This window comes from Amblyomma americanum, chromosome 1 (genome assembly GCF_052857255.1).
Source record: "Amblyomma americanum isolate KBUSLIRL-KWMA chromosome 1, ASM5285725v1, whole genome shotgun sequence".
Classification (NCBI taxonomy): domain Eukaryota; kingdom Metazoa; phylum Arthropoda; class Arachnida; order Ixodida; family Ixodidae; genus Amblyomma; species Amblyomma americanum.
Genome location: NC_135497.1, coordinates 454552331 through 454624419, shown reverse-complemented (window position 1 = coordinate 454624419; position 72089 = coordinate 454552331). Strand labels below are relative to the sequence as shown.

The 72089-nt window shown below is 46.2% G+C and overlaps 1 protein-coding gene across 1 annotated transcript; it reads right to left on the bottom strand.

Annotated features, from left to right (window-relative positions):
• Nucleotides 1-43452: 43452 nt before the first annotated feature.
• Nucleotides 43453-65884, bottom strand: LOC144104406 (uncharacterized). Its single transcript, XM_077637393.1, has 4 exons — nucleotides 65601-65884; nucleotides 64415-64536; nucleotides 51870-51982; nucleotides 43453-43642 (listed from the first exon to the last, which is right to left on the bottom strand). The coding sequence occupies exons 1-4, from the start codon at nucleotides 65769-65771 to the stop codon at nucleotides 43608-43610; spliced, it is 441 nt and encodes a 146-aa protein (XP_077493519.1). The 5' UTR covers nucleotides 65772-65884; the 3' UTR covers nucleotides 43453-43607.
• Nucleotides 65885-72089: the final 6205 nt, after the last annotated feature.

Below are 72089 nucleotides of genomic sequence, written 5' to 3'. Positions count from 1 at the left end.
GCTGCGCTCCTTCGCCGGGACAGTCTTATACCCCTGTCACACGGGCATTTCGAGGGCCCTCGAACCGATAGTCTATCGGCTCAAAGGCGATCGAGCGCTGCTACACGGGCAGTTTCAATGGCGATCGAGTCAATAGGCTGTCGAGTCAACGGAGCAGCACGGAACTCCATAGAGATATGCAACGCATTCTTGGCTTAACCAAGCTAAGCCTGGCCATTTTTTCGCAGGTCAATGGAATTTTGTAAACCACACCTGTGGCACAGTTGACGTAGCGGTTTTCATGCTGCGTCAAACAAACCGGCCGATCAGTCCTGCCACTTGCAACACGTGAGCACAGGCGTGAAAGCTTGCAGGGAGCTGAGAACACAACATTGACGTCCTGCTTTCCGGCGACCTTTTTGATAGAGTGGGCGACTTTATGCAAATAAGGCATGACTTCAACATTTCTCTTTTCCACTGTCTTTGGGTCAACCCTTTTAACGTCTCCGACCTTTATCTTTTGCAAGAGCGTTTCGTCCACTGTCCTCAGAAGTTCTTTTGGAAAACCGGCCGCCTCCAAACGTTCATACTGGATATCGAAGGTAGTCTTCATGCTGTTGTGGCAACTCTTTTGCAGTGCATTACAGAAGCAGTTCGTAGCAATCCTTGTCTTGACAATCTTGGAATGAGCTGACAAGTACTGTAATAAGGACTTCTTAGTTCTAGGCATGAAGCACCAGCAAACATGGCCTTCGTCAAGAAATGTTAATTAAAGTTCTAAAAATCTAATCGAGTGCTTAGCGGGTAGTTCTTATGTAAAACTGAGGACACTCGAGCAAGCTTTAAAAGCTGTCAAAATCTCGTTTACAACTACATGCAAGGAGTCACCGGGTGAAGGATTCAAAAGAATCAGGATATCATCAACATATCTAAAAATTGTGCACACATGTTTGTCAAAAAGAACGCCTTACAACGTGTTGTCAAACTTTGTTAAAAAAAATATATGGCACAGTACTGGTGCTACGCTTGCCCCAATACAGATTCCTTTTTTCTTGACGTACAAGCCATCCTTAAAATCAACAACTGTGGAAGAAAGATAAATCGTTAACAGCTCAAGGAACATATCCACAGAAACGCCACAAGCATTTTGAAAGGCGACTTGACCCTGCTGTTCAATCAGCTCACGCACCGCAACAAATAGATCACCATGGGGGATGCTGTAAAACAAGTCTTCAATGTCAATGGAAAACGCACTGTTGGCTCCAGGGATGCCTTTGTCCAGAACTTCAATCACTGCAGCCGCACTCGCAACATAGTAAGGGCCCTGAACAGTGAAGGACTGTAGATATCTCTGCAAATACTGGCCCACTAACTTCTGCCACGTGGCTGCCTCTGTCACAATGGCTCTCAAAGGGCAGTCAGTCTTGTGCGTTTTTGCAGAGAAAAACACCCGGATGCGATTCCCTTTGCAATTCTTCACCCTTTGAGACAGGCTGTTCAGGTTGTTGGCCAACAGAAGTCTCACAGCTGCGGACTTCAATTTCGAGGAGTTGCGCTTCGCAGGCTGGAAGTTCTTGTCAATGGCCGCCAAGGCCTTCTTATCAAATGCGCCCGTGGGAAGCACCACAAAACCGCCTTCTTTATCTGCCTGAAGAAGTGTCAACTCGTTTTCTGTGAAGTAGTCCACAACTCGGTGAAGAATGTGGTTACTGTGCCGTTTCTGCTTTCCATCTGCATTGCAAACGGCGTCTATACCTTCAGAAAGGCACCTCTGCTTCTCATCTTTGTCGGCTTTCTCTGCTACACGGTGTGCAGTAGCAAGAAGTTCGTGGCAGCTGACACTTGGTTCCAAAGTGTACTTAGGCCCTTTCTGTAGAAGGTGATCGCTTTCTTCGGGCACTGATGCTCCATTGAGGTAAGTGACTGAGCCTCTCTGCACCTTAGGCCGTTCCTTTTAGGCAAGAGCCTCCTCACCTGATTCCAGTAAGCCTCAGTTGCTTGGGCTGCCAAGCGTCGGTGTTCCTGAAGGCAGCGAATGCCGGGGAGTTCACCACGTCCAGTGAAGCACAAAACACAAAGCCAATCATGCAATAGTCTCACCTGCCTCCAACACTCGGATTTCCAGATCTTGGCTTTCCGCTTCCAATGCCCCGACGATGGTTCCAAAAGGCCGAAGAACGCGACGAGCTCTTTGGGCGCCGAATTCACCCTGAGGCAATGGGACAGAGTCCGCGCTCGGCAAGTGACGATGGCGATTGCGTTAACACAAACCGTTGCCTGATTCTCGGGACCGTGCGCACTTAGAAAGATAGCCAGCGAAGAAGAAATGCATTGCAGTAGTGTTTTAGTCTGGGTCAGTTGGTGCATGTTCAGGAGTAAAACCAATCAAAAGACGGAACACAGCGAAGAGACTAGGCACACACACGACGACTGGTCTAGCAACTCTGCTTTATTGAAGAAAACAGTGAAAACAGTCTCCCAGGAAAAGAGGCAAAGTTTTCCACTTTTCTTCGCCTGTTAGTCTCTTCAAAGCAAAGTTCGTCTCTTCGCTGAGTTCCGTCTTTTGACTTGTTTTACTCCTGAACATATACCAACTGACCCAGATTTCAGCACTACTGCAATCCTCTGCATATCATGCTGCTTCGGAGTGTATGTATATTCCTACCTATTGCATATCTATTTGAGATGTTTTTAGTTTTTGATTTTTCATTTACAATGTCATAATACCACAGCTGCTGCTTTTAAGCTTCACCTGGCATGAGATGGTGGTGAGCAAATGTAATTTATATGCGCCACTAGCCAGTTATAGCATTGATGTGAGCATAGTCAGCAAAGCAGTAGCAGTGGATCATGTCACATAAGCCGCATTATTTCACCGTATAATTGTAACTTAGCCTCTCACTGTGAGGGTTGTCCTCTACCATTATCATTTATGACGGACTTACAATGCTAGTAAATAATGTGCTGGTTCTTTGCTAGTACCAGGGATTTTTTTCGTCATGCTAGCTAACTATGGCATGGCATGTACCAAGCCCAGTACTGGCACACTCATTACACTGAGAATGTCACTACAGTCATGCCTCATTTGGTCAGCTGTGTTTGCTGAAGGTTTCTGAAGGCAAAACCTTCTCTGTGCTAGGTAAAGCAGTCGTCTTGTAGGCTGGAGAGTGGCCTTGAACGGCCTTAAACCCAACAATGTTAGCCGTGTACGTCCCTATGTGGTAGAGTTATGCTGTCGAACCTTTGACCCATGACATTTAGTTGACCTTTGACCTTAAGAACATCCGATGGGGTGATGTGAAGCCACGTGATGACACCAGATGGAAGTGTCGTAAGACCACGTGATACCATGTCTTAGCCATGTGGTCGTGTGGGTATATATAGAAAGGTTATCGTGAGTGTGCAGCGGAGCTGCCATGGACGATCTTCGGATGCTTAGCAAGCATCCTTGCTTTTTGCTGAATTCCAGGGTTAGCCAAGTTAAGCCACTGCCAGGTTTTGTGTTTTATATTGTGGAGTTCTAGCTTTCGAAAACATGTTAAGCTCGTATAAGCCGTTTGTTCATGACTGTGTAATTTGTGAAGGTTCTTTTTGTATGGCACACTGCTTATAGTCTTGATGGCTTGCTGCCTGAAGAGCTTGGAACTAGCCGAATGAAGTGAGTCCTCCACACTTCACATCATCAGCTACCTGTTCCCCTACATTGTCCACACCACACCAAAGGTGAGGGGTTTTATTTTATCCATTCCTAAAAAGATTCTTTTACTGTGTCTCACCTATATAAGTAGGTGACATTACCATAAGTAATGGAATATACGTCGATGTTTTTAAAACACTCACAGCAAAAAGTCGACCCCCATCCTATATTTCGGTCACTGGTGGTAAAACTATGGGAGTCGTACAAAAGTGGGTTGCCTAAGGCTACAAGTCAACAGCCTCCATCGCCATCGTCAGCAGCGCGACGTAAGGCAAAGACTGCGATGCTGCGAACGATATCATTCTGGGCCAAATATACACAGGGACTAGATATTCAGTGCCTCAGATGTAATGCGACAGAGACAATACAACATGTAGTCATCGATTGCTTCCAACTTATGGCCCGTACTTCGGACTACATGAGTAACGTCGTCTTCAAGCGCCCACAGCTCCGTTATCTGTGCATGACACAAATAGAGATGCTTGGCGATGGCACTAGGTCCGCGGCACATGGCAACTACGATGTGGTCTTTCTTCTTTTTGGAACTTGTCTCGTCGTTTGGGTCAAAATGTTAATTTCCCTTGCTTTTGTCTGCGTGGTCCTGCGCACCAATAATGCGGGCTCATCACGAGATGTGTGTTGTGTGCCCGCCACTTGTGAGGATGCTCCACTGCTACTGCATCACACCTGTGACTGTGGGGATGCAGTACACAATGACGAAATTGTGAAAAATTATCATTTCCATAATAGTTTTCTCTTAAAGCAGATTACCATTGCCTATTTTTTCATCAAATAAATTTCCAGTCGTGCGAAACTGTTTCTGAAAGTTCAGTTGTAGCTGTTCGACTATTCGACCTTTGGATAATTCGGACATTTTTTCTGACCTTTTAGGTCTTAGTAATGGGGTGTGATCTCTATTGGGAAACAAGCGCATTAATATAACATTTTTAAACCGCACTTGAGTAAACATATCACTGCCTTTCACCCATATTTTATGTTGAACTAAAGCTTTTCGCCACATTTGCTTAAAGATATATTTCCAAAATGTTATTTGTACGCATGTATATCCAGAAAGCAATCGCATTTATTTCCGGATTGTGTGAAAGTGCACTTCTGGTAATGCAAACAAAAATCTGTTGTTCCTTGCAGCTTGAATTAATGAGTCTAGTGTACATTGTTGCAGAATTTTATCTAAGAGTTGTGCTGATTTAAAAATTTCTAGTCTGGATATGCTGAATGGTCATGCAAACTCACTCACAATTCCTTTGCTACACAACTTCCAGTTTTGTAGCTTCATGAAGCTTTATTTATGATTTATTAAGGGAGGGGATAAAATATTCTTTCCACCTCAGATAGAAGACTATGGGCTCTGTGACGGTTGGGGCTGTGCCATGTTTAGACGTGCCCTAGCCAGCAACAAATGGATTATGGTAGTCTCAATATCAATTTCAGGGGGTAACGAAAAATCGTCTTCCAAACCCAACTTAATCTAAATTCATTAGCGCAGAATTATTTATGATTGCACGGGCGCTGCTTACTGCTCTAGGTGCACACCGTGCAACTGGGTATTGCAACATTGTTGACGTACGAGCCACGCACCACCGCTCACGTCTACGATGGGCGGTCTGCACGCGATACACTTGCCGCTGCACTTGCTGCTGCATTTCCTGCTGCTCACATTGCGAGGTCGACGATGTGCAGGGAGCGCTGTGGTATTCGTAGATATAGCCGGGGCGTATGTGTTGGGAACATCAGAAATTCTACGCATTGTATACAATGAACTCCAGCCAGAGAATTTTATGTCTAGCCATCAAGCGTCAGTGGAGTCGGAGTCCCACTTTGGCCAACGCAACATCACCCGCCACACACGCTAAGCATAGGCTGTCAAAACACCAGCATACGGTAAAGCACTGTCGCAAAATGACATTGGCGACGTAGCATGCGGGAGCACTGCTACAGTTGCAATGTAACAGCCGAGTTTGTATTGCACGCGTTTATACGGGATTATGCACAGGACTGCCTCACGAAAACATAGCATCCAGGAAAACGCAGCACCCGGGAACATAACAGCATGGTTCTGCAGTAATTTCAGCATGCATATAGGCACCAGCTAAGCTCGAATAAATCAGGTTAATGGCATGGCACAGCTCTAAGCCGCATATGCATAAGGGTTTGCAGTAGGAGCATCTGTCAGCTACAAGGGAGGGACAATAATAGTGCACTGTGTGTATTGGGCTCTGATGAGTTGCAACGGCGTATTTGCATTAAGGAGTATGGCATGGCCCGTGGCATATACTTAATGGAATATATACTGTGTGTCAGCGCCAGGGTGGTCTAAATGCACTACATGGCACCAAACACGGCAGTCCGGCGGTGGTGAACTAGCATGACATAATTTTGCGTCAATCTAAGTAGGAGTGTCGCCGCGGGCTGTGTGACGGTGCGTGAAGCATTGGAAGGTCTGCTGCATTACCAGCCGAAATCTCCTTCTTTTATAGCACCCCCGATCTTCGATTGAACACAGCTGATGGAAGCTAGCAGCCCAAATTGGCCGGTAAAATTACTATTATAAACTACAGGACTGTCGAGTTTGTACGGATGATCTGTGATTTTTATTTAATGGTATTGAAATATTGAGGTTTTACTGTTATGGGCTCTGCCTTGCTCTTTGAATGGGTGTCCCATCTTTTGCCTTGCCATTAAATGAACACCGTTTCAGCTTACGATTTCATCTTCACTACTTGTTAAATTAGGAGCAGGAAATCTTGTTCTCCTCTCAAATAGATTAGCACAGTGCCTTCTACAAAGAGTACATGGGCGTCTTATCATATATGATATGACATGTTTTCTTTGCTGCCCGTTCTTTAAATATGTTGGCATTAGCCAGGTATTCTTTTTAATTTTGTCCAGATTGTTTTGAGAATGTCTATACTGTTTTACGTTCTCAGAGTCCTAGTGCAGTTTAGCCTAATGTAATAGTTCACTTGCAGTGGAAACACTTCAGAAAGTCTGTGAAGTGGTTTTTACATCAGAGTGAAATGTCCTTGTAAGCATAAGGCATGAAGGACTTAGATGGAAATAGTGCTTGGTGAAACACTACGCCTTTAGTTTTCGTTGCTTCAGCCTTTCTGGTTTGGCAGTCATGGACTGGAGGAAACCTCCTCTTTTGGAAATTGCCATATGGGAATATTGCACCCAATTAATACAAGGAATCAAACTTGCAGCTGTAAGCCTCACTGACTATGTTTAGTGGATCCATGCAAGCTTGTGGCTACAGCAACAGGATTTTGATGCAATTTTATCTTTCTGTAATGTAACACTGTACTGTGACCTGCTGCTGTGGCTTGGTGGCTGCTGTGCAACTGCAGCCCTAGCCACGACAACCACAATTCATGGAGAAGAAATCCAAAAACATATATTTCAGTGCATGATGGAACAACCCAAGGTGGTCAATATATGTTCAGAGCATTACTTTGGCATGAAAAAATTTACTTTGGGAGGTATGATATGCGAATTTCTGCACCTCATGAAAAAAATTAGTTAAGAAGGTATCCTGTGTGACTTTCTGCGCCTGCGTTCTTCCTTAATGATGTAGCAGCTGTAATGGATTCCGTGGTTCTGTATTCATTCCTGTGAGCTGGTTGCATGGGGCTCCCCTAAATGCACCTTATTTGATTGCCAGGTACGAAAACTTTGTTGGACTAGTGCCTGAATCATACCGAAAGCTGGCTGTAAGGGTCCGCAAGTTAGAGCAGCGCAAAAAGCGAAAGACGACTAGAGAGCTGCAGGTCATGCAAGAACATGATGTGGCAAGCTCTGCAGTGTCTGGACTAGCCTGTGTTGAAGGGTAAGATTCTGCGTTTATTAATTTTGTGCAGTAAAGTGCTTTGCATTTCAAGCGGCTTGACAGAGCTTTGACAGTCATGACCCCATGCAGCCTATAGATCTTTGCTGTGATAACAGTATGATTACTATCCGAGGCCTGGCCAAGATTAAGAGCATGATTTATCTTTCTGTAATAAAGCACTGTACTGTGATCTGCTTTTGTGGCGGCAGGAGAAATGCTTGTTATGCGATGCTTTCCATTGAATGGGAAATGTACCCATTGCAATAAGGTGTTTTGAACATATTTGCAACTCTCTAAGGTGTGTTTCATTACTAGGTTGCTTGGTACGCTTGGTAGTACGTCATTTCTTGTGATCCTGTTCTTTTACTAGTAAACTTGGTTTTTGATACTATTCCTGAGGCCATGCGGAAATAGAAACACCATCATTTAGCACTCATTAATTGCATCCCAAAGTTTGGAGCAAGTGGGCTAATCATAACACATTGGAGCCACGGTGGCAATGACATGGACATATACCCCGGACTTTTCTCACACGCTCTACTTGTAACGAGATTTCTCCTTGCGCATTGAGTCTCCACATAGCTCTCTGTGCCATTTGGTGGTGTATGTAGAAATGCCAGTTTATTTTGGATCTAAAAAGGCATTTTGAGGAGGGGGAATGCAAGCCTCAACCTTTTGGCCTTTATATTGTAGAAATTATGATATCATGTATAATCGTGTGGTGTCAATTATTCTGCTTTGGCCTCGGTAACGGACGAATATACTATTTTTTAATAGGATAGTTCCTGCGGGATCCCTGTTACTATCGGCACCGCTGTGCACGCATTTTTATTCGGCTGCGCAATGTAAGTTTGTGGTTTTAATTATACTTTTAGTTACAGGCCTTTAACCAAATAATATTTAAATTAAATTTCAACACAGCTGTGTCATCCAATGTGCACTTTATATGAGATGCTGTTTTTACACTTGCCTTAGTAAAACTATATTGCTAAAAAGGAAACTATGAATATAACTTACAAAATTGGCACTAAATTTTAAAGCCAGTGAAAATAGCATCACCGCACAGCTGTACTCCTCCCAAATTGAGTCCTACCAAGCTCATTTCAGTTGAGACAGTATCTGTAAAATCGCTAACAGTGGTAAAAAGGACTTTAATGCCACAGGCTGTTTCAGATATAACCTGTTCAGATGTGCTCTCTATTACAGACGTTGAAGCCGCTTATGATAGCTTTCTTCATAAATTCAAAGTGCTTTACACCGAAAATTTTCCATACGTGCGCCTCGAAACGGGCGCATGGAGTGGATGACGTCACAATTGCTCAAAAAGATACAATCTAAAAAATGTACCAAGATTTTTTTAAAACACGCGATCCCGAACAATTGGCAAGATATAAAGTCCTCAGAAATAAGCTAAACAAAAAGTTAAGGCGTGCTATGGATTGGTATTACTACGGAAAATTCGAATCATGCGACGGTGATTCCCGAAAGTTATGGAACCAGATTAACAAACTTGTTTTACGTACACCGCAGTCTAGCTCTCCTCAAGAAGTACTTATTCAAGGACGAAATGTAAATGGGCAGGAAGTAGCAGAGGCGTTCAATCAATATTTCGTTACCCGAGAATTTCAGAGTTCGTCAAACATGTTATATGATGCTCTCGTCAGGCAAACCAGTGGTTCTTTGTGTCTAAGTCCAGCTACATGTTCTGAAGTTTTCACTGCATTTTAAACATGGAGAACAGCAGATGCCACGATACGGATGATCTGAAGATACGGCCTGTGACGCATATTTTACTCTAGCCCCAATTTTAGCACATATATTTAATTTAAGTTTTGAATGCAGTGTTCCCACGGCACATGCGAAGTGCAAAACTGACTGTTTTGTATACGAAAGGTGATAAACAGTGTTTCAAATTACAGGGCAGTTTTCGTGCTACCAATCTTTTGTAAAGGACTGAAAAAATTATCCACACGCGAATATCATGCTTTTGTGACAAGCACCAAATAATAACAGATTCGCAGTTTGGTTTTACCAAACATAAATCTACCGGGACAGCATTACTAAGCCCATAAGAGTATATCTTACAGTTTTTCGAGGAAATAAAACTTGCCCTTGGTGTTTTTATAGATTTTTCAAAGGCTTTCGACTACATCGGTCATAATATACTTTTGGCAAATCCGTTCGACTACGGCTTTAGGGGTCGTGTTCATGCGCTTCTTTCGTCATATCTTGCGCACCGCTTTCAGTTTGTAAGTATTATTAGCTGTTGATCCTCAGTAAAAAAAGTAACTGCTGGCGTACATCAGGCAAGTATCCTTGGACAACTTCTTTTTAGCCCATATATAAATGATATCGTTAATCAATGCCTGAATGCGAAGTGCGTTATGTATGCAGATGACGCCTCACTCTTCTCGTCAAGCGTATGTGAAGGTGTGATAAACGAGGCAAATAGGACAATAAGTACACTCCATTAATGGTGCCTTAATAATAGGTTGAAAATTAATTTAACTATAACTAAGGGGATTTTATTCAAAGCAAAAAATAAAAACATTATTCTATCATGCGATCTTAAGCTAGGTCTGGAAACGATAGAAAGTGTAGATAATATTAAGATATTAGGGGTATATTTCAACAACCAGCTAAGCTGGGATAATCATGTTAACGCTGTCATCAGTAAGGTTTTCTCGTGTCACATGTATCATTAGCCGGCATCGTTACTTCCATGCAAAGTTAAACTTCTCCTGTATAATTCGCTCTTTAAGTCCCAAGTAAACTATGCGCACTTAGTTTGGGGAACAACAATAGGTGCCAATAAAAATAAGATTTAAGTTTTACAGAAGGAGGCTCTACGTGCAATGCTCAACGTCGGTTCAGATATAAACACATGCGACTTATTGCGCCAGTTCAATGCCCGTAAAGAATCTTAAATGTACAGTATTGTGCGTTTTAATCGTGAAGACTCGAAAATTTTCTCGCCTCAACCGCTGGCTCAATTGCGGTGAAACTGCACGCAGAGCTTGCGTATTATGGTAATTTTTGTTTCATAGCAAGCTTGACAACGATATTTACGTAGTTGAGCCATTCATGATGAGAAAACATAATCGTCTATGTAGAGATTGGCGACCAAAGCCCGCAGACGACGTTCTTTCGCTGAAGGGCGGCAGTGACGCCATCTGTTTTTGGTAGTGGGAAGCGCCATGACAAAAGCCGCCGAGGCGAGCGTTGCAAGAAACGCGGGTTCCTTTGAATATGCCGTTCCGGCCATTTCGTCTGCTTCAACTGAAGCGCTTACAATATTTTCCGCTAATTGATCGAAAAATTATCAGAACAACCGTTTTAACGATGCTTTGCTGTTTCAAAGAATATTGTTTGCGACGCTCACCTCGGTGGCCTTGTCGTGACGCTTTCCACTGCCGAAAACAGAAGGGGCAACTGCTGCACTTGAGCGAAAAAACGTCGTCTGCGGGTTTTAGTTCCCCGATCTCTACGTAGAAGATTACGTTTTCACATCATGCACGGATCAACTAAGAAAGCACTGTTGTCAAACTTGCTACGATACAAAACTTGCCATAATATGCAAGCTCTGTGTGCAGTTTCACCGCAAATAAGCCAGCAGTTGAGGGGGGAAAATGTTTGAAAGTCTTCACGATAAAAACGCACAATATTGTATAATGTTACGCTGCCTGAAAGATATAAGAAGAACCTAAGACAAAATGTGAATTACTTGCGTGACACGGCACACCTTTTGCTAAATGTACAAGTTTACCCCAGCAGACACAACGAAATGTGGCATATTCCAACATGCCGCACAATATATGGTACATATAGCCTAGCAAACACACTGCTCAGTCTTTTAAATAAGTTGCATGCCGCAAAGCCGATGTATCACGAGCATGCCGCTAGAATATACAGGATGTTGTGCTACCTTTTAGATTTCGCCATGGTTTCACTGCTTCCTTATCTCTTTCGTTCCATAAAGTGTTGACCTCATTTGAATAACCAAAGACATGTTTTTCTGTGAAGTATATTTTTGTTTTTTAACATTTTTTGTGTACGCTTCAGTTCCTCGATTGTCTTTTCTAATAATTGTTTTGTATGTATGTTGCCTGCGGCCCTGCAATGTAGGGGCCGAGGGGCATGCCAAGCCACAATTTCTGGATTTTTTCCCTCGACCATCACCATGTATACATGGGAAATAAATTGAATTGAATTGAACTGCGTCTTAGATAATAGTTTCATAGGAAAACAGCTGTAGCGTTGGCTGCACTGCTCTGCTGCCATCTTAGAAAGTCTCAAACGTAAGGTCGCGAAACTAGCTTGTAAATGGAGGAAAAACAGCGGTTGATGAGAGATTTGAAAATTGCAGTGGCTTGGATTGGAACGTCACTTTGAAGCTCGTGCTGCGTTTTTCGGTTGCGCAACTTTCAAAACATTCGTTTCTTTTTCCACTTTAGGATCGTTTTGAGCATCGTTTTCTTTTAATCTTAAAAGAATGTGAAATGGGGTCGCAGGGATATGTAGTGAAGACTAAAGTGGATAAGGCATTAAACCTGTGTCAGTGATAACCTAGCTGAAATCAAGATGAGGAAATTGGCGTGGGTGAAGCATTTGATGTGTAGAACAGATAACCAATGGTCGCCTGGGTAATGGAGCAATTCCGAGGAAAATGTATATGTAGCAGCGAGCAGCAAAAAGAGATGAAATTAGGAGGGTGGCAACAGCTTGTTGTGAAGGTTAAGCGGAGAACAATGGGTGAGGTCTTTGCCCTGCAGTTGGGCTGATTAATAGAAGGGCCCACATTTAAATAGGCTTGTGGTGTTTGAACTTTCTGGGTGGCGTAATAATACCTCACTTGCAAGGAGAAAAATGTACAGCATGCAAGCTAAGCACGAAACCCTTGAAAGCTGCCTTTGATCTGAATTCCTGCTCATCTTCCTTTAGGATCGAGCAGATTTTGCAGAGCAGCAGTTTAGATGAATCGGAAAAAGCTCGCGACAAAAGCCAAGGACGCAGAAAGGCCACAGTGGCTGCAGGTGCATGGATTGAGGAGCAAGGAGAAGATGACATCTTTGACTTCCTTGACACATCTGCTGGAAAACAGATACTGTGCATGTGTTCTGTGTTTGTGAATATCAGGGCTTTTTTCTGGCCGTACGATTTTAAAAAATGCCTATTTTCACGCATAGCAGGTTTTTGGCATCCTAATATTTTTCTATTGCTTATCACACACAGCCACTGACCCCAAAGCAGCACTGAAAAGAGAGAGAAAATGTCCATTTGAAATTACTAAAGGCGGGTGGCTGCTTATTGTGGATCCAGAGTCTGCAAAAGCTCAAAAGAAAGGGGGTGGGTGGTTTATCATTGACTCAGACTGTGTGTGCAATATGGGAATTCACTGGTAGCATCAAAGGTTGCTGTTCTAAGTATAGCCAGCAGGTGACACCGAAAAAGCAGCTAGCAATATTCTGGAGGCACTTTATCACTACAAGGTCAGTGGCTGCTAAAGTTATCTGGTATTGTAGGAGCAAAATTGTTGCATATTGGGAACACTGCTTAAAAAGGGGGTTTAAAGGGACACTAAGGAGGAATTGAAGTTGTCTTGTATCAACACAACACCAGCTTCTAACCATGAGAAGACCACTATTTTTGAAATCAAAGCTTTTGGAAGGTAGAAGAGAACAAGAACTAAAATACAGGTGTCGTCGTCAAAGGCAAGCCTCTCGAGTACAAGCGCGACGACAAATAGCCTAAAACAGAAAAAACCTGAGGCTGACAAATGTACGTGAAATTTGTGCATTTGGATACTGAAGTATGTAAGTTTTGTTTTGAAACCACTATGTTCCAATTCATACATAGCAGGCACGCCTGTGAAGGCAGCGGAAGTAGTGCGTTCGCGAAACCATATTACTCCGCCACATATCACCTGTTCTTCTTGAAACTCTGGTGAGCGTTTGGACGAAAACGAAGAGCGATATAAAGCGATGTGATAGTATTGAAGTTGGTGGTCGGTGCTTTGAGGAAATTGGTGTTCAGACCCTGTGGCTATAATTTACACGGAGTCTGAACTACTTTTTGGGCGTGGATTGAGTAGGAGCAATTCTCCTTACCAACCGCGTATCATACCGCTACGTGTAATTCTTGCTTCTCGAAGTCGAGAAGACGAGTTTTCGCACGAAATTTGGTAAGTGGTAAAGTTTATTAGGTGCCAATCACGGGACATCAAGTTTGTTGCAACGAAATGTGCTGGTGTTCACTTCGGTTGCGTGGTGAATTACCTGCCTAGTACGCGTATTCAATTACCACTTCCAGCTCGTCTCTACCAGTTGTTATCTGGTAGAGAGTTGTTAACTAGTAGGGCCTACAATCTCCTGCATCTTTGTCACATCATCATCTTCTGCTAGAGCAGATGACGGCCCAGCTTCTTGGTTATCCTCCGATGGCACTGATTCTGTGACAGCAGATGGGGCCTTGCCAAGTTGGCCTGGAACAATAAAAAAGTGCTGCCAAGTCTGTCCTCTCTATACAGACTAGCTTAGCAGCTTGCCAGCAGGGCATGGTTGCTGGCTCTGGTGGCATACATTCACATCGGCAACAGTACAAACAGCATGCAGGAATTTCCAAAGAGGAAGGATTTGTATGAATGCACGCGGTATCCTGACCACCAAACCACAACAGAATTTTCTCAAAGGATAACTTAAGGTACAGGGACACTGATGGATTCAACGTGTGGATTGAGCGGTCTGAGGCTACGCACACCTCCAGCCCTCACCACATCGATTTCTGTGGATTAAAATAGAGGGTATGATCTACCCAGCACCCCACAGAAAACAAGACTGAAGAAGGCGCCTACCTGCGTGAGCTACAGAGAGGTACATTTGTGAACTTGCTACATCAGATACATCCCACAGCTTTTAGGGATATATGTCCATGGTGTGGGTCAACGCAAAAATTGTACCAAAGAATGTGGGAGTGTACATCACATAGTATAGAACCTCTCGTAACCAATCCAGACTTGTTCAGCTCTGACCTAGAGGGACAGACTCTGCTGGTCATAAGAGCCAGCAGAGCCATGAAATAGGGACCCCAACCATCGATAAGCCTCATATCAGGCCACTAATTCATTAGTTTGTTCACTCACTTAATCAGAAGCACTTAAGGGGTAGCGATCATTTCGTGCAGAGATTTCTGTCCAGAATGGTAGACTATGCGGTGAGACGTCAACTCCATCGATTTGTAAGCTAGCCAGCACGGACCACACAAAAGTTGACGTGTTTGATACGCTTTTGCTTCATTGTACAGTGCATTTCGTTCGGCATCCTCATGTCTATATGCTTCGAGCTTGTCTGCCTGCATCTCGTAGTTGTCTACTTTGGGTGACTACCTGCTTGATTCGGTCAAAATTAATCAAATCTGCAGTGATGGTGAACCAAGGAGGTGCATTTCGCATTGATGGTACGTTCATAAGCATGGTATGAGATAGCGAATCCTCAACTACGCACTGCTCAGGTTACGTTTGACGTCATGTCCGCCAGTTTGAAGCCAGGAGTGTGCTGAGTGCGGGCTGCTAGCTGCTCGTAAAGCTTTAAATATCAAGCAATCTGCTAAAAAATAACCGGAATGAAAACCGTATGCTTGGGTAATCTTATCTTGCAAATGAAAAGGTGGTGGTCATGGTATTTTCAGATTTCTGTTCTGTATCCCTTTACCACATTCATCGAAGGGAGGGATACATTGCATGATCTACCCAGCACCCCACTGAAGAAATGTGGTTAAGAAGCGTAAAGGACTGGGCAAGTTGGTCAGACATGCTTAACGGAATAATGGCGCAGACCAAGTGACAGGACAGCAGGAGAGTACAAACACACACAGGCGCTTGTGTCTGTTTGTACTCTCCCACTGAAGAAGGCACCTGTCTGCGTGGGCTACAGAGAGACACCTTCGTAGGCTTGCTACACCAGGTACACCCCGCAGCTTTTAGGGATATATATATATATATATATATATATATATATATATATATATATATATATATATATATATATATATATATATATATATATATATATATATATATATATATATATATATATATATACATATAACATATCTGGCCTGTAGTAGGCTACAACCTAAAGAAAATGTTGATAACACTGGACACATTCCACAGCATTCCGTATTACTTCGCTGACGAATTGCATCAGTGAACAAAATCGGCTTGTAATGACTCCATCAAACGAGCCAGAAAAATCATAATTCTTGAGCTTGTAATTTTGTCTCCCGATTTGCTTCTTACTAAAGCAACAAGAAAAGCTTTAACAGTCCGCTATTTTTTACAAAAGAATTTTGTATGACCATCTCGAATGAGGGCGGAACTTCAATCCATGCAGCCAACAGTTCTTCTGACGTATAAATTAAGCCTCTCCAACATCGTGCATAATTCGGAGAAGGGCTGGAATCACTCAATCGGTTACAGTGGCAGCGCTTTAGGACAATGGTGGCGAGTATGCCTCGATTATGCAGGCAACAGATAGGGCAGAGGGTTAGATTTTTATTCCAGAGCAAGAAAAGAAATTGCAAACAAATTTTTGCTTCATTTTTTGACACAAAAAATGAAATTAGCTTACATTATTTCGGAGGGTCAGTCATACAGTAAATAGACCAAAACTTTTTTGCTGTGCCTTTTGAAGACGGGTGATATTTTATTAGTAAATGGCCCCAAACGCACGTATATTCAAGTTCTTGTTTAATTAGTGGATTGTAAGCAAGTATTTTTATATTTAACGGAGTATCGATGCCCAAACTTGGTGGCGTGTTTTCTTCTCTACAATGATGCGGAAGACACTGCTATGCGTGAATCACCATGTGGTATCTGCCTATGACGCTAAATAATTTATATCGTATTTTCTGTCATGTTGCATTGGTTTCGGTTTCAACAGCTTTACAATGGTGACATCAAAACGTGGTTTTATGCATGTTATGTGTGGCATGGGAAAACACCAATCTAATTGCTGCTTCATCGTTATATTTCACTACAGTGCTGATACCAGCCTTCCTCAAAAGCCGGATTGGCAATAAATGTGAGAGCAGTGATTATATTACAGTTTTTTAAGCCTCATGGGACATATAACACTTGGATGTCACAGTCCTTATTTGGCTGTTGAAGCCGAAACTGAAACAGCATGAGAAAGAAATTCGATTATAAATTATTTAGCGGTCGCAAGAGAATGCCAGGTTGTAATCCATATAAAATAATGCCTTACGCATCATCACAAACAAGAAAACACGCACCCAAAGCAGGTGTCTATACTCCTTTAGGGTTACGTAAAAATATAGTTTACGGAATGTGAAAGAGCAGATGTTATATTTATGTAAATTCTATGATTAAGTACTGTTATAAGTGGTACCTAGCTTGTACAAAAAGAGAGTGGAGCTAGACAAACTTATCAGTGTTATTCTTCATTCCTTACATTTCGCATCACTAAAAAGTGTTGGCAAGAGAGGAGTTAACATGGTTCTGATGGTTACTTGAAGCGATTTCTGGAAATGGACACACCCCAACAAACAAAAAAGCTGCTCAAAATCTCCCAAAAATATCCAATCAGGACATTTGGGATCTCCCCAATAGGTGATCATTTTTCCCGAACACAACCGAAAAATATCCCCAAAAATAGCCGAGTACAAAACGTCGTGCGTTCTAGGGAAAGGCCTAAAAGGTTAATGCTTGATTTATCGGCTCTAGCTCAATAAAATTATTTCTTCCTTTTCAGGCCAACTTCAGGCATCAAAGCGCAAATATATGCCAAATTTCAGGCACATGCTTACGTTACAGGTGGTGTAATACATCTGTCCACTCCCGTGAGTGCATGCTGGCTAGGCCATTCGGACTTGCCTGTTTACATGAAATGTGCTTTAACAAGGTGAAAATCTGAGCTGGTTGGTGCATGATCTTGTGACGGGAGAAGCGCAGCACGAGACAAAGAGAGAGGCAGGATACGGCATTGAATAACAACCAGATTTTTAATGCACGTTCGTCGAATATATACACCCCGCTCGTATATGAAGGAAAAGTAAGAAGCATGAAGAACGCATAGAATGTACACGTGGTAAAATATTAAGATATCGCCCGCAGATAATGCCTCTGTCACGAACCGTTATTGAAGGTATGCAGACGCATATACGTCGCTTTTTTGTCGGATTTTGAAGGCTCCTTCAATCTCCTTGGTCCGTTGATCAAAATATGACGGGATGACCATTGTGTTGATAAGCTGCGGAGCACATTCATGCTCTCTGCAATGTTTTGCTAATTCCCTGCTGATCGCGCCCTTTAGGGATCTTTTGTGCTCTCGAAGCCGTTTATGCAAACAGCGCCCTGTTTGATTCATGTAGGTGCGTCCGCATAACAAAGACAATTCCTAAACCCCGCTTTTCACAGATTTCACATCTTTATCCGGTGCTTTTTCTTGCATTGATTTTTGTTCTGCTCGCTATTGACTTTGGCGCACAGGTTTTTGAACTTGTTAGGTGCTTACTTGAGCGCTTTTACACCAGCTCTTGTGGCAAGCTTTTTGATACTATGGGCAATGTCATTAATGTAAGGAATGACCGCGTACGGCTTCCTTTCTTCTGATGTGGTCTTGACATAATTTCTGCCTTTAAGTGCTTGCAGAAACCCTTCTACGACACTGGATAGCAGTCTCGTCGGGTAACCTGCTGCTTTCAGCCGACGGTTCTGGGTGTCAAAACTGCCTTGAACTTCATGATGACAGGATCTCGTCAATGCGGCTCTCAATGCTGTTTTTTTTTCTACCCCTGCTTGATGATCTTGGGGTGCGCAGACGTTTAGGGGAGCAGTCCCTCCTAGCTTCGTGATCCGTACCGCCAGCATATGTGAGCGCCTAGAAAGGTTAGCGTTAAGTCGAGAAATCGCATAACGTTTTTTTCTGGGAGTTCACTCGTTATTTATAGTCCCAGTTCTTTTTGTCCTTAGCAAAAGCAGCAATGAGAGCCACATTGACGAGGCCTTGTCATGATGAAGTTCAAGGCAGTTTTGACACCCAGAACAGTGGGCTGAAAACAGCGAGTTACCCGACGAGACTGCTATCCAGTGTTGCAGAAGGGATTCTGCAAGCACTTAGAGGCAGAAGATATGTCACAACCACACCAGAAGAAAGGAAGCCGTACGCGGTCAATGCTTACATTAATGACATTTCCCACAGCCTCATAAATGTAGGCGCAAGAGAACCCAACAAGTTAAGAAGCCAGTGCACCAAAGTCAACATTGAGCAAAGAAAAAAATCAATGCAAGAAAAAGCACCAGAAAAAAACATGTGAAATGTGTGAAAAGCGGGGTTAAAGAAATACTTCTGTCAAGAAGCTTTACTTCCTCTTTCTTTCATGGTGACATGTTCTATTGCTGTGCGCTGCTGCCTCTCGCCTTAACGTTCTGATTACATTGCATACTGTATAGATTTTCGTAGAACTCTTCGGCTACTTTTAACTATATTATCCATATTGCTAATGACATTGCCCTCTTTTTCTCTTAGCACATAGCCTCCTCAGACCTGAGAACAAACGTCCGAGCGAAAATCTTTATTTGACATATGATGTTTTCTATTTTGAACGTCAGAGTATTTATATCTTCAGTTTCAGCAATGGCAATTTTGACTTCGCTGAAAACGAATGCCCCTACAGGGACACTTGGGTTCCTATCTGTGTGTTCCTAAGGTAGTTCAGGATATTCCCAAACTCTTGCAGACATTCTCAAACGCACTCAGAATGTAACGCCACTCAGAACTTGAAGGAACCAAATGTTTATTATTCATAATTTATAAAAGAGCTGTATATCTAGATTTCTAGATCCGCGTCATCATTCTCTGGAGCTTAACTCGCTGCTCTCCACAAAACACGTCGCTGTAAAGTTTAAGGGGTTGGTTCTTCACTGTCACTGCCAAAATATGCATCAGTGTACTACTCAGTATTACAGTCGTATTCATGATTATCCTCTTCTTCACTTTCAGAGTCAGATATATCGGAGTTATCACGGTCACAGATTGACCTCAAAATCTTATCGGCCTTACTAATAGGCAGGGCCTAAACAGACAACAAAAGCGTTTTAATTTCTAAGCTGCGTACGTTGAGCAAAAACGTTTTATCACCAGGAACCAATCAAGAACTGGCAGGACTGGGAACCAATGTCCCCGTGCAGGCACATTTCTTTTATTATACCGCAGGGTGCAGAAAACTAACCTTTTACCCAATAAATTGCATGAAAACGTTCTTTAAGCCATAGCGATTCAAGACATATTGAATACAATTCACATCAAAACAGTTTTCAATGGTTAAATGCATCTTATCTCTTCGTCGCATTTAAAACGTTCTCGTGCATATTCCTGCCACGATGTCTTCTTTACGGAGGGAGCTATCTCTCTGCGCTCTTCACAGATGGCGCCACAACGTTTGTCCTCCGAGAGGGACACTAGGTCTGTGTTCTACATATACTGAGTTTCTCGTCAGCATCTGAGAACCAATGTCAATGTAGAGGGACAAGGGGTCTGAAGAGGAAAAATCTGGTTTTACATCTGCCTAGTTTCCTCTTCACTTCCTTTAGGTTACCTCCGTTCTAAAGATCACGCTCAATTCTCGATGTTAAGCTTGCTTATATCGACTACCTTGCTTTTATTTATTAAATGGAAGCTGAAACGGTTTCCAAATCGCATGAAACGCTGTGGTTGCGAAGAAGGGGCCTTCAAAATCGCGAGTAAACGTTTTTTTTCGATTCTGTCCTCAAAAAGAGCTGCAAACGCTTCTTAAAACCCAGCTGCCGACACACCCTCGTCGCTTCCGGAAGCTCCTGGTGGGGGGACGGCAAAAAGGAATAAATGGAGGAAGTGACGCCATTCACGGAGAGTTTACCGGCCGTCCAGCTGTGCTTCTCCGCTTCGACCCACGCTTTGGTGAACGACAGATCAACGTCAGCTTCTGCCAGTGCCGTTTGCCTTCTCTATTTCGGGAGTTCTGTGTAATGCTTGAAGCCTGTATATAAACCAGTTTTGGATTGGACTAAAAGCTGCAAGATGCCGCAGGGAACTCATTTTTTTCGAAAAGTGGTTCAGCTTCCCTTTAAACCACACGCGTTCTTGGTCCCCGGCAAAAGACTGGGCACCCGGAAGGCGAACTCTACGCACCTTTATTTTGCCCGAGTCGATGGTGGTCTCTCCGTTTGTTTCCGGCTCGGGGCCTCTCGCCAAAACAACGGCCCCAACTGTCACTCCGAGTGACCCAATGAGGACGCGAGGTTGAAGTGGGAGAAGGGACGGGAGGGTCATTTAAGGCGGTTCTCTAAATACCTTAAGACATTCCCTTGTAATGGAGGACAAGCATAATGATAATAATAATAATTGCTTTTGGGGAAGGAAATGACGCATTATCTGTCTCACATCTCGCCAGACACCTGAACCGCGCTCTAAGGGAAGGGATAAGAGGAGTGAAAGAAGAAAGGAACAGAGAAGTGCCGTAGTGGAGGACTTCGGAATTATTTCGACCACCAGAGGATCTTTAACCTGCACTGACACTGCACAGTACATGGGCGCCTTAGCGTTTCGCCTTCATAAAAACGCTGCCGCCTCGGTCGGATTCGAAACCGGGAACTCCGGATCAGTAGCCAGTTCTCGGGTTCGAACCCGACCGCGGCGGCTGCGTTTTTATGGAGGAAAAACGCTAAGGCGCCCGTGTGCTGTGCGATGTCAGTGCACGTTAAAGATCTCCAGGTGGTCGAAATTATTCCGGAGCCCTCCAATACGGCACCTCTTCTTCCTTTCTTCTTTCACTCCCTCTTTTATCCCTTCCTTGACGGCGCGGTTCAGGTGTCCAACGTTATATGAGACAGATACTGCGCCATTTCCTTTCCCCCCAAAACCAATTATTATTATTATTATTATCAGTAGCCGAGCGCCCTAACCACTGAGCCACCGCGGCGGGTGGACAAGGAACGCTGCTGCTTGAATTCCGCTCTCGGACACCTCACGGGGGGTTTTCACTCTAACGAGCGGAACGGCAACCGGGGGCGCGCACTCGGAAAGCTCAAGAAGCACTAGTCCCCACATACCCCTCTTCTTAAATCCTCCGTCACTGAAAGCAGAGCGATGGCGCTTTAAACAAACACAGTGCTCACACAACGGCTTGCGCTGGCATGCATCAATGAGCTTCCAACATTTTGCTGTAGCTCCAGCCTTTAAACACACTTACACGACATTACCGAGAACGTTAGAGTTAAGAAACACTACGAAAGCGACTCTATCTTTAAACACACTTACAGGACATTACAAAGGACATTACAGTTAGAAAATACTAAACGTGCGACAATATACAGTGTCGCAAAGTAAGTGTTATCAAACTGTAAAATCCTCAGTAATTTCATGTAAGCGTGTTTAAGGGCTTGAGGTACTCGAAAAGGCTCGAAGATGACGTGAGAAGTGAACGAAAGCATTTTCAAAGTAAAAAATTTCAAGAAGGGTCACTAGGAGCTATGCGCTGTACAAATACGCAACGTTTCAATCTTGCACCTGTGCAAAGTTGCATGCATGCTTCAGCGGCCCCACAACGGTTCCGATCGCGCGAAAGGGGGCACCAGAGAAAGTTCGATGGAACTAGACGCCTGGGCCACGTTATCCTCATTGGGACTGGGAGTCGGTCCTGATAGCCAGCTCAGCTCATGTGGTCGAACAGCGGTTGCGAAGCTCTCCAGGCAGCGACGCATACAGCCCCGGCGTAGGTTGCTGCGGGAGTCCCGCTGATGTGGCGAAGTCCTCTTGCGCATGCCACTGAGTCTGCGGCTCGGGCACACGCACTCAACGCACGGAGAAGCGGCGACAGGCGTCCCAAGCGAAAGCATAAGCATGCAAAGGCCGCGGACCTCGTCCACTGCAAGGCTCATGACAGGGAATAAAGCTACTGAACAAAAAAATTATTTTCAAAGAAGCAATTCCCCTCACTTCAGCAAGTGGGCGCCCGATTTCGCTAAGTGATCTGGGGAGAGGAGGATCACGAGAAGCGTGAACACGGACGCACATTCCGAAGCCCTGCTAACAAGCATCGCTTACGGCGACCGCTGTACATGCCTTTTTTTACTACTCCCCCCTCACAAGGCCTGGTTAGAAGGATTCGTACACACAGCTTGGCGAGGGAGAGCAAGTCCACCGGAAAGAAAGAGGACATGGAGGAAAAGACAGCGTTTCAACCCCCGCAGCAACAGCCTCTCCCACGTCTTTCGAGAACTAGAGGGGCCCCATACGCGACCCTTCGCGCCACAACGAAACACAGTAGTGCCTCTTCTGCAGTGAACCGAAATACGTTTCGTTATCTACGATACTACACTCTACATGGGCTGAAAACAAATCACTTAAAAACTCGTCTTATACAGTCAAGAAACATTTAAACGCCCAAAACACACTGAATAATTCATAGCCCTGTACAAAAATCCCGCGGTGGCTCAGTTGTTAGAGCGCCCGGCTACTCAGCCGCAATTCCCGGGTTCGAACTCGGCCGCGGTGGCCGCGTTTCGATAAAAGCGAAACGCTAAAGGCACCCGTGTGCTGGCAATTTTGCGGCGCTTAAGCTCCGGGGGGCGGAAAATTCGCGGCGCTTAAGGATGTCAGTGCACGTTGAAGATCCCCAGGTGGTCGAAATTATTGCGGAGAACTCCACTACGGTACCTTTTTCTCTGTATTCTTTCACTCCCTCCTTTATTCCTTCCCTTAGGGAACGCTTCGGGTGTCCACCGAGAGCTAAAAGAGTTACTGCGTCATTTCCTTTCGTAAGCAAACATTAATAATGTAATTAGTTTTTGGAGAAAGAAGATGGCGCAGTATCTGTCTCGAAGATCCCCAGGTGTTCGAAATTATTGCGGAGAACTGCACTACGGCACCTTTTTCTCTCTATTCTTTCACTCCCTCCTTTATCCCTTCCCTTACGGCACGCTTTGGGTGTCCACTGAGAGCTAAAAGAATTACTGCGTCATTTCCTTTAGTAAACAAACATTAATAATGTAATTAGTTTTTGGGGAAAGGAGATGGCGCAGTATCTGTCGCATATATTGTTGGACACCTGAACCGCGCCGTAAGGGAAGGGATAAATGAGGGAGTGAAAGAAGAAAGGAAGAAACAGGTGCCGTCGTGGAGGACTCCGGAATAATTTCGACCACCTGGAGATTTTTAACGTGCATTGACATCGCACAGCACTCGGGCGCCTTAGCGTTATGCCTCCATAAAAACGCAGCCGCCGCGGTCGGGTTTGGTTTTTGAGGTAAGGAAGTGGCGGAGTAATTGTCACACATCTCGGTGGACACCAGAAAAACCTATTAAGGGAAGGGATAAAGGAGGAATTGAGAGAAGAGAGAAGGTGCAGTAGTAGAAGCCTCCGGAGTAATTTCGACTAACGAGGGCCACCCAACCATTCTATGCAATTAAAGTTTCTCTCTCTCTCTTTGAAACGCTATGGCGTCATACTCTTAAGGCCGAGCTTATGTGTTTCCACCAATTTTGTTGTTGTGAGTATGGGGGATTGTTCTCTCCTTTTCTCTAGTTGCGGTTTTTCTTTGCTGCTCTTCCCCTCCCCCCATGTTATTGTTGCATTTTTTTTACAAATATTTTTTCCACCTCACCCGCTCCCTCCTCTTGGTGGATCGGATTGCAACAAAAATGGTTTAACCACTGTATACGCCTGTCTTTCTCCTTCCTCCGCTGTGCTGCATGGGGAAAAAATTGATAACTAGTTTCGAAAATTAGTTTTTGGGGATAGGAAATGGCGCAGTATCTGTCACACATATCGGCGGAAACCTGAACCGCGCCGTAAGGAAACGGGTAAAGGAGGGACTGGGAGAAGAAAGGAAGAAAGAGGTTCCCGAGTGGAGGCCTCCGAAATTATTTCGACCACCTGGGGATCTTTAACGTGCACTGATATCGCAGAGCACACGGGCGCCTTACCGTTTCGCCTCCATCGAAACGTGGCCGCCACGGCCGGGTTCGAACCCGGGTACCCCGGCTCATTCTACGAGGGCCCTAACCATTGAATCGCTGCGGTTGGGGTGAGTTCGTTCTCGGTCTCGCTCCATTGTGCTCGTTGTCCGCCCTCCTCGCCTTTCGTGTTTAAAAAATGAAAGATTGAAAATTGGTTTTTGAGGAAAGGAAATCGCGCAGTAATTGTATCACATCTCGGTGGGTGCCCTCCATTACGACACCTCTTTCTTTATTTTTTCACTCCCAGCTTCCCCACCTTTCTTGAGGGCTGCATTTTCTCGCGGCAAGCCTTTAAGGAGACACGCTACCTGGTGAAAGATTTCACCCCGCGCTTTTGTTGTTTTTGGTACGAAAATATCAGAGTAATCGTCACGCTAAACTACCGCCGATGTCCGAGACGAAAATCGCTGATTGGTAGAGGTGCTACTTGACCTTGTGATGTCACAACCTGCCCAATGTGGCAGATGCCAAACTGACCACCGGATTTTAAGCAACCTGTTCACTGTGGCAGGTGGCAATTGAATTGATTCATAGTCGAGAGAGGTCGCATGACCTTGTGACGTCCTGAGAAATTGCCCACCGGGTTATAAGTAACCTACTGGCTAGACAGCAGCATAGAGAATCGAAATCAAAAACCTGAAAAGACTGTTACATACGCAAGTGTCGGTGCTGCCACAGTATAGTGGCATCTGCTTCTGCAACTAGCAGTCCGAATATTGCATTTAGTTGCGGTTTGGGCTTGGTCTGGTTGCATCTCTTAATCATGCAAATGTTGCGATTGGTGGATCAAAAATTGCGAAAAAACAACGCAAACACTAACAGGAGTTGCTAAAAAGGCTGCGAGAAATGTGAAAATTGTTGCTGTATGATTCCACTCTAAAGGTAATTTAAGCGTTCCCAGAGTTTTAACGAGATAGCGTTAGGACTCCCGTTCTGTACAAATCCCGCCGTCGGCGATGTGAGCGAAAAAGCAGGGGCCCACCTGCCACCTAGATGACATTGCATAGGTGACGTCACCAAAATCTGGCCATTGTGGCATGTGGCAACGTGCCCAACGGCTTCTGACCAAACTCCGCCCCTGGCAAGCTGGTTGTTAAATCGATGACTGCTCGCGACAGACTCACATTTCTTCTGCGCAACGGCACACAGCCAAAGAAAGGAAGAACGAAGAGAAGTACGAACACAGCGCTGACTGACGACTGTTTATTCTGAGACTCACACACAGCCTAAATACACTCATACCAGCGCAGGCTCACACTATGAAAGCGGAAAGTAAAGAAAAATAGGGAAAAAGAATCACATCACATCTTATCGCAAAAACTTTGAAAGGAACGCCTTTTCCGCATTATACAAAATGACCGAATTCGGTCATTTCATACACAACGCCTGGTGAAACCAAAAACCTGGCTGTAGAAATAGGCACAGTAACTGTTTTGCGGACTGCGCCACAGGCGTTGTGTACGAAATCACCTTGACGTGTGGCAGGTCCTACATCGGGGAAACGGGGCGCTGCGTCAACCACCGGCTCAGGGAGCACACAAGAGACCTAAGGAATAGGGAAGGTGCTAATCGTGTCGAACGCTGCGCAACTTGCAAGGAGTGCACACCGATGTTTTCGGGAGGGAGGGTTGTGAGCAGAAGCAAGTTAAAAACATCCCGTGAAACGTTGGAGGCATACTATATTCAAAGAGCTGGGTCAGAATGTGTCAGCGATACTACGGTCATTTTGTATTATTCAGAAAAGGCGTTCCTTTTGAAGTTTTGCGATAAAGATGTGATGAGATTCTTTTTTCCTATTTTTACTTTCCCCTTTCAAGGTGTGCTCCTGCTCTGGTCTGAGAGTATTTAGGCTGTTTGTGCGTCTCTGAATAAACAGTTGTCAGTCAGCGCTGCGTTCGTCCTTCTCTTCTTTCTTCCTTTGTTTGGCTGTGTGCCGTTGGGCAGAAAAAATATGAGCTTCAATAAAGAATACCAACAAGCCCAAGAAGCAACTACAGTGTGATGACCCCCATAATGCGCAGGTCCACACGGGACGGAGAGGCAAAGAGACACCGTATGGCTCAGTTTAAACAAACAGGTATATTCAATAATTACACATGATTAAGATTATACATCAGAGGCTGGGGCGTCCGAGCTTACGTGCCGACGACTTCATGGGGGCGATGGAGTGGCTCCGGAGTTGGGCTCGAGCGGTTGCTGGCAGAAGCTGCACGCCGTCGGGCTTCGGCGCTGAAGGCCCTCTTGGCGAACGATGTCGTCCTCAGCTCTATGCAGTAGAATTTCAATAGTCGTCCGTTTCTTCGAGGATGGTTCACAAACCCTTCCTCTAGTGTCGTTCGGCTTGGAAGATGAACAGGAGGCGAGCTTGTAGATGATGACAGCAGAGCATAATTTTACAACATACATATGCAGAGAGTTAAACTGGAAAAAAAAGCAGAACTGAATTTACAAAAGAACAAACTTTGCACTACTTTACTCATCGACCGGGCAGGTTGGTGCCTAAGTAGCATCACATTACATGCTAAGCATGGAGCCCCAGCTCAGACTGGACTGCATCCGTTTACATGTGCTTTTAAGCACTTGATTAACAAAGGACTAAGGGCGGTCATTTCCAGTGGCCCGCCCAAAGCATCAATTCTCCAATCCAAAATAACATGCGAGATGGGGACCACCCCTTGGGTTGGGCTTAGCCTCGAACCCAGAGTCTGTTAACAATACAAACTAAATAAACAACAAAAACGCCACCACTCTCTCTCAAGTGAGAGTATACACAGGCTCTCTCTTCGGAGCTAATTCACTAGCGCCTGTCTTTCCACATTCTTGGCGAGTACTGCCTGTCCGCCATGACAGGTGTCCGTCGCGGCCCTTCTGGGAAGCTGTGGGTGCCTTCCCGGCGATAGCCCACGACAAAGGGGGGGGAGGGAAAGAATGTCGTCTTCGCGGTAGCGCATAGCGTCGGCTGTGGTACGGCGCGCTCTGGCCCGCTGACAGCTCCCTTGTCCTGGAATGTGCCCGGAAATTGGGGAGGATAAAGCCTGTTTCCCCGGGGCGGCGGCGGGTCCGGTTGTTCTGGTCGTCACTCAAAGAGCATGGCTGGGTAATTGATGATGCCGCTGTCACGGGTCTCCGTCTACGCCGCGCCGTCGAACGTGGATCCTCGTAGCACACACGGAATGTCACACTCGCTCACCCTCCAGAAGAATGTTCTCCGAACATTTGAGTCCACGCAGCTCCCCTTGTCTTTCTGAATCACCTCGCACAGTGCGTCCGACAAAACACTTTTCGCTGCACTCAACACCACTGCACAACACCATATGCCTCCGCTGTCAATACTGGCGTCTCCAGGGGCAGCACTGATCTTCTTTTACAGATAAACATGAAACTCAGCACCCAAGCCTCTCCTTTCTAGTCCAAACTGGACGAAATAAATTTACCACAGTTACAAAGGAGCTCCCACTTCTAGCACGATCATGGCACAGACAAAAATATAGATGACGAAAGGAAGTAGGGCAGGTTCTGCATGCGCTCCGCATGCTCTCCTGTGAAGGTGTTACTTAATGACAGAAAGGTTTAACTATTAACTCCGATAACTTAACACATACGCATATAGCAATGTTATGAGCTGCGGCATTACACAATTCTGACCAGTTCACAACTCCGCTCTGTTTACACCATTAGTCCGACTTAGCTTTCCGATTTCGCAGCGGATATCGGCCTTCATGAGTCATACTAAGTAAGTCTGTGACCCTTTGTCTGCTTTGGGACTCGCGAGGGCTCGTGGCAGGAGCCTCTCCTGGCGTTATCTGCGCGGCAACCTCGCGCGCTTCTTCTTCTAGCAATGCATGAAGTAAATCCGGTGACATTCTGGCCGTCACCTCTGGCGCCTGCCGAACAAATGCAGGAGAGGGCGTTTCTTGCGAACTATCTGCGCGCTCCGCTTCACTTCTGTCCCCATCAAAATCCGCGCTTTCCCTTTCCTCATTTCGTGAATACTGAACCGGTGCCGACTTGAGGCGATTTGCGTGTATCCTTATCAAGCGCCGGTTTACGTCTCGGACTCTGAAGTTTACCGGAGAAAGCTTCTCGACAACCTCGCACGGTCCTCTCCACTTCGTCTGGAACTTACGAGCTAGCCCAATCTGCCTTTGGCAGTTTTCAATGTACACGCTGTCCCCCACATTAAACGGCGCGTCTCTAGCACTGCGATCGTGCACCTCCTTCCTGCGCTTCGCCGCTTTCTTTAAGGACTCCTTTGCGATGTCCCTCGCCACTTGCAAGCGCGATTCTAGCTCAACCTTATAGTCGTCCAGTGAAGCGTATGGGACACGACGGGGGCCCTCTGGCACTTCACTAGGCTGGTCCGGGTCTCGGCCGTAGAGAAGAAAGAATGGCGATTCGCCCGTGCTCTCGTGTGCTGCGGAATTGTAGGCAAACATTGCATACGGGAGCCACAAGTCCCAGTCCCGCTGGTCGCGCGAAACAAAATGCGACAGGAACCCGGCCACGGTTTGGTTCAGTCGCTCCACCGCGCCGTTGCAAGCCGGATGGTACGGTGTTGTCTGCTTCTTAGCGATCTTAAGCAGCTCGCAAACTCTCCTCATTAGCTGCGACACGAAGTTCGTTCCCCGATCTGTCAAGAGTTGCCTCGGGGGTCCATGTCGGAGCACGATCTGTTCGACAAATGCTCTTGCAACCGTGTCTGCCTTCTGATCTGGGAGTGCTACCGCTTCCGCGTATTTTGAAAGGTGATCGACAAATACTAAAATGTACTTGTTTCCGGAAGTGGTCGTGGGCAATGGGCCCATTATGTCCATACCTGTCCGCTCGAAGGGAGCCGAAACCTCAGGGAACGGCTGAATTGGAGCTGGTCTTCGTCCCTTGGGTGTTTTTCTTTCGAGACAGGAATGACACTTCGCACAGTAGTCTCTAACATCCTGTCGCATGCCACTCCAAAAGTACAAACGCTCCACACGCCTGCGTGTCTTCGCTACGCCAAAATGACCGGCGCATGGCGCATCGTGAAACTCGCGAAGAACCCTTTCTGTCCACGACCGAGGTATGACGACTCTCTCCCAAGCGGTTTTCTCTGGTCTCCCTTTCCTGGTTGGCCTCGTGCGCCGACACAGGGTGCCGTCTTTGTCAATGAAATAACCTAGCTGTTCGGGGTGAGACGGTGCGCCCTCTAAGCTTTCGATTATTCGCTTCAGGTCAGGATCTTTGCACTGCTCTGTGCGTAATTCGGCGGGGTCGACTACGGGGACAAACTCATCTATAGCTGCCACGGCAGCTGTGCGGCTGAGTGCATCAGCATTCAGATGTGTCTTTCCTGACTTGTGCTCAACTTCAAAGCAGTATTCCTGCAGGTGTAGATTCCATCTAGCGAGTCGCGAGCTAGGGTCCCTGACACTCATCACCCATTTCAGAGGATGGCAGTCTGTGACTAGCTTGAATTTGCGGCCGTAAAGGTAGCATCTGAAGTGCTTTACTGCCCAGACAACGGCGAGGCACTCCCTTTCCGTAGCTCCGTACTTTTGCTCTGTGGGGCTCAGCTGTCGGCTAGCAAAAGCAACGGGATGTTCTTTGCCCTCGATAACCTGAGATAGCACGGCACCCACTGCGAACTTTGACGCATCTGTGGCCATAACGAAGGGCAAATTAAAATCCGGGTGGCGCAACAGCGGTGCACTCATTAGCTTCCTTTTCAGGGCCCCAAAAGCATTCTCCGCGTTTTCGTCCCAGCGAAAGGCGACATTTTTGGCTGTTAAGGCGGTGAGCGGCTTAGCGAGCTTGGCGAACTCCTCTATGTGCCTTCGGTAGTAACCGATCAGGCCGAGAAACTGCCGGACCTGGCGGACGCTAGTCGGGGATGGAAAATCCGAGACACACCTTAGTTTCTCAGGGTCCGGTCGCACGCCGTCAGCTGAAACAACGTGCCCGAGGTATTTCACCTCGTTTTTGAGGAATTGGCACTTAGAGGGCTTCAGCTTGAGACCCGCTGCTCTTAGTCGCACCAAAACCTGCTCAATATCGCGCAAATGGTTATCAAAACTGTCACTGTATATGATAATGTTATCCATATACACGAAGCACAGCCTCCCCAGAAGACCTGCCAGGATAACATCAGCGGTTCTCTGCCAGACAGCAGGGCTGTTGGCCAGACCCATCGGCATTCTTTTCCATTCATAGTGCCCTGAGGGCGTGTTGAATGCCGTTTTCTCGGCATCTGCCGGATCCATTGCTATCTGCCAGAATCCCGCCGCCATGTCCACTACCGTGAAGTACCTGGCAGAGCCCAGCTGAGAAAGCGTCTCCTGTATATTGGGGATGGGGTATGGATCGATGCGAGTTACGGCATTTAGTTTGCGGTAGTCCACTACCAATCGATACGAGCCATCTGGCTTTTCCACCAATAGTGCTGGTGCTCCCCAGGGTGACTTTGAGTGTTCGACAATGCCGCGATCAATCAGGTCCTGCACCTGCCGCTCCATCTCCTCACGTTGGCAGTAAGGAATCCTGTACGCACGCTGGTAAACGGGCGATGAAGTGCCGGTTTCTATCCTGTGCTTTATAACGCCACAGCAGCCCAAATCCAGGTTGGACGCGGCGAATACCTCCGAGTAGTCGTTCAGCAAACCAGCCAGAGCCTCCCTCTCCCTGGAATTTACGTGAGAAAGATCGAACGACACCTTTGGAGCAGCCGAAGGACTAGCATGCTCTACAGTTGCGAGTACCGTATCGGTGGGCTCACGTTGCTCTATCGCAGAGGTGAAGAAAGCCAATGTTTTGTTCTTGGGAAGGCTCAGTGGCTGCTGGCTACAGTTAACCACCCGTAGGGGCACTCTGTGGGCGTCATTAACTGTCACGAGGCACGCGGCTGCCTTCAAGCCATTGCTGAGAGAGTCGACCGGCTCAACCACTCCCACGGCGCCGCTCTCTACATCTGAAGGCACAAACGCGTACAAAATGTGCTCCGACCAAGGAAGGACGACCGCCTCCTCGACCAGCCGGACGGCAACCCGCGAATATACCTTCTCCAATGATCCCACTGTTTGACGGGTGTCAATATCGGTAATGCGAATCTCAGCCCCTCTCCTGTTCAAAAACGGAACTTTTGAGCCGCCCGCATTAACCTCTTCCTCAGAGAATGAGACTACTACCTTCCCTTTTCTCAAAAAATCCTGCCCTAATATACCTGACACTCCGTTTGGCAGAGACACCGTGTCCGGGCATACGTAGCAGGGGTGCTCCAATGCAATTCCGCCGAGAGAAAAGTGTAACCGGTAGAGTCCACTTATGCCAAGAGGATCCCCCGTTATGCCTACAAATTTGGTTGCCATACCACCAGACGCTTCCAACACCTCGCGGTCCCCCTTCCTTCGAAGCGTGTTAAAACTGCTCTCCTTAAGCAATGTCACCTTTGACCCCGTATCTATCAACAATTCCATGCAACAACCATTTAACTTGCAACGCACAACAGGGCATGCCTCGTCGGCCACACAAACTACCACCACCTCATCATTCACTGCTCCCTCCCCACGCTCCTCAGGCTGGGGAGGACTAACTAGTTTTTTGTCTCGGTATCTGGAGCCCCGCTGTAGGCTTGCTTAGGGCGTGTCTCGCCTGCTTCTCTTTGTGGCTCCCCACGGCGCACGTTTTGGCAGAACCTGGCGATGTGTCCGCGACCCTGGCAAGCGAAGCATACGATTTCTTCAAAATCTCGCATACCGCGCCTGTAGCTTTGTGGCGGTCTCCGGTTTCCAGCGAATGGGCGCTGTTGAGCGCGCGCTTCAACCTGGCATTCTACCTGCTGAGATAGCAGCTGTTCTAAGCGATCTAACCGCTCTGTCAAGAGAGCAACCTCAGGGTTGAGCACCGCTCTCTCTATGACGCGTACTCTCGCTGCGGCTGTCGTTAACGCCTCATTTTGTTCCTCATCCAATGCGGCCTCCACGGCTTGGTCGAAATTGCTCGGCTTGCGCGAGAGCACGAACCGGCGCACGGGGTCTTGCAGACCAGCCACGAACAAAGCGGTCATTTCCTCTTTAAGTAGATCCTCCGCGTATTTCTTCCTTAGCTGGTCTCCTTCCTCCTCCCTGCTTAACGTATCGCGCGCTAAGCGCTGAAGCCGCGACGCAAACGTTCGCACGTCCTCCCCTACCATCTGTCCGGCGTCACGGAACCTCTGTACTCGCACGTGACGTGGTTCAGTGTCAAAATGCTCAAACGCGAGCTTCTTAAATTCCGCAAATGATTTTGTGGATTTTACTTTTTCGTCTCGCCATGCAAAATCATGAGCAGCTCCTGCCATCTTACACCTCGCCATTCCCAGCATTTGAGCATCGGACCATCCCCCCATTTTCCCAATCTCTTCTAGCATGGAAAAGAAATCGCAGATTGGAACCCCTGTCTTATCTCCCGTAAACGTCGGAATGACGCTTCCTAATGCCAGCATGCTTGCTCCGAGCGACGGCTGTGGAGTGGGAGCTCCCTCAGATAAAGACATTTTTTTTTTCAAGCCCTCCGGTGCCTCAAGCCTCTCAAATGGGGGAAAAAGTCCCACAATCAGTCCCGTGATTCCCTTTTGATTACAATTTTGAAGTCATGAATGTCGCAGCATTCAGAGGACACTTGCTTTTGAGACCCCACTTCTGACACCAGTGTGATGACCCCCATAATGCGCAGGTCCACACGGGACGGAGAGGCAAAGAGACACCGTATGGCTCAGTTTAAACAAACAGGTATATTCAATAATTACACATGATTAAGATTATACATCAGAGGCTGGGGCGTCCGAGCTTACGTGCCGACGACTTCATGGGGGCGATGGAGTGGCTCCGGAGTTGGGCTCGAGCGGTTGCTGGCAGAAGCTGCACGCCGTCGGGCTTCGGCGCTGAAGGCCCTCTTGGCGAACGATGTCGTCCACAGCTCTATGCAGTAGAATTTCAATAGTCGTCCGTTTCTTCGAGGATGGTTCACAAACCCTTCCTCTAGTGTCGTTCGGCTTGGAAGATGAACAGGAGGCGAGCTTGTAGATGATGACAGCAGAGCATAATTTTACAACATACATATGCAGAGAGTTAAACTGGAAAAAAAAGCAGAACTGAATTTACAAAAGAACAAACTTTGCACTACTTTACTCATCGACCGGGCAGGTTGGTGCCTAAGTAGCATCACATTACATGCTAAGCATGGAGCCCCAGCTCAGACTGGACTGCATCCGTTTACATGTGCTTTTAAGCACTTGATTAACAAAGGACTAAGGGCAGTCATTTCCAGTGGCCCGCCCTAAGCATCAATTCTCCAATCCAAAATAACATGCGAGATGGGGACCACTCCTTGGGTTGGGCTTAGCCTCGAACCCAGAGTCTGTTAACAATACAAACTAAATAAACAACAAAAACGCCACCACTCTCTCTCAAGTGAGTGTATACACAGGCTCTCTCTTCGGAGCTAATTCACTAGCGCCTGTCTTTTCACATTCTTGGCGAGTACTGCCTGTCCGCCATGACAGGTGTCCGTCGCGGCCCTTCTGGGAAGCTGTGGGTGCCTTCCCGGCGATAGCCCACGACAAAGGGGGGGGGGGGGGGGGGAGGGAAAGAATGTCGTCTTCGCGGTAGCGCATAGCGTCGGCTGTGGTACGGCGCGCTCTGGCCCGCTGACAGCTCCCTTGTCCTGGAATGTGCCCGGAAATTGGGGAGGATAAAGCCTGTTTCCCCGGGGCGGCGGCGGGTCCGGTTGTTCTGGTCGTCACTCAAAGAGCATGGCTGGGTAATTGATGATGCCGCTGTCACGGGTCTCCGTCTACGCCGCGCCGTCGAACGTGGATCCTCGTAGCACACACGGAATGTCACAACAGTTCGCGACAGGTTGCTCGGGAAGAGCAACGTGAGTCTCGCAAGCCGTACCGGTGGTTGTGTTTAAACTGCCACCTGCCAGGGCAGTGCGCATCGCTTAACCTCTGCGCCAGGATTGGTATGAGCTTTCCCCGCGACCTATGAATGTAAAGTAGAGAATGACCTTGTATGCCACGGTGTCCGAACGCTCTAGCCACTGACCCAGCGCGGCGGCTCAGTGGCCTGGGCCCGGCCGTGGCGACCGCGTTTCGATGGAGGCGAAACGCAAAAGGCGCCCGTGTCCCGTGCGATCTCAGTTAAGTGGTTGCAAATTATTCCTCAGCATGGCACATTTCTCGAATAAAAAAAGAAAAAATTATTCCGGAGCCCTCCACTACGACACCCCTTCTCTCACGGCACTGTTCAGGTGTCCACCAAGAAGTGAGACAGAGCGCCATTTCCTTTCCTCGAAAACCATTTATTATCATTTATCGTTCTCCGGCGCAATTCATTTTAATCGCTGCGAGGATGAGTACCAGACTTGCCCGAATTTGCCAGTGACCGGCTACAGTATATGTGAAGTCCCTCTTATTTCATGCTGCCATAAATCTCGCTGACATGTAACTTTGGAGTGCGAAGCTTAAAAGAACAAAGCGGCTCAATACACCTTGATTTCGGACGCAATGAATAATAGCTTGCGCCGGTGAAACTCAGTAACATCGACAATGACGACAATAGGACAAAATTGAAATGTTGAAACTGCTGATGTGAGGGAGTGCCGACAATGTGCGGGGAGGAAGGACCACCACATTTTAAGAATTGAGGGTGAATGTAAGGGAGGGCTCAAGATTTATTGGCGAGGGTAATAAATAAGAGAGGCAAGGCGAATAAGAGGTCATTTTCCCGTCTCTAAGACCCTTGGTCAGTGCAAGTGCTTCAAGCATACCTGGCCCGTGAGCACCGGTCCTGTCTCCTCTGATTAGAGTTTCGAGCCTGCTTGATATAGGTGTCATCGGGGGCAAAAGTAACAGACCCCTCCCCTCCAGGTTCTTGCCCGTGCCACTCTGCATGGGGGCGCCACTTGACAAAACAATTCTGGCATTGAGACCGGCCCATTGGGTCTGTTTCAACACCAGACGTTCTTTTTCAGGTGGCGCCCCTACGTAGAGTGACACGGGTAGGAACTTGGAGGGGAGATAGTGCTAGCACGGCAGGAGGAGGTATCCGTGCGCCGGATTCGGGCTGGGGAGGCTGACACCATCTGTTGTCGGTGGCGTGCAAAAGATCTTTTGGAAACTGAGAGGTGCCCTCACTGTGGCGCTGCTCCGGACTTTTGTGATGTGCGGCACTTGCTGACGTTCGCAGCGGCGGCTCCTCAGGGAGGCGGGCCTGCGATGTAACCGCGAATGTGACTATGTAAGGTCGACTGTGAACAGTCACTTCATCGGCAACCTCGTCGAATATGTCATGAAACGGGTCTTCCCTTTTTTAACTTTCTCTCTCCTGCTTTCCTTCCCCCTTTATCAACTTATGCCTCATGGCCCACTTCTTGAATAATAATAAAAAAAGCTTGGAGGGTAGGTGTGTTACTTTTGCCTCCTTTGCATACATTTTAATCACAGTGTGCACACTGCAGGTCGTGGCTTCGCCTACTAGAATGCGCTGTTAGTAGGCCAGGCCAAGTGTTGGTGTTTATGCTGTGATGAGAGAGCGCAGCAGACTATGAATATACCGTGAGCAATAGTAAGGCTCAATTTTTAAGTGTGCAGTTTTTTTTTTAATTTTGTTACGCCATGAAGCGCTTAGAAAGAAACGCGCCTTGCAACCTGTCCAGTCTTCTTTCTTGGCCCTGTTGCTGCGCTGTTTCTGTTCTTCAAGTGTGTACGTACAAACTCTCTCAACTCTCCGTTTTGCATTAGCAGCTCAGATTCCATGAAACACGGGTGTAGAGACTGCACCTTGGCGAATCATTGGCAGCGCTTTTTTTTTTCAAAACACCAGACACCTGTGTAACCGTTGGCAATCTTCGAACGCCACCGCCACCATTAGGCGGTAAAGAAAAAAGAAACGAAATGGGCCCGTAACAACTAGCCCCATTTTTCAGCGCTAAAAAAACGTTTACTCACCATCCACAGACCAGGCGAGTCACACTTAAAAGGCAAAACTGAAATAATGGGTGAGTTGCGTTTGTCTGATCATCGACCGATGACTGCTCACGGAGACAGCTTCGCCAATTTTGAGTAGCTGCTCCCACGGCGAGAAAACTTTTACTTGAATCTGACGGAGTTGCCAATTTCGAACGGCGCCTGTACAGTGTAACAGTGCGTGCAGTTAGGTTAATACGACATCGCAGACTTTCTTTAAAACGCAGCTCTTCCCTAGACTAGAAGTTGTCTGTAGGACACTTTGCAGGTGACGGGGAGGAAAGGGGGCAGGCAAAGCGCTTGTAAGCGAATCTCTAAGCCGACGCCTGTACGATTTGCCTTTTGCAATAAGCGCGTTATATGTGGCGTGAGTCACTGGTCGGTCACGTCTTGTATGAGGGGAGTGCATATTGCAACCGCGCAAATCGACGAGGGACGAAGAGAAGAATGCACAAGACACGACGCGCAACTTCAACTGAGGTTTACTGCAAAGAAAACCACATATATACAAGATTCGTAATCGCACCTGATAGGCAGCAGACACCATCACGTGACACTGGCATGAGGGCGCGCTTGGAACAAGTTAACATCTAGATGGTTGAATTCCTTCTTGGATAAGGATACGGAAGTGGTGCTTATGCGACTGTCATTTTTTTTTGTAATGTTGTAGGCTTCAAAAATTTCCATGCTAAAGGGGCATTCACACGAGCGATGCTATCCCTCCCCAAGTGAGGTCGGCTGTGTACACGCCACGCCTTCGAGAGTGCTCGCGGCGACGCAGTTTCCGGTTTTGCTCCTGCGGCCGCCGCCGATGAGGGAGGGGACCGTTCGCTCGGCCGCTGCGTTCAATCCCTGCGTCCCGAGAAGAATGCGGCGGCAGTTCAGTCTCGATGCGACGCGTTGGGGCCGCCGTGAGTGGTGCTCCGGTGTCGATGGAGCTGTATAACGAGTTCTTGCCGCGGATTTCGCGCACGTTGGACGTAGAAGAATGGGTGCGCTAAGAATGTACGAATAAATAACTTTTTTGAAGTCCAATATTTACCAACTGGTTAGAGCAAGTTGCGTTTTGCGGCTTACGTCGTCTTTGTGTCTGTCTGCATCTTGTCTTTGAGTTTCTTCTCTTTTATCTTTCGTGCATCTGTTTTTTTTTTCTCTCATCATTCCCCGCTCGACTGTCGGCACTTTTCCTCCTCAGATCAGCACAACCCCGCTCCTTGAGCATAGTACATCCAGACGGCGGCTTTTGTTGTAAAAAAAAATAAAAACCGCCTCGTCGCTGGGAAGCATCTTAGCTTTTCGGGAAATAGTTGAAGCAGCCATCATTGACAACCTGAAAGCAGGCTGCGTTAGCGTCCCTTCAGTAGCCCTTTTAGAAAAAGAGATCACATACCTGTCTGGGTCACTATGATTGCACTGTTCTCGAGGCCACCTTAAACGTTTCGGTACCCATCTCAGCTCTTTTCACAACTCTTTTTTTTTGGCCTGTTAATTGTTGCCTCACTTACGTCATCATTTTACCTGCTTTTAGCGCCCCATTGAATTTCTTGGCTGTTATCTTTGCCTCAATTAAGCCTTTTAGTATTTTGCCTGTTTTATTTGTAGCCTCATTTATTTTTGGCTGTGTTGATTTTTTTAGCCTGCATCCTTGTTATGCGTTTTTATTTTTTTCATGAACTTTGCGTGTGAATCCCCATCTATGCCATTTTTTGACATGATTTTATGCCGATTCGTAGACACCGGCAAATTGAGACAAGTTATGAGTATTTACTGTCCTGAAACACAGCGGAGGGTCTACACTGCAAATAAGGCTAGACTGGGAACAAGAATTACAAATATTCGTTCGAAACAATGACTAGTCCTATCAAGAAAAAAGCCGCCGGCGTTTGTGTTTGCGTGTGTGTGGGTGTGTACTGGCAGATGATAGAGAAAATCTCTGCGATGGCAGAAAAAAATGGCTGACGTCATCAAGCGGCCGTATGTCGTGTCGCACACAGCAAGCCGAGCAACGCAACTTAAGACCAATCCTATATGGGTCCTTCGTCTATATATAGTCGCCACTGGCCGACTTCCATTTTGCGCCAGTTTTGCTGACATTCGTACCAACACTGCGACGCAGCCATATGTCGTACAGTATTCCGGTTAGTGTCATACGAATTCTCGTTCTTTATAGCTTACACGTGCTAGTCAAGTTGCAGGCCAGCTTGTGACAGGGATTCCAATTGACGACATATGGACCTTCATCTTTATGCATACGTTCTTCGTAAAGCGTTCCGGGTTTTGCCGAAGAACTCATCCCCTGAAACAAACTCAGTTCGCGAACCGCAAACAATCATCTATATCTTGCGTCCACGACATGCAAACTCGGCCAACCTGGTCGCTGTGCAGCGATGGATTCCGAACATTTGAGGCCTGGTGCGCAACTAATGAGCAAACACACAAGCTTGGGAAAAATGATATTAATGCATATAAAAACACTACGCGCCAACAATGCACTCAGAGAGAGTCATTCTTTTCGCATTCCTACACGTGAGCAGCCTTACGTGCCTCTGCCGAATTTGTTTTCTAATCCCTGGGCGTTATTCCTGTGAAAGAAGTGGGGATCAGTGCTTTAAGCTATAAGAGGCCTTACGAAGTCTTTAAAATCATCGCTGCTTTTTGCATGTTAAGGAGGCAGTGGTGCCAATATTTCACTTACATCTCATTGCCATGCTTATGCTTACTGCACTTTGCAGAATGTGTGGAAATGAATCCAGTAGGCGTGCAAGATTTCATAGCGGATACACTTGTTAGCCTTTCTGATAGTCCGTGTAAATGTATCAGCCAAAAATTTGTAATTTATCCTATTTGTAGGTCTCTGTTGTTATATAAAAGCCTCTTCCATACGACTACGCTGCGGTGATATGCATTTTCGCAATTTCAATTCCGCCACAGCGAAGGATTTTTTAAATTTGTAGTTGAGCACGCCGTACACACGGAACGCACAGTGGCAATCAGCAAGAAGTTAGAACTCATTTCGGACATTTTAATTTATCCGAGGATTGAATGAAAAGGAGAGGTTGTCGAACAGGTATCTTGACGATTACTGACTGACGAATTTCTGGGCATAACCACCGAACCTGAGTGAATTGGGCAATATTTATGGTCATAGAAAACGGTCGTTGAAAGTACCCCACTTCACTGTTGACCACAATAATACCCCACCTCATATCCTTCTAAAGTTAATTCAATGACTGAAGGAGAATTGGCTCGCATATAGGTTTCTGCTCGCGGCTGTAGCACCGCACGTACGTCATTTGAAACATCCAAGACAAGAGCAGCTGACCACATACGTCTGTACTAAAGCTAAAATTACGTAGTGCTTGCCAAATGCTTCTTAGAACACTCCCTTCTCTCTCTAGAATCTTAAGAAAAATATCAATGTTTGAAGATTCGAGTTTTTCTTGTAAATATTCAAGAATATTTGCTGGGCTTTGCAAAGCACAAAGGTACTGACCGATTTTTCAAACAGGCGAATATTTCCCACCTTTAGTACCCGAACATCAAAGCAACCAGCCATGCTCCAGAAGACCTGCACGGGATGTTGGTCATAATTAAAACTGGAGCGTCAAAATAACTGGTGTCGACTGCGGGAACAAAATTGAAGCACCATTTTTAACCATTCAGCCGAAAAACTGGGATTATTCTTATCTCTACTTCGTAACAAGAAAATTTTGAAATGACTTTAACTGTCTGAATTCTTGGAGCTTGGAAGAAAAATATTTATTTCATGGCTCTTTGATAGCATTCGCGTACCAGAAAAATGTGGCGCACGAGAGTGTGACGGGCAGGACCTTATATTCTTAGGCACATTTGGGCCTTCTTTATCTTGATCTACGTTTCTTTCATGTTCCCTGATTCGCTCGTTAACGCAGCGCCCAGTTTGTCCTATATAGGAGCGGCCGCACGAGAGGAGAATTTCCTAGACAACACCTTCGGCGCACTTCATCAACGATCGCCCATGTTTGGTGCCACACCCTCTCTCTTCTTTTCGGTTTCTTTCAATACGACAGCAGAGGCTTCCGAGCTTTTCTGGGGCTGAAAAAACAAGCGGCACGCCATGCCTGCTCTCGACCTTCTTCAAGTTGTGGGCTACCTTGTGCACATAGGGCACCACCACAGGTCGCACCACCTGTTCTCGAGGGACCTTTTCCCCAGTTCTCACAGCGTTCCTCTTCATTTTTTGTAAAAGAACAACACACCTTTAGACACGGACAGAGGCAGATATAACGACACAGCGCGGTGTCGTTATATCTGCCTCTGTCCGTGTCTAAAGGTGCGCTGTTTTCTCCAAATATGAGCTACCTACTAGCCCGTTTGACCACCCTTCCTCTTCTTCTTTTGTAACAGGCTTTCATCGACTGCCGTTACGATCGAACCAGGGAACCCAGCTGAAGACAGCCTGGCCAATTGGTTTTGAAAACTTAGTTGAATCTTGTAAGAGCATGATTTTATGAGGGCGGATTCGAGGAAAAGTGAAGCATTCCCCCTTTTAATTAGATTGGAATCAAGAGAGTCATATGGCAGAAGCCCCTTTTTGCACCCTGAGCGTGCGCCCAACAAGCCTGTTTCCTCGGAAATGTCAATGCTAAGATCTAGAAACTGTAAAACTTTGCCTTCAGGTAGTTCACAAGAAAAACGTAAGCCATTACCATGTTGTTTAAATAAGGATTAAACATCGCGCATACTTTCTTCGAAGTTCAAACTTCCGTCCTTAGTGAAAATAATTAAAAAGTCGTCCACATATGTGAGCAGTTTAAAAACGTTGTTAGCTGGCAGAACCTGGTGCAAAACATGATCCACTTGGGAAATAAAAATATTGCACAAAACAGGTACAACATAGGAGCCTTGTGTAGTGTGTTTTTTTGTGCGTGTGGCCGAAGATGTATAGTTAGCAGCTTGCCCAGCAAGTCGTTCTTTTAAGCGAACTATAATTTACAAAAACTCACGAACGACAAAGGCACCAACAGAAACAGCATAAGTGCACAACTCTTTCGCATTCATAGCACGTAAGCAAACTTAAAGGGGCCCCAACATATATTTTCAGTGCGTTGTTTTGTCTGCTGGTTGCATAGAACGAGTGAAGTGATGCCATTAGCATCGGTCGTACAGCGTATACCACCATCAGATGCTCTGGCTACTTTTTTCATCGAAGGACTTTGCGCCTCTCTGTAAAGATCCTACGACCTAGCACTCAACACTGATGGCTACTCTCTATGTATCTGAGAGCGACTTCGCGGATTCGATCCGATCGAGCCATTGAACTGTATAAGCGTTAGTTTCGGTCCCAATTAACGATGCGTTCGTTTCGCATTTAGCAGGGAGTGCGCAAGGCCGTCTTGTGGAGGATCAGCGGGCGGCGGCGCGAGAGGGCGGCTCGTTCCCGTTAATAGCGCGCACTTCTTGCTCGCCATGACCGCCCCGCCGCGGTGGCTTTGTGGTTACGGCGCTCGACTACTGATCCGGAGTTCCCGGGTTCGAATCCGACCCCGGCGGCTGCGTTTTTATGGAGGAAAAACGCTAAGGCGCCCGTGTGCTGTGCGATGTCAGTGCACGTTAAAGATCCACAGGTGGTTGAAATCATTCCGGAGCCCTACACTACGGCACCTCTCTCTTTCTTCGTTCACTCCCTCCTTTATCCTTTCCCTTACGGCGCGGTTCAGGTGTCCAACGAGATATATGAGACAGATAGTGCGCTGTTTCCTTTACCCAAAAACCTATTATTATTATTATTATTATTATTATTATTATTATTATTATTATTATTATTATTATTATTATTATTATTATTATTATTATTATTATTATTATCGCCGTGACCATCCAGCGCGCTAGGAGCGACGGTCGATGGCTGCCGGTAAGCAGTAATGGTACGGGATATGCTAAATGTGTCTGATATCTTGCGCAGGTTATCACACTCTCGCTGTATCTCGCGCTCGAGTTCGGATTCATAAGTAAGGGATCGTCATTGATCAGTGTTTCATTCTCCGCCGTCGACGTGACGACGAAGCATCGCTGAGTCAACTGGGCTTTCACATGATCGTTGTAACCATGCAAACGGCGCAGCCAGCCTTGGCATGAACGAGTTACAGAGAACAAGCTACCAAGATAGGCTCAGATAGGCGGTTTTGATTGGTCGCACGAAGAGTCGTGATTGGGAGAGTGAGATGAGAATAGGAAGCTGCGCGAAAATCAAGTTAAGGGCAGAATTTTGTTTGCTTGTATTTTCAAATTTCATCAATGAATAACTCCCGTTCCTATCCATAGATTCTCGTAATTCTGTTTGAGTTAGCATCTGTGTGACATAAAGAATCCATCTGAAGTGTAACCGGCACCCCTTCAAGCGGTGTTTCGCAGCCCCTTTAAGTGCAAACGGTAGTTTTTGCTTTCTAGATCGCCCCGTTCTTCCTAGGCCGGAGTGTCGGAGGCTGGGGGGCGCTTTTCGGCAGCTGCGCTTGTGGGAAACAGCAGTTTTTCGACTCCGAAGGCAAGTCTTGGTGAGTCCTGGTTCTCTAGAACCGAGTGATGCGACCCCGGTTGTTCGTTGTATATGACACGCAGTGCCCTTCCCCAAATACGCATTTGGACGGTAGCCCCGCCCTCTTTCCTAATAAGCGAGCATTAGCGATAACTGCCGCCGTTGAAAGTGGGCTTGATTGTATTCAAAATGTGTAAAATGCCGACTGTTGGAATCGGATTCAAATAAAACTAAGATCGAAATTTGTCATCGAAATTTCGATTATTAGCTCACACCTAATATATATTAGACTTTCAATATTCTTCATTTGCAAGCGCCCGCTGGTCCTGATAATAAGCGAGATTTGGAACGAAACACGTGAAACATCGTTCTGCCTTTCCTAACGGGACGCTGAGAGCACTGTCTGGTCGAAAGCCTCACCTCAGCTGGAAGATGCAGCAGCAGCCAGCCGTGCACGCCCAAATAGCCCCAGGGACATCATCGCGGCGACGAGGCCAGCTGTGTGAGCTGTTGTTGCTTCAGTGGGGACAGCTGTGTTGGCAGTGGCGGCAACATCTGCACAGCTGCGTGGACGACCCGCCTCAGACAAGGCGAGATAAGGAGTCTGTGCCCGCAGCTGCAATAATTGAAGAAAATAAAAGTTTAATCAAACTGCCCAAAGAAAATAATTAAAACGCAACACGAGACAGTACCCCACAAACAACGTTCTGGCATATGAAACTAATATAAGAATACGACTCTGCCTCAATAGTGACTTAATGTTCAGAGTTAGCAAAGCTGATTTACACAAATATTGTGTTACTGTTCATTTTGCAAGTGCTGCTAATCGCCAGAAAGAAAATAACGAATTTGCGTTGCCTGCTGTGCTTTCCTGCTTGCTCTTCTCTTCATTTCGCGCGCAACAGTGAAAAAAACAGCCCATTGAAACTTGGTGAAATTGATACTGGGAAACGTAACGAGGTATCCATGCCGCCACGAGAGAGAAATCAAATATGTGGTTTTTAAAGCGCTCGTCGACACCTCCAATCTTTTTACTGTATCAATCGTGTTCTTCTATTGAAAAAAAAAACACCATTACTGAACAGCGCAATTATTAATAGAGGTTGCAAGAATATTACGAACAATAGGACCCTCCGAATGACTCTGTGGTTCTCGAGTTCCGACACTCAGGACTAGGTGCGGGTGCGAGCCTTCCTGTGGTCACAACACAGCGAGTCAAACCAAATGCAATAGCGTCCCTGTAGACTAGCTCAGTGGAAGATAAATAGGTAAGGCCATATGAAATAATCGAGATCCCTCCTCTAAGGAACATCGTTGGCGCGCCGAAGTCTGTGGCTTATTTGCCCGTTGTGAGAAGTGAAATGCCATAAATATTAATCGAACTTTCATAAATTACATTCGCCTAGAATGAAGCGGACACACTCCGAATAAAGCTCTGTGAATGCCACTGCTTTTGTCTGTAACACCTGAGTGATGGTGGCATCAAACCTACATTACCAGCCCCGAAGTATGTTGCGCGGCAACCTAACGAATAATTCTACATGTGTACGACCAGCCCTCGACATGCAAGCCTTCGGGACGACCTTACCATACTGATCGCAGCAAGGATGTTGAAGGATCGGCCAAGATGCGTGCTTTGCCACAAGTGCGCTGCTCCTGGCGTTTCCAGCTTGCTTGGGTCTTGGACTGGGTGTACTCGGATGCCATCAGTGACGAGTGCTCTGTGTGTGCTGCTGCAGTGTATAATGAGGATGACGGGCTGCTGTTCTCAAGACTACCGCAAAGACGGCGACGGCGTCCAACGGGGCGCTGTCCATTCGCATATCGGCAGCAGCATTGAAACTGTGGCACCATCGCCTGACGACGCAAGGTGGACTCCATAGTCTCCTTGCCAGTGCACGCGCGCACAACCAGGTGGCGGAAGGGGGACTTTTGAGAGGCAAGGACGGCACTTCCTTGAGTATTCAATGGGAAGAGGGAAGGATAGAAGAAAGGAAGAAAGAAGGGCTGTAGTGGAGCGCTCCGGAATAATTTCGACCACATGGGGATCTTTAATGTGCACTGATCTCGCACAGCACACGGGTGCAATTGCATTTTACTTCAAACGAAACGCAGCCGCCAGGGGTCGGATACGGGACTGAGTACTCCGGCTAAGTAGACGAGCACCTTAACAATTGAGCCACCACGGCGGTTTTTTTATATAATTATAATTGGTTTTGGGGGAAAGGAAATGACGCAGTATCTGTCCTCATATATCGTTGGACACCTGAACCGCGCCGTAAGGGAAGGGATAAAGGAGGGAGTGAAAGAAGAAAGGAAGAATAGGTGCCGTAGTGGAGGGCTCCGGAATAATTTCGACCACCTGGGGATCTTTAACGTGCACTGACATCGCACAGCACACGGGCGCCTTAGCGTTTTTCCTCCATAAAAACGCAGCCGCCGGCTTAGAATGCACCGGGCAGCTTCCAGGACAAACGAGCGCGAGCGCGGGCCGCAAGCGAAGGTTCTTACTTCTGCTTCCTCGTTCTGGTATGCGCGCTCGCCACTAGCTAGAAATTCGGTAAAGAAAAACTGCGCATCTTTGAAAACCGTGCTTTTAGGCAAGAAAAATTTGAAAAGTTGAATACAGAATTGCCAACGAAATTGAACACGAAAATTAAGTAACGGATTTCGAAATAACACTAACCTCAGAAACATGGGAATGTTAATGTGTGCTTAGCATACACGGAAATTACGGCTGACAACACGGAGTAGAGCAGGTCAGTTCATAACATTTCTCTTCAAAGCGCCGCTGCCGCGTCCAGGGTTACCCTATAATCGGATACATCTTGAGAACGCAGTGACTTTTTCATGTCAAAGGAGATCTTCCAGCCAAAAACTTCGACCAATTCTCGTGAACCTGCTAGCGTGACAAATCAGGGAAAGGTGGATGAAAGGGGAGAATCCCTTCTCTCGATGGTCGGGTAATATGGTTCAGACCACTCTCTCCATTGTGGCGCCGCCGCTCGCATTGTCCCACTGGCAGGGTCATGAGGATAGACCGATGGCATTGGCTGGAAGGGGGTTCTTTGATGGGTTAAAGGCGCTGCGTTCTTGAGTTGTATCCGACTATAGCGTTGCATGCAAGATAGAGTGCAAGACGCGACTATACACCGCTGTGCGCAAAGAAAGACGCAAGCCTGACTCATAGCACTGTTGTGCATCATGGACTTCCCCTTTCAATCATTCCATCCAGCCCCACATCAGGCCCGCTTGCACGGAGGAAATTAGACTGTCGAGTTCCCTGTTTAGCCTTCTTCTCAGTTCACACGTCGGTGCTAGAAGTCGTCTAGACCCTCGGTTGCCTTTGAGCAAAGGAATTTCGCATAACGGTATCACAGTCGATGCACACGTTAGCCGCGCTGTGAGAGATAAAACGAACGCTAGCTGGAAACAAGCTTTCCGTCGGCGTTCGTGTTTTGTCTCACAGCATTGTTGAAGTAGACACCGGCAAATTGAGCCAAGTTATGAGTATTTACTGTCCTGAAATACAGCGGAGGGTCTACACTGCGAATAAGGCTAGACTGGGAACAAGAATTACGCATATTCATTCGAAACAATTACTAGTCCTATAAAGAGAAAAACCGCCGGCGCTTGTGTTTGTGTGTGTGTGTGTACTGGCAGATGATAGAGAAAATCTCTGCGATGGCAGAAAAATAGGCTGACGTCATCAAGCGGCCGTATGTCGTGTCACACACAGCAAGCCGAGCAACGCAACTTACGACCAATCCTATATGGGTCCTTCGTCTATATATACCCGGCACTGGCCGACTTCCATTTTGCGCCAGTTTTGCTGATATTCGTAGTAAACACTGCGACGCAGCCGTATGTCGTACAGTATTCCGGTTAGTGTCATGCTATTTCTCGTTGCGTATAGCTTACACGTGTTGCAGGTCAGCTTTTGACAGGGATTCGAATTGACGACACATGGGACCTTCATCTTTATGCTTCCCAAACATTGCTGTAAAAACAGTGATGCATACGTTTCTTCGTAAAGCGTTCCGGGTGGTGTCCGAAGAACTCATCCCCTGAAACAAACTCAGTTCGCGAACCGCAAACAATCATCTATATCTTGCGTCCACGACATGCAAACCTCGGCCAACCTGGTCGCTGTGCAGCGATAGAGTCCGAACATTTTAGGCCTGGTGCGCAACTAATGAGCAAACAGACAAGCTTGGGAAAAATGATTTTAATGCATATAAAAACATTACGCGCAAAAAATGCACCCAGAGAGTGTAATGCTTTTCGCATTCCCACACGTAAGCAGCCTTACGTGCCTCTGCCGATTTGTTTTCTAATCCCTGGGCGTTATTCCTGTGAAAGAAGTGGGGATCAGTGCTTTAAGCTATAAGAGGCCTTACGAAGTCTTTAAAATCGTCGCTGCTTTTTGCATGTTAAGGAGGCAGTAGTTGCCCATATTTCACTTACATCTCACTGCCATGCTTCATGCTGACTGCACTTTGCAGAATGTGTGGGAAATCAATCAGTAGGCGTGCAAGATTTCATAGCGGATACACTTGTTAGCGTTTCTGATAGTCCGTATCAATGAAGCAGCAAAAAATTTGCAATTTATCTTATTTGTAGGTCTCTGTAGTTATAACAATGCCTCTTCCATACGAATACGCTGCGGTGATATGCATTTTTGCAAGTTTAATTCCGCCACAGCGAAGGATTTTTTAAAATTTAGTTGAGCTCACCGTAAACACGGAACGCACAGTGGAATTTGGCAAGAAGTTAGAATTCATTTCTGGACGTTTTTCATTTATCCGAGGATTGAATGAAGAGGAGAGGTGATCGACAGGTTTCTAGACTATTACTGACTGACGAAATTCTGGGCATAACCACCCAACCTGAGTGAACTGGGCAATATTTATGGTCATAGAGAACGGTCGTTGAAAGTACCCCACTTCACTGTTGACCACAATAATACCCCCACCTCATATCCTTTTAAATCAATGACTGAACGAGAATTGGCTCGCATATAGGTTTCTGCTCGTGGCTGTAGCACCGCACGTACGTCATTTGAAACATCCAAGACCAGAGCAGCTGACCACATACGTCTGTACTAAAGCTAAAATAATGTGTTGCTTGCCAAATGCTTCTTAGAACTCTCCCTTCTCTCCCTAGAATCTTGAGATAAATATCAATGTTGAAGATTCGAGTTTTTCTTGTAACAATTCAAGAATATCTGCTGGGCTTTGCAAAGCACAAAGGTACTGACCGATTTTTCAAACAGGGCGAATATTCCCACCTTAGTACCCGAACATCAAAAAGACCTGCTCGGGGATGTTGGTCATAATTAAAACTGGAGCGTCAAAATAACTGGTGTCGACTGCGGGAACAAAATTGAAGCACCATTTTTACCCGTTCAGCCGAAAAAAACTGGGATTATTCTTATCTCTACTTCGTAACAAGAAAAATTTTGAAATGACTTTAACTGTCTGAATTCTGGAGCTTGGAAGAAAAGTATTTATTTCATGGCGTCAGCAAAAATTCACAAAGTGTCAAATATTCGCAATTTTCACTCATTTAAGTATCTCATGCATTGGAATGAGCCTCATTTTGTCTAGACGCATTATGAATGGGGTGGGGTAAGAATCAAAAACGTCAAAAAGTACCATGCAAATTCTGCAAACCGAGCTCGAACTGGAAAAAAAACTTTCTGCTAAGAAAATACAGTGGAGTGTCGTTCTGAACAGTAACATATATTTTAAAGAGAAAAGGCGGTCGTCAAGAGGGGGTATCAATCTTCGCTAGTGTTCAGAATAAAGAGATTCAACAAAACATATCGAATTGCAAAACTTAACAGAAAGGCATGCATTGAGAAAGGGCATGCATTGAATAAGTATTTTATTGTCCAGGTCTGAAAGAACGTTTCCGAAAAATAAAGCTTAGATTTGATATGTCTGCACAAGCGCTTAATTCCTCCCTTAGGAATTTGCACTCATCTCACCAAAAGAATACAGGGTATTTCAGCTATGGTCTTCACCGAATTTTTAAAAATAGGCTTTTTGAGTTATAAAGATCGCTTTTTTTTCCCATAGCATTGTGAGCGGTGTAATACCGCATAATGCAGCTAGGATTTGATAACTAGAGGGATGGTTAACGAATATTGAATGGTTAACTTTTTACCTATTACTGTCAGGCTCCTTAAATACTGAGAAGCGTGTAGCCCACTGCGAGTAATATTATAAATTTCTAAATTTTTTTTTTTCTTTTATAGGTGTTCTTTTTCTAGCAAAATATGAAATCAACATATTACTACTTTTTTACAAAGCTTGAATCGTTAAGGTTTTTGTTTTTGCTTTTTTTTTGCTCGGGTCTTCCGCCCCTTTTTTTTATCTATCATTTTAGCGGAGCCGCAATATTTTCTTAGGACTATCAACAGCCCCTCATCAGTGAACTGAGGCATTCGTTCCCTCGTCTGTCATCGATAGTCACTTCAATCTATGCCCTCGGAAACACCGGACGAGCCAACATTTTTAAAGGGTCCATCGCAACTGCTCTGTTTACTCTTTGTCACGCTCAACCTCACGTGGCAGCTTTCAATGTGTTGTCAGTCGTTATCGTGGGTCTACGGGTAGCACGCGGCAACAGATCTCCTCCATATACGCTGCAGTTAGAGTCTCTGGTCTCGCAGTGTTGACCTAGTATTGAGGTAGCGGCATCGCGTGCTGACACTGTATGGGATGCTGCATATGAGTTTTTGACAGCCTGAGACGCCATGGACAAAAACTTAGTTCCAGCCGCCGAACAATTGCGGATTTATACCGAGAAAATTACATACCGCAGAATGGCTCGAAAGCTCAGATGTTCCGCACTGCGGCGCTGAGGAAGATTATACAGTATACAAGATGTCTGTGATGCTCTGAGAAACACCAGCGTCTTGGCAAAGGTGGGCGGAATAGAGACCTGCAGATGTCTGTCTTGTTGCTCCGCTTCCAGAACAAAGAACCAAAAGTATTGCTGCCAAGTTTTGACATTCTACTCGTGAATAGGAGACCATGCGCTGTCATCAGCTTCCAGAGGTAGGAGCACCGCTGGTATAAGCTGGCGTCTAACACCCTCATTGACGCTGTATACGCTCTGCACTCGCATCGCACAGCCCATGTGTATGTTTTATATTTCGCCTTCATTGAAACCAGAGGCTGCCGTTGATAGGATTCGATTCAGCAGACCTCGTGCCTCCTGCGGTCTTGTTCCTGCTGTCCTGTTTTTTGAATTCAACCCCTACACAAGAAAACAACTCACTGCCTGTATTGGCAAAAATTAGGGAGTTCAGTAGCGTCGTATCGTAAGTACGGTATTACGTTAACTACGGCCATACGGAAAATTCGGCTAGGCAAGCACGGCCACGATAGCAACGGCAACGTGTTACCTCATTGGCCGTGCTATACATGCAGCTGCGCAAAATCTTTCCTTGGGGGGCTGAACTCGCCCTTCGCACTCCTCGAAATTCTAAAGTTACTCAATAAGTACCTAGAGTTGCGCGTTTGTTTTCCCTTAGACACTCGTGCAATTATTCGCCAAACGCAATGACATTATTGAAGAGCGGCCGTGGTGGCTGAGTGGTTATGGCGCTCAGCTGCTGCCCCGAAACACGTGGGTGCGATCCCGGCCGCGGCAGTCGAATTTCGATGGAGGGTAAATTCTAGAGGTCTGTGTACTGTGCGATGTCAGTGCACGTTAAAGAACCCCAGGTGGTCGAAATTTTCGGAGCCCTTCACTATGGTGTACGTCATAGACTGAGTCGTTTTGGGACGATAAACACCCATATACCATAAACATAGTTGAAAAGTATTCATGTATTGCGGAGAAGCTAACTCCTTTGCATCATTAAGCACCCGACAACAATTTTGTCTAAGGCTGCACAAGCGCCTGCGCCCGCCGCAGATGGGGCACACGCACTACCAGCAGCTTCAGGCATGCCACCGTTACACTGTCAACAGCAAAGGAAGCAAAACAGCCACCGTTAAGTTACCAATGAAATTAGCTGTTGCCACCATTCGGTTCATATTAGGTGCTATTATCGTGCTAAAAATGTGACGACAGGAGACATCCGGCTTATGTCAAAGGACCCCACTCTGTCTTTGTGTTGTATTTGGTGGTTAATTTTTTTTGCAGCCTCACATTCCTCTCATCTTTGTGCTCTCACAAAGGATTAATTTTATGTTATTTGACTATCGGAGCCAAGCACAATCAATGTATGCTTTCAGGCTGTGGTCCCACCTCGTGTATGTTTTTCTGTCATAATGGTTGTAGCATACTTGTACTTATTACATTCTTCCATCCCCTTTCATGTCCTTTTCTTTGTTATGTGATAGCTTAGTTTTCTTTTGCTTCCAATTCTTCCTTCGTTATTTGTAGCCAACATACCATGCATGTAGCAAATAAATGGCCTTTTCGTTGGTGCAGTGTGCTGCCACATTTGTTTCCCTTACTTTTGAAGCATTGTTTCTCACGTTTCACCACTCCTTTTGTGGGCTCTCTGTTTACAAGGTATTTACCAATCTGCCCACTTTGGAAGACCTGATTGCTTCATTGCTTTCCCCAGAAAAACCAGGCACTGACGCTAACTGCTAACTTGGGATTTTGATCTCTGATGTAGGTTTTCAGGTGCATACATTCAACGCTGCAAAATATGCTTATACTTAAAATTTGTACACAGTGTACGATGACTACATGACTTCCGACTGTCGCACTAAAATCACATTTTTTTCTTTTTACTCACACCTGCTGCTTATTGCACGTAATCACCACTGTGATCAATTCTTTGCCAAATACAACCTGAAACTTATTCTTACCTCGCTCGCTTACTGCTTCCATAAAGGGTGACGGCCTCGTCGGCGCAACAGATCGGCCAATAATGGCCAGAAGCCGGTCCCGGGGCCCCGCCAAACTGCCACCGCCGGTACCCCTGAGATAAGCATCACCACAAGCATTTGAAAAGACTGGCGGCATCACAGCGCGGTTAAACTTGTAACAGCACTTACCCATTCGAGTCGTAAACGAGGCAACATCAGCCTCGCGCGGCTGACATACTCAGTATATCAATGGCGCCATTCCTTGGCTGACCTAGCAGGCTGGCTTTTTTCATTTAAGAAGTCGGTCACCCTGCACCACAACCGATTCCTTTGGGCTGCCGTAAAATAAGGGCCCAAATCGCCTCCCGTTGCACGATGGGGATTGCTCTCCAGAAAGTTAAGTAGATTTTTTTCTTGCTGCTGATTAATGTGAGAGGTAATTGCCCACGAAGGCATGGAGCCTTTGATTGATGTCAAGTGATCGCCTGCAAGCTTAGCTGAAAATCACCACATAATTTTACTGGGCTTTTGGCAAAACGCATTCTTTATACCCCCCCCCCCCCCCACTTGATAAAGGTATTGCACTCACACAAGGAACAACACTAATACAAAACTTCTGTGCATGCAGAACAGTTCATACGGTGAAAATTGGCATCTTCTGCTCAGTCGGGCTGGAACTTGCCACGCGAAATAGAATTTTCATCGATGTAACGCACGACGGACCCGACATTTCGTGTTGCGATGAGATGACCCTGGCGGAAAATGTCCCACACCAATAACAACTGCTCTCCTTAACCGTCCTTACCTGCAAAAAAGTTGGACACGATGAGTATTTTTATCGTCTGCGGAGCCGGGCTGGCGCTCCCCATGCGAGCATACTTTGCACTAATGTAAACAGACGATGTAGCAAACGCTACCCGGTGCGGCGAGATTGCCTTTGCGTCGTTTGCACTGGCGGCTACATGACTCTTCAAGGCGCTTCATTGCGCGTGAGAGCGTCGAAACAGTGTCCACACGAGCCACAGAGGCATTTGCAAACACAAAACTGAAGTTTACAAACCTCCGTGTTGTCGCTCACATGTTTCAACCACTGACGCGGCCGAAACAGAACTGGATGAGGCCATAAGGCATGCTAACACCATGAGATAGTTCCTCCAAACGCTAAGCAGGCACAAAAGGTACATGAAAACGTTCATGTACGCAGCGCTGAACATTAACGAGCTTTTGAATTGACGATAACACGTTTCAGACACCAACCCGGGCGGCGCCATTATCATCCCGGCTTAAACCGCAATCGCATTTGCAGAACCTACAAAAAATTGACATAAATGGCATCAATCTTGCATTTTAATTACTCGAATACAGTATTGCATACCCTACGCTGCTTGAAATAAAAATGAACACCTCTACAATATTAAAGAGCTACGATATGTGGGTTCAAAACTAACGCTGTGTGTGAACCAGCAAAGATGTCGGTTGGTCTTTGGAGTGAAGAAAACGTGAAACGAAACACCGCCGACGAGAGTGGCTCATCGTTTTATGTTTCTACGAGCAACTGTACGCACTTTTTAAACCACGCCCTAACGCTACATGTCGCAAAAGGCGACGCCAGGAGCCCTATTCCCAATATGTGTCATAATGAATGCGTCAGAATCTGCCGCAGCGACCACACCTTATTTGTCGAAACGCCGAGAGCAGAAGTAGGTTCGGTTGCGACTGCGAGCGGTGGCAGGATGTCACTGCGTTGCGGTTGCCGCAGCGAAACGTCCAGTGGCGCTATTGCTCTTTGCCGAGAAATGGAACGCGATCAATACGACAGAAGAAAAATTTAGCCACATGCTTAGTTTCGCGTCTAATTCCACTGCAGAGAGTAATATCAAACCTGCTTTATTTACCCACTGGACTTCAACAAATAGAAACAATAGCTCAGATATTTTTACTGCATCGTAAAGGCCGGATGCGCATTTAAAGAAGAAAGTATTTTTGCGCAACGCACAGCTTTGCTGTGATAGAAGGTGCAGAAGGCGGCCGCTACAGCCGCAAATCGCCGATAGTAAATAAAAGGCAACAGGCTTGTTCGCACAAAAATGGCATCTTAAGGCGAAAGCCTTTAAAGACTCAAACTCCCGGTCGATATCCTCTCCGTCTATTACATCGCCAACCGGAGCTCACAACAACGCCAGTGACGTCATATCCAGGCTTTGACCTTGTCCAATTTGCTCAAAGATCGATGTCCACCGTAATTCGACTACGATGAACCCCATGTGCCGCGAATTGGTAGCGCGTCCCCGACTATCCGAAGGGGAACGCTATCGCGTGCAGGTTCGAAAGAGAGAACAAAGAAATCAAACGAAACAAAAAAGGCGTATTTATACTTTAAAGGAAATGGACTAATAAGACACGGAAACGAAAACAAGGAAAACACACACTCAACACGCGTACAACACTACAGTATAAGTGAAAGAGTTCACCAGATGTAGAGGACCCCAATTGAAGCGGGGATACCTTGCAGATCGGGCTAACGCGGGTCGATGTAGTGCGACGCGTCGTTGGCGATGCGTCGATGGAAGCGACGGAAGGGAGCCGGGTGTTAGTAGGAGCGGAGAGGAACACAGGAAGACGCCGGTTGTCTCCCATCAAGAGGATCGAAGAACTTGGCAACAATAGGAACAACGTAGCCAGATCCCGTCAACGACATCACGAAACGCCGGAAGCTTAAAGCAGGCTATCCGAGAGTGCCTTTCGGCAGCACGGACACTCAGTCCATCGGGGAGGAACAGGCCTAACTAGAACGCGAGCGGACGCATGCCGTATCGGCTCAGTCAAGTGCCACCATTTCTTGCGGCGTATCAATTCGGCCCCTCTTGAAATTTCAGCGAGTGAGTCCCTAACACCACAAGGACTTTGTAGCCACCAAATTTCACCAGGTGGGCTCAATTCTTGCTTTGCGAAAAGAAATTTTCACTTATTCACGAGGAGCTGGTGCTAGGCCTAACTTATTCACGAGGAGCTGGTGCTAGGCTGGTGCTGTTCGACCGTTGTTGAGTTGAGAAGTTGTATTCTTTTTGTTCACGCACACATATAGGCAATAAATCCTGCTGGAAGTCCATATATGCAAATGCTATTTTTAGCACTACGCGCATGTACTTCAAGAAGTACAGGAAAAAAAATGTTAAAATTTGTTTTATTCGCATAACATCGCAGGTGCCTGCCTAGAGCTGAAAAAAATTAAAATTAAACAAAAACTAATTAACAGTTATATTTTGCAGCAGGTGAATTTTGCTCCCTGCCCATTACAATAGAAGCCCGTTGTTACGTTCCCCACTGCTGCATTTTCCGGGCTGTTACGTTTTCTTTCCCGGTCCGGTGAAAAACATAAGAACGGGGTTTCATTTACTAAGGTGTGTCAGGAAGAATACGGGGCTATTTTTCACATGGGCCACCCTGGCATTGCTGCGGCCGGCCCAATATTGAGGCGAGCCAGGTAGTTCGCCAGGCTATTCTTGATGGGGCTTGCACTGGCATCCGGAAACTTCCTGCATGTAAAGCCTGATAAAAAATATAGTAAACTGGGGCTGAACATGTAAAAAAATCTTGTCCCAAAGCACTTGACGTGTGGTATCAATCTCACATTTCTGCAACATTCATTTATGCCTTTGCCAAATCGACTCATGCTTTCCTTATGTTCACTACAGTAAATCTCAATTTCTCCATAAAACTTTAAGCAATTATATAATGAATCCAGCCATATCTCTCTCAACTGTGCAATATGAAGCTATTGCTAATAAGGGCAGATATAAATAAGTTACCTCATTCAGTCTTAAAGGGACTATGCAAAGAATTCAAAGTCGCTTGTAAATGTTTTCTATGTTTAGAAATTATGCTAATGAGCATTCGCACCAAGCATAGGTCTTCGAAACTGAGCCAGCAATTTATTATAAATTAAAAAAACGTGTTTTCTTATATTTGCGGGCCGATTGGTGTTCTCGTATTCACCGATTTTAGAACTAAAATCGTCGAAGAAAGACGTCACTGTACCATGACGTCGCCAGGCCACCACACGCCCTCATTCGCTGGAGCCACGGCATCCACGACGTCACCGGTACACTTCCGGTAGCCGTGAAAATTGTCTGCTCGTGCCGCCACGCGACCCTCTCGGGCAAGCGCGGGCCAGGGCATTGCCTTCACGCATATGGTTTCAATTTTCCTCTGCCGCCTCCTTCTGTCGGGAGTTCCGGAGGCACTCGCACGGCTCTTCGTGGGCACGCATAGGGCTCGATGCCCATCACGGCCATAAGAGCGAGCAGTCGCACTTCGAGGTCCGGGTTTATTACTGCCAACTACAACAGACGACAAGCAAAGAAACCCGACGCGCACCGCAATCCAGGAAGGCGAAGAGAGACCGGAGAGAGGCTGCCACGCCGCCGACGCTGTTCCTGGGGGGCTAGGAGCGACAACAGGAAGTTGCAAAGCGAACGTCATCTGATGACGTATTCAAAGGCGGGGCCCAGTCCCAGACCTGTTTTCTTTAATTTTGTCTGTTGCCTCGTGCGTACGAGTTGAGGGGGGAGAGGAGGAGCGTAATTTTTAGTCGTCTATATCTTCGTTGTTATTGATGCTAGCTTAAAAATCCTTGCGTTGTGGTGACGAGTTATGAAATGCCTATCTCTCGTCTGCTTTACGTAATATCAATTAATTTATTGCATACTCCCTTTAACTGATATGTGCCACAATATTGGGAGCAGTATTTTTCTATGCGTGCATGCAATCTGCAATTTCAAGACATTCAGCAGCTGCTTTGTTTCAACATGCATGACATTTGTCAGTCTTTCCTATTCTCTTCTTTTTTACATACCATTTGGTTTACGGTTTATGAGGGTTTAACTTCCCAAAGTTAGACAGGCTGTGAGAGACGCCGCAATGAAAAATCTGGAAATTTCAACCACCTGGAGTTCTTTAATGTGCACTGACATCGCACAGTACATGTGCACGGACGTTTAGAATTTTGCCTCCATCGAAATTCTAACGCTGCAGCCAGGATCGAACCAGCATCTTTCGGGCCAGCAGCCTAGCGCCATAACCACTTAGCCACCGCAGCGGTCACATATCATTTAGTGGGGTCTTGCTATATGCTTTGTGTTAGGTGTGCGCGAATTCTAGAAAATCGTTTGATTTGGTTTGGTTCACGGAGTTCAATGTTCCAAAGCAACTCAGGCTATGAGAGACGCCACAGTGAAATGATCGGAAAATTTCGACCTCCCGGGGTTCTTTAACGTGCACTGACATCACACAGTACACGGGCCTCTAGAATTTTGGCTCCATCAAATTTAGACCACCATAGCCAGAATCGAGCCCGCGTCTTTCGGGTCAGCAGCCAAGCACCAGAACCACTGAGCCGTTGCGGTGGACCTATGAGAAAATTTTGAAGGAGTCAAATAGTGTATTTTAGAAATTATTCGAACCAAATCGAACTGGTTATGAACTTTCGAACAATTATCAAACAATTGGCATAATGTTCAAACAAGGCTGGGCATGGTATATTTCCTCGATGACTGTTCTTTCAAAGAACAGGGCACACACTGATGCTGCGCACCATCCTGTGATGGTCAATATCTGCGCCATGAAGTGCCCAGTGCCACGACATGGTCCATTCATGCGGCAGCATTCATAATGCTCATACATGGCCTCTAAAACGCGAAAACACAGCAAGACTTCGGCAAGTTTAGACGCCATGGAGGCCATGGCTTATATATGTTTTCGCCCCTCTCATGCCCTTAGCTCTAGCTTTAGTTTATTCACTATCGTTACCACTAAGAAAATAATTTCTGTACATGCATACCTTGACGTTCACAGAGTTAACATAATGAATTCGTGTTGCGGCCCCTTAGTCAAGATAAGTGTTGCGTAATTTAACAGCTATAGCGTCAACTCCGTAAGTTAGCATCGTACTGCAGCGCCGCCACTATCACAAAATTATTCCGTTTTGTACGATTATTTGGAAATGTAGCAAATATTGGCACAAATATTCTATTCATATTCAACTCAGTAGGCCAGGTTACACTACGCATGTTCAAATAAAAAAGTACTATCCGTACTCCTCTAGTTTGCATTCCTGTTATGTTTGCAAAAAAATCTCAAGTGCTTTCAACCTAAGATATTGAATTTTTTTACTCTCAGCAATCAGTGTTCCAAAGTTCTAAATGAGCAGTTTGGATTTGTAAAAATATTTTAGATGGCTGCTTAATTAAAGATATGTCTGAAAAGACACCAATCACTGCCCAGACCTTCTCTTGGTCTAGAGCCTCGCTTTTAGGGAGTGTACGTGTGTTATGCAGCGCGAAGAGAGAGCTGCCCTGCAGTTTTTCAGGGGAAAACATATGGCAGAGAATTGCATCGGGATATTTCCCAGGCCCGCTGTTCGAATGATTGAACGAGTCGAGCACCGATTTGTCAACCAGCACACCATTATCAATAAAAACTTGCAAAGACAAAGCATGTTACATATTTGTAACAAAAGAATTCGCAAGACAGCAAAGAGAAGTGAACGAAGTTTCATAGAAGGCCTTGTTTTACAGTCACCACACAGAAGCGGCTACCTATTGAAACATGCTCGTGCTTTGGGGTTGTGTCATATAAGAGACAGGATAATTGTTTTATTTATTTAAAATATTTCTAGTATCAATACGAGACCGTAGGAGGTTGTCTGTACAATACAAAGTTCAAAACAATAATAAGAAATTGCTTCCTGCGGATCAACAGAAAAAGAATTTTGAAAATAAATGTATAACTATTAGTAGGCAGGTTACCAAAAAGTACCTTAAAAATTCAGAACAGCAGCAAAAAAGAAAACAAGTAGAGAAGCCGTCATTCTTTCTACTAAGCATGCTAGAAAAATAAGGTAACGGGTCACAATGGTCCACGCAACCATCCGTAAAAACAAAATATTTTTATTTATTTATTTATTTCAATACCCTAATGGCCCAATGCGGGCATTACATACGGGGGGGGGGGGGGGGGGGGTTCATCAAAGAAAACTTGACACTTATATAGAACACAGCATAAGCATATAAACGGGCTGAAGACAGAAATAACCAAGTTAAGAAGCAAGGCACAAGTTAATAGGAGGGGGGGGGGGGGGGGGATGGCTAGGAACACGTACTGAAAAAATGCACATGTAGCAAATTCCACAAAAGAAAACAAAAATCGCACCTTCAGAAGTTACAAAACATGGCAGCTAACATTTCATGGAACGTTACGGCCGACACGAACACGCTCAAGCAAACGAAAAAAAGCGCACATCATTTTACATTGGAATTTTATCTGTATGACCAAAGAGCTGTTCGAAATGATGATGATCCAACGATAGCCGCAGTGCTAGTAGGAAGCGAATTCTACTCTTCAATAGCTAGTACCAAAGGTGAGTATTTGTGTAGTTCTGTCCGAGAGAAAATATTGTCACGTAGTGGTGACGGCAGTCGAAGCAGCGATGAATACGGACGAAAGGATCTTCTAAAAGAACTGTTTATTGGGCTGACTTGCACCCAAAATGGACTGAATCACTCGGCGGCGGCGAAGCGACAAGCGTGCTCGGCGGTCGTCGAACAGAATGCCCGCCGCTGTCGGCCGTGCTCAATTTAAAGCTGATAGCGAACATTCGAGATAAAGGGCGCAAAGTTACTAGAACATTCCGGAACAACGTAGAATCAGCTTTGCCTGGCTGCGATCAATCGAGATAAATCTAGTCGCGTCTTGCGTCGCAAACAAAGCGATAAGGTGGTGTCGCGGCAGATTTGAAAAACGAATAAACACTGCAAATATTCGCGGCATTACTCCCCTCTCAAAGAAGCATCGACCCGATGCATCAAAACAAGTAATGCGACTAGTAAGGGAAAAAAAACGGATCTTGCGAAAATAGAGCATGGAAATGCAGCGGCCTTTAGCGCGCATAATACGGCTTCAGACGGACTACATGGACAACTTCTGGTCGTACGCGGCGTCGCTGGGATGCAGTCATTGCGTCAGGGATGACTTCATAATCCAGTTCACCCAGCCGACGAAGAACCTTGTACGGGCCGAAATAGCGGCGCAAAAGCTTTTCACTCAATCCACGGCGGCGAATGGGCGTCCACACCCAGACTTGGTCTCCTGGCTTGTATTCCGCGTTGCGTCTTCGTAGGTTGTAGCGTCTGGCGTCGGACCGCTGCTGATCTTTGATCCGTAATCGGGCAAGCCTTCGAGCTTCTTCTGCGCGTTGAAGGTAGGCGGCAACGTCGACGTTCTCTTCTTCTGTAACGTTGGGCAGCATGGCGTCTAGCGTGGTCGTGGCATCCCTGCCATGGACGAGCCTAAAAGGCGTCATCTGGGGGGTCTCCTGCACTGCGGTGTTGTAGGCGAAGACGACGTAAGGCAGGATGACATCCCAGGTTTTATGTTCGGCATCGACATACATAGCGAGCATATCGGCGATGGTTTTGTTCAGGCGCTCGGTCAGTCCGTTGGTCTGCGGATGGTATGCAGTTGTCCTCCGGTGGCTGGTTTGGCTGTAGCGCAGGATGGCTTGCGTGAGTTCCGCCGTAAATGCTGTTCCTCTGTCCGTGATGAGCACATCGGGGGCGCCGTGTCGAAGAAGAATGCACTCCACGAAAAATTTGGCCACTTCTGCTGCTGTTCCGTTCGGTAGGGCTTTCGCCTCGGCGTAGCGGGTCAGGTAGTCGGTCGCTATGATGATCCACTTATTTCCAGATGTTGACGTTGGAAAAGGGCCAAGCAAGTCCATGCCAATCTGCTGAAAGGGTCTTGAGGGAGGTTCAATGGGGTTCAGAAATCCTGCTGGTCGTGTGGGAGGAGTCTTTCGTCGCTGACAATCTCGGCATGTTTTCACATAGTGTGCGACATCGGCAGACAGTCGGGGCCAGTAATACTTGTCTTGAATGCGGCACCGGTTGTTCTAGTGAGAAAGAAAGACGGCGCACTTCGATTCTGCGTGGATTACCGCCGCTTGAACAACATAACATATGATCGACACAAGCCGATATGTGCGGTGCCGGGAGATGTGAACTTGCAAATGGTGTGTTGCTGTGGTAGAGAGTTTGGAAAAAAGATAAACTGCTGAAATTTCTGCGTATGACCAGAGACGAGAGATGGAGCGATATTTTCAGTGCTGTTACACTTTGATACCAAGAGTAACGGGAAAGTATGAATCGAGCATCCTTGTTTTGCACAGATTCCAACACGTTAATAAGATAGGTATAATGAGGGTTCCAGATCACTGAGATGTATTCTATTGCAGGCCTGATTATCATGTTGAATGCGTGTATCAAGGAATAGCAGGAAGTAATGGCTGCGCAGTCATCTGGTATAATGTAGGACTATATCCAATTTACTGATTTTTCTGATCTTGAAGTGAAGGAAGATAGTGAGAGTGAGTACGCACTAGTAATCATTGGATTGAGGTAATTTCATTCGCTGATGACTAAAGGAAAGAAGGAATGCTTGAGAATGTTGGTTTGACTTGATTATTCAGTCAGCGTATGCGCATGCTTGTGCCGGGATTGCAACGATTGTCAGAAGGATGCATATTTAGACACATTTACACTACAGCTGTTGTGTAATAATTGGGTATAAAAACTTCAGGGGAGATTATTTTGTCCTAGGTGATAGTGATGAAAGGCCAGATGAAGTAGCAATATCGGTAAGTGAGTCGGAGGGTTTGTATTTGTTATGAATGAACGTTACAGCTTTTCGTTGCACTCTCTCAAGCCAAGTGACGTTAGTGATTGATTTGGGAACCAAAGAGTGCTTGTGTATTGTAAAATCAGTCTTACAAGGGTAGAGTATGCAAAAAAGCTTGGTATTTTGAGGGGCTAAACGTAACCGTCTTCTTAGGAAGAACAGCTTTCGCAAGGCGGCGGAATATAAACATGGCCCTAAATAAAAATTATCCAATATCGAGTCAAACGTGATAAACTGGACATCACAAAAGCCGAACTTGCATCCAGAGATTATGTAGCAAAATGGAAAAACAAATTTACGAGCACCTTCAGAGGTAAAATTAGGCCAAGAACAACAACGCACAAATGAAATGAGACAGTAGTAGCACTGAGCTCCCATTTAAAGGCGTAAGACAAGAAAAAAATGAACGCCAAAAGCGTGTCATGACATGAACTCAGAACCAATTTAGGAAAAAAAAACCGCGTGCCCTGCCGCGGTGGCTCAGGGGTTAGGGCGCTCGACTACTGATCCAAAGTTCCCGGGTTCGAACCCGACCGAAGCGCCTGAGTTTTTATGGAGGAAAAACGCTAAGGCGCCTGTGTGCTGTGCGATGTCAGTGCACGTTAAAGATCCCCAGGTGGTCGAAATTATTCCGGAGCCCTCCACTACGGCACCTCTCTCTTCCTTTCTCTCTTTCACTCCCTCCTTTACCCTTCCCTTACGGCGCGGTTCAGGTGTCCAACGATATATGAGACAGATACTGCGTCATTTCCTTTCCCCCAAAACCAATTATATTTATATAAAAAAACCGCCGTGGTGGCTCAATTGTTAAGGTGCTCGTCTACTTAGCCGGAGTACTCAGTCCCGTATCCGACCCTGGCGGCTGCGTTTCGTTTGAAGTAAAATGCAATTGCACCCGTGTGCTGTGCGAGATCAGTGCACATTAAAGATCCCCATGTGGTCGAAATTATTCCGGAGCGCTCCACTACAGCCCTTCTTTCTTCCTTTCTTCTATCCTTCCCTCTTTTATCTCTTCCCTGACAGCACAGTTCAATACACGGTTGAAGTAAATTAATGCAGTGGCATTCAGAACAATACATGATGCGCTTAGTCACTTCAACATGCAGAGCCAAGCAAGACTAGACTGTAAAGCTTGGCGCAAGTCCCCTGCGACTTGATGTTTCCATAAAGGTGTGCATTTTGGAAGCAAAGTTGAATGCTCTTTACTACTGCGCAGTTTCTCAATACACACACTGCTGCTAAGAGCATGAAAAAAGGGGTCATATTATGCGTGCCTTTTTCCGGTTTGCTTTCCTTTTTTGGTCTTTTATATTTTTAAATATGTGGAATATAAGCCAGAAATTTTGGCAAATTCATAGTGTAAACAGCTGAGAGTACAGCATGCATCAATATCTGATATGTTTCTTTTAAGCTTTGTTTAACTGTGACATCAGGTAGCATGCAGAAAGGCTGAGTCAAACCGATCACTACAAGCTCCAAAATTCTTATAAGTGTATTTTAGCAAGTATAGTCACTGAACTTGCACAGTGTCATCACCAAGCAAGTCAAATGGCAAAAAAAAACACCAAAAATCACCAAAAACCTTTTGTGGTGAGCATTCATCTTTTTTCATTAAGCACTTTTAGCTTTTCTCTGCAGAGGCTATAATTGAACTGATTGTGAAGTAGTTTGAAGTAGACGGTGCTTATTTTGCACTCAGATTTTGAGGCAGTAAAGATATCGTAACTACAGTGAGAGGCCGCAGTAGAGAAGCTTACAAGAGAAGGTGTCAGCAGAGAGAGCAGGAGGAAGAATAAAAGTTCATTTAATGTCTCATTTTTGAGGCGCACTCAAAGTTGTAATAATAACACCGTAATTTTTTGACCAAGTTAAATAAGCCAGCCTTTGCCGGAGCAGTCTGTGAGGAGTGCCATGAGAAATCGGCATTACAGCAGAATGAAGACATGGTTATCCTTCTGCTATAGTCGTTTCAGGAGTACCAAGTGAGATAGGTATGAGAGAAAAAGGATAAAAGCGTTGTCCTCATGCTGTAATATCGCCTTATAATGCTGCCCTGTAGTCCATTACTTCATATTGGTATTTTTTGAAGCCTGGCTGCGTTGAAGGGGGTCTCTAGTGACTCGAGAACAGCTGGGGAGAGAGAGAGAAAGTGGCTGTGCTGAGGCTATGCCGGTGTGCTCGTTGTTGCTGTGTAGCCTTGGAGCTGAGCGGAAAGCCGTGGACTCACTCGGGGTGTCAGGGTGCGGGTTTCCCTTTTTCTTGCACCCTTTGAGCTGTGCTGTCAAGTTTTCATTTTTTCTACATCTCGGCTTTAAGAAAACGTGTTAATAATTCTTGCTAATAATCTTCGCAAAACTTTAGAAATGACTGACTACTAACAGAAAAAGGAAAATTGGTTGCTGTCTTCAGATTCATACACTCCCTACATTCTGTTACGGGGGGCTCAAATTCCCCGTAAGTATTGGTAGGGGTTCTGAGGCCAGCCGTGACACCTCTGAATTTAAGCGACAAGGGCCAGTCGGTATCGATCCATGGTAAAAGGAGCGCGAAAACAAGATGACGGACGAAGGGATCGTGCTCTGTGTTCTGGCTTCGAGCGTCGTCTTGTTTTCGCGCTCCTTTTCTCATGAATTTCAGCCCTGCGTCATCAAGAACATGAAAGTGACACTGTCTGATGATGGCCTATTGAGAAGAGACACACATGTTATTTTAAATACGGGAACGCACATACATGCCATGTTCAAAGCAGCAGACATTGCAACACACTGATCTCAAAAGAGAGGTTAAAAAAAATAGGAAAACTCAATACATACTTGTGCTTTGCAATGTACGCTGAACGGGCACAGAAAAGAACAGCCCCAAATCTGGACAGTGGAACATCCTCTTCGTTGAAGCTCTTTTCAGACCTCTTCATACTGAACAGCAGGCACTTCACCTAAATACCATCACAATTTCGAGCTGTGTATTCTTGCATCCGCAATGCCTGGTACTTCCTGGTGATTATTTGTATTACTGCCATTTCACACAACCACAAGAATATGTTTAAACAGCCAAACTTTGAATACATAACGCCACGTGCTCACACTAGATTTTATGATAAGCTCTGCACTACTTCGGTTATTCAAAACAACTTAATTTGAAAGGACTACACAGCGCTCCTTTTCTAGGGCTACTTCTTCGTCAACATTTAGCAGTGATTTTTATTCACGGCCTCCAGCAACTAAAAGCACTTTACAGCTCCAGGCAGCGTTACCAATGTTACACTTGTGATCGAGCAGCCACCTTCCTTGTTGGGATATCGCTGCGACGCGTCGCTCAATTCACTGAGTCGCTAGCATGCCTTGACGCGTCACGACCCTCGCACCCTGAGCTTGACAGCTGGCGTAATCGTCTCGTAGAGGTGTGCTTTAACCTTAAGACGCCGCATCAAATCACAATAAAGACACACATACGCGTAGCGAATAACACAACGCTAAACAGACCGAGCGGCGCACGCTATCAGCAGTCCGCAACGGGCCGATAGTGGCGTCAAAAAGCACGCGTGCAGGCAGCGCACAATCACGTCGCACGTCGTATAATGAACAGGAAGTCGGGCAACCACCTAAACGAAAGCCCGAAACGTAATCACACATGTTCGCTGGGCCAGCGTCTGGCAGGGTGATATCCAGTTGCCATATTTACATTAGTTAAGGACTCCTACGCGCAGCTGGTATTTATCAAGCGCATCTATGCACACACCACGGCGTTCGCGTCGCAACGCATACATTGCAGACACTGACAGACCAGCATGTTGATGATTCGATGTGGAATGTGCTTTGCGGCCGCGGAAAGAACCAATGAACCACGCGCTATGCCGAAGGGAAACGAACAGGACAGAGCGGTGGGGTTTCGTGATATGTACCCATCACACAAAACCCTACCGGACTCGCCTTTTTGCTCGCTCGTATATTTTCGCGGTCGCAAATTGCGCGCATTCCTGTGCCACACTATGGGCCTCACCTGGAAACGAAGACTCGACGGCTGCAGTAACCGCTTTCTTCTCTTGCTTCGCGGCAAAAAAAATCTGCAGCAACTTCCACGGTTGAAGTCGAACGTATTGTCAAGATGAAACGGCTCCATGCTTCTCGGCGTGGTGGCTTTTTGACAAAGTACGCGAACGGCTACATGCATCGCTGACAAGCGGCGCAAGCTACGATAAGCAGGAAACCCAGACTTAAGTTTGAAGCAACAATTTTGAAATCAAAGACACAAACAGCACCCCGCACAACAGAAGCACGGACCACGGTAAGGCCTAGCCGGATATCACACCGGGATGCCCGGATGTCAAAAAGGGAGGAGTTGCTCCATCCGGCCATGTGACCTGGCAGCCAGCACGCTGGATTGGAACGGCGTTGAGAAGCACGTTAGGCGTTGGCACGTCCCTATTAGCGTTGCGCGTGTCACGGCAAATAATTACTGCGAACTGTTACATCTTCGCGCCTCAGTGCCTTCAAGCGACCACAATCAGCTCCTCAATGGCAATCGAAGTTCCATTGGCGCGTCATTTTCAATCGTCAGATTTCCTACAGAGACTATGTAATTATACATATAATTATATTAGACATATAATTATTTTGATGCAATAAAATTATTATTTTCTGGTGGGAATAAAGTGTTTCATATCTATCATACAATTATGCTGAGCTGCTCATGATCCAAACAGAGCGAATAAATTGGCTTCTGTGGGTAGTGCTACATCCTCCAGAACACACCATCTCTCTGATGTGCACATTACCACACGCAAGCCCTCTGATGTGCCCTTTAGTCTGGTATGCACACTAGACCACACCAACCCACCTTGGCGTGCACATCACAGCACATTAACACACCTGGATGTGCACAACAGCACACACCAGACAAGTCTGGTATAAGATTTCGTTATTATACATGTCTCTTTTTTGCAATATAGGCATGTGGAAATCGTTTGCCAAGCTAATGTCCATGAATTGGGCACGTTCTTATTTTCTGTCTATTTGTGTTATAATATGGTTGTCTTTGTTACCTTTGCCATCTACATTTTACCTGCAGCAGTGAACCATTATCTGTTAATTTTTCACTCTTTCTGTAAAATTGTGATCATATGGCAGCAACAATTATTTGCATCCACGTGATGCATAAATTTTTGTATTTGAACAGCACTGACCAGTGGCCAGAATTGACTCTTATTGTGATCTTCTGCCACAGAATGGTGCCAACCCTTATATTCCCTATATTCCAAATAAGCAGCGTTGGTGGACTTCCCGAAAATTTTAATCTGTCATTATCACTTACTTGGCTAGAAGACAGTTCTGCATAATGCAACGACTAACACAAAGCTGTTGGCACAAAAGATACATAGCTTTTAACTATATTGCCTGTAAGTTACAACTTGCATTCTTAAAAGACAAAGGACCTTCTTTGGGCTTTTACGATTTGACTGAATTTTTATTTACTTTGCACCTATGAATAAAAAAATATTGTATTATACTTTAAATCTAACAGAATTACGTACTGAACTAGAGAGTTTAGGAAATCGCCTAATTAAATGTAACACTTCCATGGTGCTTTTTAATACATCATGCATGATATCACCTCATCCTTTTCAAGAATCAGCAAGGAATTGATACAGTTTCTCAAGGGAAAACATAAGGCCTGCTCAGCCTACTTGAGTGCTAATGAAAGCTTTTTAAATATTACGGCATGCCTGCTTGAATACCTAAGTTAAATATATATTCGGGTTAGTTTCCCCATACTATTTTATGTAATCCAACGCGTTTTTAAAAACACAGCTTTTGACTAGGTAAATATAAAACTTCTGAACACTCACTGGTTTTTGCTAGCAGCATTGACAGTGTTCATAAAATTTAGTATAAATTTTGTTGATACCTGTCGAATGCAGTCAGCAACATCGGCAGTGTTGACAAGGTTAAGCATAAATTTTGTTGTTTCCCGTTGAATGCAGTCAACAGCATCAACTTTGTTGACAAGGTAAGTATAAAATTTGTTTACAACCGTTGATTGCAGTCAATGACACCGACAGTGTTGGCTAAGATTAATATAAATTTTATTTACTGCTGTTGACTGTAGTCAACAAGCATTGTGTTGATTCCATTAAGTAGTTGATTCCATAAGATGTCAACAGTTGGTCAATGAAATGGCGATGCTGAATTTTGTAAGGGCTCGCCGATCGCCTGCTCGGCGAATTCAGCTTGTCCACAAGCAAAGGCACGCTGCCCGTGCAGGGGCATGTGAAACAAACCGGCGACGTGTGCCGTGGCGCCATCGGAGGCATCGGCGACGAGGAAACAAGCGCAACGCTCATCGCCCAAATTGCCTGGGGAGGCGGCCAGATTGCCAGCATTCGCTGCCTCGGAAAATCATCCATCGCGGTGATCATCTTTGTGGGAAAGGTGGTCCCGCGGTACGTACACTACAACGGCGAACTCACCCCCGTCCGAGAATACAAATAAACCGCGCCGGCTTCTGTGAAGTGTGGCACTGTGGGAGACCGCGTGGTCAGTTTCCCAACCCGGGATCGCATAAGTGTGGCTTTCGCGGCCAATCTGCGACGTGACGCAGGACGGCCGTGCGCCACTTGAGTGCATACCAACCTGTGCAATCTGTGGACTAGCCCACATCAAGGGCTAGAAAGATTGCATGGCAAAATTCCGCAGACTTCATCTTGGCGGAGCCAAGCCCTCCCAACATGGAGTATCTGAGAAGCCAGCGCCTGGAGACAAGCAATGTACCGCCGCCGACGGAGCCAATGGCGACGCGGTACGCGGCAATCACGCCACTGGATCGCGAGAGGGAGACGTCAACCCAGCCTCCTCATCTTTCGGACTGAAGTCAATGGGAGAGAAGAAGCGAACGAAGAAAAACAAGAAGAATAAGCAGGCGCCACCGCTACCCCCTAGTGGAGACGACGCCAACCACAACCCCGTCCTCAAACCAAGTAACGCTGCCGGAGCCCGGGCTCCGGCGAAGCAACAACGCACTCTAGTAAGCAGCTGGGAAGGAGTCGCCTCCTTCCCTCTCTCCTCTTGACCCACCTCCCCCGCCTCAAGTTACGGCGTAGATGTCGAAAGCAGCTCACAAAATGAGCAGCTGACAGCAGAGATCGGGCATTTGCTCACAAAAATTCAAAATTTAGTAGAAAAGCTAGCTGCTGCGACGGTTATCCCGAGTTTCGACGCCACGGAGAGTGAACCCGAACTGCCACCCAAGTTCGCGTCGGCAATGGCCGCGATGGAGGCGCGTCTCAACTCCCATCTTCAGAAAATGGTAGAAGCGGCGATGGAGAACTGCATGGAGACCAAATGCTCGATTCGGTCCCTGCAGCTATCAGCCGCTGCATGAAATCGAAAGCCACCAGAACAAGCCGGTGGTTCGATGGGATCCGAGCCTTCAACAGGCAAAAGAAAATTGTCGGATATCCCAGAGACGAAGTATTAAAGGACTCCAACCCCGCACCGCCGCCCGGTGCTGGCTCTGGGCCGGAGTCTCATCAGCCCCATCTCTAACCTCCAATCCTAATGATGGCAGGACGACCTAACAAGCGTTCCCCTCCTCCGAAAACACACAAATTCGTAACCGTAACGCAGTGGAATTGTAGAGGCTTCAAGGCTCGGCATAAACGCGCAAACCTATGCCTCTACCTAGAAACTTTCGAGACTTTGGCGGCCTTGGTGGCCCTCCAGGAGCCAGGAGTGGCGGCCAAGTTGACTAACTACGCAACGTTCCAGCGAGACTCCTCGTCGTGTCTCCTCGTACACAAGTCGTACACAGCCACCGAAATTGACCTCGATCTCAATATACCGCACTCGTATGTCATGGTAAGGATCCTTCCCCTTCGCCGATCGGATCCTCCCCTGCGCGTACTTAATGTATACTGCTCCCCGTAACTGAACCGAGTGACCTTCGCGGGCCTCTTTAGCCGCGCGCTTAATGAGGTGGGTCGTGACTCCCTGCTGATTGTGGGCGACTTCAACGTCCCTAGCTAGCTATGGGGTATCGTAAAAAGGAATTGCGCGGACGCATGCTGGCGCAGTTGGCGTCCACACTGAGGCTCACCCTCTACACCGACCCGGCATTTCCTACCCGCGCAGGCAACTCGGTGACCCGAGGCACATGCCCGGATCTCACCTTCACTCGCAACATAAGACACTCAGACTGGATCAACACCGAGGATACTCTCAGCAGCGACCACTACATCCTCAACAGCACTGTTTACACACGCCCCCTAAAGTGCCCCACCACACAAGCACGCATCCCCAATAGGACCACCTTTTGCCAAAATTTCCCATCCAACGCCAACACAAACACCACAGAGCAGGGCGACACGAACTGGACTCGGTCAGTCATATCACACCTTCATTCCCACGAAAAGCAGATAAATCTCACAGAGGTAATCACGAACGTGGACAAGGACCTCTTCCACCTCTGGGAAGCGAGCCGCGGCCTTGCTCGCCCCTGGAAGCGCCAGAAGCACAAGAAGCTCAAAGGGCGGATTGCAGACCTCACCCGGCAAGCAGCAGAGTTCGCGGTCCAACTGGTTGACTCCAACTGGGTGAACCGCTGCCACACGGCGGCGAGGCAAATGTTGAGCCCCAACACGTGGCAGCTCTTGCGAGCCCTCACCAACCAAACACAGACCCGCGCAGAAACGCAGAAGCAACTACACAAATCCATGCGCTCATTCTAAGGCAATGCAACGCAGTTGGCACAGGCGCTCCGGGATCGCTACCTGTGCACAACTCAGGACACCCGCAGATCGGCATACACCTACGCAGGCAGGGAAAACTCAAAGCTGGAACAGCCTTTCCATTTTCACGATCTGCGGGCCAGTCTGGCCAAAATGAAGAGCGGCACCGCACCAGGCCGGGACAAGATCACCGTCAAACTTTTGGTGAACCTTCCTGATTCAGCGTTCCAGTGCCTTCTAGAATATATATATATCAATGACTTACCTGACAATCTATGTTCAACAATAAATCTTTTTGCTGATGACTGCGTCATATACCGCGAAATTAACAGTGACTCTGATATAGCTCTTCTTCAATCGGATATTGATCATGCTCTTGAATGGACTAACAAATGGAACATGGAACTAAACATAAAAAAGTGCAAGTACATGCGGGTTTCTCGTCGTAAGACCACATTGCCTTCATATCGTCTTAATAAATGCAGCCTTGAGTCTGTGCCTTTTTACAAATATTTAGGTGTCTTCATTTCCCATAATCTTTCTTGGAAAGTACACATAGACTATGTAAGCAATAACGCTAACCGCATGCTGGGCTACATACGCCGTAACTTTAATCTTTCTCCTAGCTCCGTAAAACTGCTTCTCTACAAGTCGTTGGTTCGTAGTAAACTAGAATATGCTGCATCTATCTGGGACACCTATCAAGAGACACTAATATACCAACTCGAATCTATACAGAACCGTGCGGCCCGTTTTATTCTCTCGAATTATCACCGTAACTCTAGTGTCAGTGCCATGAAATCAAGCTTATCAATCCAACTACTGTCGCAACGTAGAAATATATCCCGCCTTTGTCTATTCCATAAAATTTACTACGATAACCCCATCCTTAAGAGAAAATTTATAACGCCACCTTGCTACGTTTCAGCTCGGATCGATCATCGTCATAAAGTTGGTATTCTTTCATGCCAAACAAACCACTTTTACAACTCATTCATTCCCAGCACATCGGCACAATGGAATCGCCTTCCCCGATCGGTCGTCGAAATAAGTGACCATTCTGTGTTTAAATCGGCTTTAACTAACTTGATGGTAGCATAGTACATGTAATTCTTGCGCCCTGCCGTTTATTCTTTTCAGCTTATGTGGTAGTTAAAACAGACCTGGTCTGCGTGGTATGCTTGTTTGCGTAGTATGCTTACTTTTATGCTTACTTTTATTCTTTGCTCATAATTTCGTGTTAAATGACTGTTAATTTGTTTGATTGTATTTGCTGCAACCTACTGATTTGCGCGAGCCATATTCTTGTCCACATTTTTGTATTACTTGTTACTGCTGTTCCTTTGTTATTTTGTCTATTGTACCCCACTCCCCTCTGCAATGCCCTCGGGCCCTGAGGGTACTGAAATAAATAAATAAATAAATTAATAAGTAAATAAATAAATAAATGCGATCTGGACGGGGGAATTCCTCCTCCCCATTGACTGGAAGACGGCCCTTGTCACCTTCATTCCGAAGGTCGGGAAACCGATTGACACGGACAACCTCCACCCCATCTCCTCACCTCGTGTGTGGGCAAATTGATGGAAACGATGGTGCGGGTAGGCTATCCGAATACCTCGAAAAACACACCTTCGCGGGCACTATGTTCGGATTTCGCCCACACAGATCCGCACAGGATGTCCTGCTTCAACTCGACCGTGAAATCTTGAACCCCATCACACTCCCCCAAAACGACAAAATTGTCCTCGCACTCGACGTCAAAG

Coding starts and splice junctions, on each gene's coding strand:
- LOC144104406 (XM_077637393.1), bottom strand. CDS start 65,771: ATGCATGTAGCCGTTCGCGTACTTTGTCAAAAAGCCACCACGCCGAGA. Junction 51,983..64,414: donor GCGTACATTGCAAAGCACAA/GTATGTATTGAG, acceptor TGCTTATCTCAG/GGGTACCGGCGGTGGCAGTT. Junction 43,643..51,869: donor GGAAGCAGTAAGCGAGCGAG/GTAAGAATAAGT, acceptor CAATTATTGCAG/CTGCGGGCACAGACTCCTTA.